Genomic DNA, 62,518 nt, shown 5'->3' with positions numbered 1-62,518 from the left:
TCATCGTTTGATGTCAAGCCCAAATGTTTTCAGTCTACAGCAAAAATAAAGGAATTGGCCTCACTGTTCCAATACTTTTGGAGGGCACTGTATGTGCATTTTAATCTATGGCAATGAGCCAACATGCTGAAGTACCATCCGGCTTGACAAACATCGTTCAGTGTCAAACATGTGACAGTGACTCATATATGTGAAATCTATTTGGAGTTGAATCTTCATATATGTCACTTTGGTCCTCGGGTCATATTGCGTTTCAGAACTGTAGTGCACATGACCCAAGGAACATTCACAGGGCCAAAAATAACATGTCTCACTTTGGTCATGAGTTCAAAGTATCTGAGCATAAAAAGTAAGGCTTACTCTTCCTGATACCACGCCTCACTAACTCTCAATAGGAAGTGATGAAAGTCAGGTCCTTCCTCTGCTTTTACTACTTTGGAGAAGTATTTACTTTCATATCAAATTGTAACCTAGGAAAGGTACATCAGTCCATACATTGCTGTTGAGCAACTGTATCTCTTACCATTAGTGTTTGTGCTATTGTACAATACTGACTACCTGTTTAGCATACAATGCACAGATGTTCACTGGACACAATTGGTGAAGTTTATATGTAGAAAATCAAGTCAAGTAAGTTGTGTATAAGTATTTTAACAACATCCACAGTGTAAGCCAGGAATTAAAAGTAAAATTACAAAAACCTTGTGAGGATAGTTTGCCTTTCATGAAACTCGTTTCCTGCCATCCTGGAACTGAAAATGCACGCACTTGGTTTCATTTATGTGAAAATGTTTGTTTGTCTGTTGAGTAAATGACAAGGTTATAGAAGAGTCAGGTAACCACAGCTTGCTTTGAAGAAATTCATACTGACATTCAAGAAAGCCATTTGTTGTTAGTGTGCAATGACTGGTAAGAGCTTACGTGACATTGCTAGTGAAATTTGTCACTTAAATAACCCCGGTGGGTCACTGGGTAGAGCATGTAGTACCAATAAGATAAAGGATGTAATGCAGGGACCAAGATTTGATTAACCCTGGCTCTGGCCATTTGCTGTGTGTTTTCCCCTCTCATTGTTTTCCTGTCTCTCTCTAACTGTCTCCATCAATAAAAAAAAGAATATGAATAAAACAAAAAAACAGCAACACCAGTCTGTCTACAGTACCAGGAAACACCAACAGGTGGTACGCAAGCAGGCCTGGTCCCCCTCGCTACGCTAACCTGATGGGTTCAGTTTGTGGGGCTTTTGGGGTGCTCCTCCAGAGCGGTTTACATGTTGGTCGTCCTGTGGGACTTGATAGGGGAGGTAATAACAGCTGCCAGATGTGGGGAGTCCCTGGAGCCCAGTCACATTCTCACAGACAAAGGAATGCTTGTGAGTATAGCCTCTGCAGGAAGTGAGGTCAGGGCTCTTGACCCCTCCCCTGAGCTAAGTGGGAGATGCAGGGGTTCCTCAGTGGAACTCTGGCAGTCTGAAACTTGTCCCGTCATAAAGAGCTCAGAGGCTGTCTATTAGCCTTCCTGATTCCTCACTGTCTATGAAACCCGCCAACGTACGGACGGAAGGAGAAACGTTTGTAGATGAAAAAAAAAAGAATGGAGGAAGTGGTTAGAATGTCAGTTTTGTCTTTCAGAACGTAAGAGCGAATGGAACAAAACTGAAACAAATGAGCAGTGATTTCACAGTTTCCCCCACTTATGAGTGAGATCCTCCTACACAGCATCTGTAAAGGTGGGAGGGTGGACAGATAAGTGGCCAGGGGGGGTGGGGGATTGCCACATCATGATCATGTCTCTCCTCACAGCTGCAGCTCTCTCCACAACTCTGTCACGCAGGCTGATATGAATCAGTGGGAGACATAACAGCAGTCATTCAGGAGACGTGCTTTGTACTGACCTGTCTCACCCAACACTTGCTTGTATGGGTATACGTGAGGAACTGAAAGGTAGTGTAGGTTACATGATGATGCTTATGATGCCATTCTGCATCATTGTCTTGAGGTTTGTACCTAATTCCACTACTTCACCTACCTTAGTAGACGTACAGTCATACTGCAATTCTTAAAAAATTCAATTTTAAGTCCATAAAAAATAGACTTTATTAAAAATCACACATACAAAAGTACACACTGTCAATTACACAAAACAGTGTCATCAAATACCTTAATGTATATTACTGATTCCATAACTGTAAGAATTTTAAATAAAGTTAGGTTTGAAAAATATGTAGGCTAAATGCTTGCAGTCAGAAGCAGCTACTTTTATCGGGTTGTGTCGTGATAACAGTGATATGTCCATGACAACCAAGACTGCTTTTAAAGCAGAGGTCAACAAGGGAATGGACCCCAGAGATATACCTTGGTCGAGTCACAACTCTCAATGGGAGACTTAAAGCACGGAAAGAGGAGAGGAAGTGAGGAGGTGGAACATAAAGGATGAAACATCTGGACTTAATTTGTATCTGAGAGAAAAATAGACTAAATACACGTGCCTGTTCCCTACACACTTTAGAGTCATTATTGAGTATAAATAAAAGTAAATGTGTAAATGTAATTTTTTCGCGTAGCCTAAACCTTTCATGTGTTGCCAGTGGAACCCGTACTATTTCTACAGTCGATACAGTAAACGAGTCCATGGTTTGTTATGCCATTAACCCAGAAGAAGCAGTGTGGGTGTATGTGTGTGAGCGCGCTCCTCCCTGACTTTCCCGTAGCCTATGGAGCTGTTGTTCTCCGAGTTAATGCAGGGACAGTCAGACGGACACGGAGAATAGAGCAACAAAAGAGAAAGTGTTAGCCTTAGCAAAAGTCTGAGGCATTTGTTTATATGCCCCTTTTCAACTAAAAACAACCAGGTTTCGTAAGAGTCGCAACATTTGGATTTTGAAAGAGAGGTTCCAGGAATGGATTCACCAGTTACTAAAACAGGACTGCCCAGTTGTCTGCGAAACTTCTAATAATTTCAAATTGTACTGATCGCCAGAAGAGCGCGCAGACGGGGTCAATTTCGTGAAAGGATTGGGAAACTACCCGCATGATAAAACTTTGTTGAAGCCACTGATAATACGGACTGCTGTTACGCTGAGCCGTTCGACATTGCACATGGGGTGAGTGATCAGGATATGTAACGTAAATTAAGTTAAGCCTATACAAATGATAGCTTTTGCAGCACCCATGACATCGCACGTGTCGCAATTTTCTTATATAAAAATGTGCCTATTTAATGTGTTACTCGCTCGCAACTGAATGTAAAATACAATTGTGGTAAGGGTAACCATTGGATTGAGTAGGGACAATTGGGATTGCCTACACGAGGTTTCCCAGATAAACTATCAACACGATCTAGTCATGATAGTCTCCACTACACAGTAGCATAACATGGCAAGAGAATCAACACACTATTGCTTAATGACATCAGAACTGATCTGTTAGACTGCTATTCAGCAAAATCCACTGATGCTGTTTTTTTTTTAACTCTTTTCTATTTGCTCAGTGACAGATGTTTGTGTCGCGGTAGTCAACGAATAACAGGAGTGTTAAATATTAGCAAAGAAACTGGCCACTGTTCACAGATTTACCGCTGCACAATCTTCATTGTGGTAGGATAGTGTGGAGGCACGCTGAACTCCCTGGCGTTTGCTCGCAGCGGGGCTTCACGTATTGTAGCCGTTGCAAGACCCGCTGCACCCCCTACAGTGTTGCCGAGGTTTGCTCATCCTTCATTGTATAGGCTGCATTGTGCTGAGAGGATGTATTAATAAGACAAAAGATCCCATTATACCATCTTGCCGAAGTGGATCAGTTTTCCACGATGGTCAATCGCGCGTTTGATAACAGTGACGCACCACACCTTCTAAATTAATCTGAAACATGTAGACCAAATGCATAATGTGTTAGTTTAGATTTGAAGTTACAATTTTGATAAATTGATATAACCATGGTTATTTTTCAATTGACTGAAACCTGCTAGCTGCACATTCACAGTTTTCTGTTTGAAGCCAGATGTCAACACCTACTACAGTTCTTTTGTTGTCTGTTAAACATTAGCTAAAATTACAGTGTTTGTCAGGTAACTGGTTATACTGTAACTGTGTGGTGAACTGGATCCGAATTAGCTGTGTTGAATGAAGGTCAAAGTTTAGTTTAGCTAGTGTGTGTTTTTATCATTTTGAATGGAATGACCTATTGTGTCATGCTGACAATGAAATTCATTGTGAATCGTGTCCCTGTGCTGAGAAAGATGAGCTTTACAAAAACACCGTACAGTCAGAAAGAGGTGTTGGCAATCTAGTCAAGCGACACCTTGTCTTAAGAGATTTCCCGAATCACAGTGAGATAAGCTGATAAGGAAGAGAAACTCATGTTTATTACCCAGATAAAGCCACCCATCCGTCATTCCCTCTCTTTCCCTTTCTCTCTTGGGGATAGTTGTTCTTCTCAGTGCGGAGCAACAAGACCCTCTCGAAAAGCTTGTGACAGCATTATCTCAAGCTTCAGCAGTGGCAATAAAATGAATGCTCAAATGCACTTGGGAGCCACAGGGTCTCAAACACCACATAGAGATGAGCAAACGTTTTCCCGTGATAACATCCTTTTAGAGAAGTCGGAGACGGGTCCAGAGCAGAGGAACATTAAGTGTTGAATGAAAGTGTTTTGTCAGCAGGTTCATTGTCAAGCTTGATGTTGTATCGAGAGATTGGTTTTGGGGTGTGGATGTGTATAGGTACTACTGGGGGGAGGGGGGGGGGGGGTTTGGGTTCTACAGCATACATTGATTGGCTCCCCCCGAATGCTGTGTTTGGACTGACTGGAGATGGAACCCGATGCGGGCAGCTTGCCGTCTGCGTTCTGCACCATGTGATGTCGCGGCTCATTACACCGGAACAAAACCCGCCACGCCGCCACCGCTGACCGCCGCTAGCCCTCCTCACACACTCTTTCACACACTCGCTCCGTCCCCGGGCCGAGAGACGGGGTCCTAGGGTGCCGTTAAAAGACATTACCAGCCTCAGAAAGCTGTGAGAAGAGCCCCTGGTCTGGCACACATGGTTCCGAGCTTAGCAGGCCTTATAGAGTCACTCTAAAAGCCATTATGTCAGACCACTGTGAGACTGGTTTAGTCCAGCAGAACATGACATCATGAGGTCGGGAGTCGTCTGGGCGCTGTTGCCCACCCAGTTCAGTGCTCCGTAGTCTAGTCCCTCTAAACGCCGCCCTGCGTCCTGGGGGTCACATCTGCAATGGGGACTCCTCTGAACAGAGACGGCAAGGAGTGCGTGAGAAGTGAAGTCGAATACGTCGGCGAATAAATAAACAGATGGAGGAGTAAACGCATGGATAAATAAATGAATGATCATTCTGTGGTGGGAACTGGACGTGTGGGATTCATGGGCTGGGTCATGTGGAGGTTGACGGATGGGATGTGTTTGGTGTGGGTGGGGCCATCCCTGAAGGACGCTCGGGTTTCAACATGGGCCTGGGAGAGGCCTGCTAAAAGGAAACAGTGAGACGGCTTTTCCTCAGGGAGACTCACTTCTTTTGTTGTCCACACACACAGTACTTGGTAGGCCATAGCTGAGGGCCGCTAGCTGTGAAAGATCAGAGGACCACGACAAAGAAAACTTCCCCAAAAGGTTTGGGCTTTTAGCTGGTTAACTCGAACCACTCCTAGGTGGCCACAGGTCAGTCCATTACATTCGGATAACAACAGCTAAGATCCTAGATCTTGGAATGTTGTGTCGACGTCTATGGAGTCATTGCGGGTTTGCCGCAGTGGTATTAATAGTTCTTCTCAGCGGTGCCGCAGCCATCTGAGCTGCTCAGGCTGATTTTAGCTGGAGCTCCCATTGGGTGTGGCGGGTCGGTGGAGCAAAATAAACGCCTTCTGTTGCTGCCGGAGTGCAAGTCACAACAGACAGCCGACAGCATGAAACGTATTGAAACAAGGCCAAGAGAAAAAGGGAGTGATCAGTGAAATACAGTCTGCAAACACACAAACGGGTATCCACAAAAAAACAAAACGAATCTGTCCTACCGACACTGAAGCAGTGTTAGGAATACTTAATAAATATTTACTTGAGTGGATTTTCTCTACAGAGTGACGGTTTTGCCTATTTTAGGAAAGGACTGTCTGTTATTGCCTCACAAAAATCCCCTAGCAGCTTGACAGAGTCTCATTACACCTTTTCCATTGACTTCCGCCATCTATTGGATCTCAAATGGTTAGACACTAATGCTTGTAGTGACAGGCCAGGATTTCCTGAAACATGATGGCAGGAACTTTGCTCAATAGATCCTGTCTTTGTAGTAATGCTATTTTGGCTTCAGTAGTATCATATTTTTGAAGCATTGGCCAGCCAAACTTTGTTCAAGTGTAAGGGAGTGTTTGTATAACAATTGGTTTTTGGACTTAAAAATCTCGCCTCCTTGGCACTTGGATGAGCCATCGTTCAAATGCAGTTCTGTGTTTGTGGCTTTTGGTTGCTATTGTGGCTTTGGAAGACGCAAGAAAACACTTTGCAAGCTGTACGTACGTATGCCGTTTTGTGGTGTGATTTATGAATAAGAGTTGATTGAGCTTCTCTTGCCGGCTGTAGCAGCATAGTTTATCCATGTGGTCATGTTGTGGTTCCCTGAAGTCTGGTCAGTCGCAGCGGTCAGGTCGCAGGGATGTTGGAGCAGGTACACATTTAGAAACGGAGGGTTTTCGGAGCCCCTTCCAACTCCTCCTTTTCTGGCATCCTTTGTTATCCTGTCTAGCTTTGTTTGTGCAGCTGGAGAGAAGCCTTACTTCACCCCCCCCCACACAAAAGAGGGGAGGTTAAAGGAGGGAGTTGAGGCCTTAGAGCCAGTCCTCAGTGATTACTCTGTCTAGAAGGAAGGAGCTTAGGCTGAAGAGCGGCGTTGAACCAGCTTAGTGACTCGGAGGTAAAACGTTGGTCTCGGCTAAAGAATACTTTCTTAGAAAGAAGACGGATGAGGTGTCGACATGACCTACATTGTGCGACGTAGCTGTTAGGTTGTTTACCCTGCAATGAAGTGAAGTTGACCTGTCCCATTAGCAGTAAACCAAACACACCCTACACACACCCTATGGGAGTTAGCATAGCTCATGAAGGTTTGGAGATGGTGTCTGTCCTAATTGACAATTGGTAAGACACTGTGTCCACATTTCTCTTAAAGAGTCAGGGTCAAAGGTACAGTATCAGTTGCATGACGTCACGTGACACTCCCACAGTGTGTTAGCATCCGACCATGTCACAATTCACAATGCACACCATTACGTCATTGTACTCTTTCGCAACCATTTTATTCAAAATGGTCACGTATAGTTTGTAATAAATGGATCCAGCTGTGATCAAACTTCAATGTATTTTTGTTGCAAATTTCATACTGTCAGGCATACACAGGATCTCATTACAGAAAGCTCTACTGTATTTCATACAAAGACTGTACGCGCATCCTGTAAACTGTAAAGGATATACTGTAACAAGGCTGTAAAATGGTCGCAACATTTCCCAGAACCCCAAAACTCTGAGCAGTATGGAAAGAAGCCCAACAGTGTTCACTCTCCTTCTCCCCCTAAATGTTATCTACTTTTCAGTTTACGGTGAAGTTATGGAACATCGGCCATCACCAGTACCATGCTGCGTTCAATCGAACTGCATCCAGCCAGATCATTTCTTTCCTTTGTTTTGTTTTTGTACAGGACCTCAGTGTAAGATGGAGGGTGTTTATTCTGCATGTCATCTGAGTGTCCCAGAGAATTTCCCCACTGCTTTGGTTCCCTGTAGGTTGGCCCCTGTTGATGGTGTTCTGTGTTCTTTTGCCCCCCCCTCTGCTCTCCTGTACCACCCATCTTCCCATGGTTGGGGCATTCCATGACTCACACGCGGGCACGCACGCACAAACGTTGCTAATTTCTGGGAAGTCACTCGCATACACCCCCCCCCCCCCCCTACACACACACACACACACACACACACACACTCACACACATCGATAGACACAGCAATGGGCTTTATCATGCATGCATGACAACATCCGAGCGCATGAGAGTGGACCCTCATCTGTAATGTGCATATTCACAGAAACGCGCACACACACGCATGCCAGTGTGCGCTCATGTTAACGTATTGTTCCTGCAAGATCAATTTCTCTCCTCTCTTGCCCTCACGTGAGCCTAGGTGGAGTCCCAAGGTCTAGAGGGACGAGGCAGAACAGGAGAAGGGAGCCGGGACAATGACTAGGTGAATGTGCATTCAAGGCCATTCATTACAGGGATACCTGACTGTGTAGACAACAACACGGTAAGGTGTGAGAATAGCAGGCCCTGCTGAAACCTGAGGCGAGCCCCGTCTCTTTAGGCTCCAATGCAGACCCGACCCCAATAGAAGCACACATTCTTCCAGTATTCGGATCTAAACCAGCCAGGTCTGATCCAGCAAACCTCTGTGCCCTCCGCCCCCCCCCTCCTCCCCCTGTTTCTCACCACGTGTCTGCATACATCTTTTTCCATCCAGGAAGTGTTTCAGACAGGCCTAAATATCCCCCCCCACCCCCGGTTGGTTCTGCAGTGCACCACAGCTCAGACACACTGTATGGAACACCAGTGTTTCCCACACATAGACTAATTTGTGGCGGTGCGCCACAGAATCAACACCGGCCGCCACACATTGCGTTTCGTAAACATTTTTTTTTTTCGCTATTTAGGTAAAAACACGCAGCGTATTCGTTCAGCTGCATTTCCTTTCCCTGCTCTCCCTCCGTCTCTTTCACGCACGCGTCTTTCTCACATACACACACAGTCACTACGTCAGCACACGTTAGCAACGATGCATACGCCGTTCTAGTGAGACCGACAGCTACATCAGCGAGCCTTCAGCATTAGTGCCGTAGCTAAAGGTCTAGGAAAGTTGAGGCTACTTTTCGCTAGGTACCGACGGACATGTCTTAATCGAAGGTTCCCCTTCGTTGTTTTGGTGAGAAGTTTCAAGAGCTAGCTACTTACCCGGCGTCATGGAGCCGACCAGTTAAATAGTTATTTAGCACCCTGTATGCAGCGTCGCTACCTGCATATGCAGAAATTATTTGTTTGTTGTTGTTGATTGATTTTGTGAATTATTTCGACCCCCCCCCCGGTCTGACATGAAACAACACCCCCCCCCCCCCCCGCCACATATAGCTTTCTAATCTGTGGGAAACACTGGAACACACTTCACAGGTGGATGTTTCTCACTCGTTTCTCAGAAAGGTGTTATTTTTGATTCGACCGCCTAACCACTTGTCAGTTTGCAAGAGCTCCTTCAGCTGTAGGCTACGTTCTACAGATCACGTTGTGCATGAATCTGACTGTAGACAACTAGCTTCAGGCCGTGCAGCAATGACACCTGACTTTGCCTTAAAAGCAGCTCTAAATACATACTTCCTGATGTGCTTTTTAATCACCTCTTTGTAGCCTCTTCTATAGGTCTCTGTGGTACGTTTGAGCGTACGAGAAGAAGACTGGGTTGGGGACATGGATATTCTGTCTGCAAATCAGCCCGGGTGATGAAAGGCAGACATGCACAGTTTTACATCGTAATACGATGAATAATTAGGGATAACTATGTGGCGGGGGATGACAGGGACGGTCCGAGGGTGAATGTATTCCAGTAATTGCCTCAAAGGCGCCCACCGCTCCGCGAGCGTGCCCCCCTGTGGGGCAGATTGGGGGGGCTGTCGATCACGGGGGTGACTGCACGACACCCCACTCGACGGGGCTCTTTGTTCCCGACTGCTCCCGCTCTCAGTGGCGGGTCACCAGCAGCACGTAAACGGCTGCCGCGAACAAACCATGACACGAGTCCCAGACAGGGAGAGAGATAGAGAGTTGGGAGATGCGATGAGGGTGAAGTGCATCTACTGAGCGTCGCTCCGCCAGTGTGATTGAACTGTGCTTGCGGACGAGACCCCCAGAAGAGGCTGTGCTCAAACTGTCACGAGTCTGATGAGGGGAAAGTTAATCCCCAATTACATGATAAGAGAGACGCTTGTAATACCAGGCAGCTTCAACACGATTATAATGAATTCCCAAGAATGAGGCTGTTTTGGAATTACCATAATAACGGACCTGGGATAAGGAAGGCATATGTTTTCATTGGAGTTGCAAGCATGGCCTGCTATCTTACGAAAACACCCTTTCTGTGAGCAGAAGACAAATGGCTCAAGTCTGATCTTATCTGATGAATAACTGGTTTTCTTCCTCTTTAATTTATCTCTCTGTGTCACTGATAAGATACCATCATCAAAGGGATGCATTATTATAACCGTCTTAAAATAATGACTTTACAAATATTTAATATACAGTATAACTGAATCGAACAGCTTGGTTAAGCTAAGCGACGGTGAATAGTGTTTGTCTGAGACATGGTTTGGCAAGTTTACACAAAGCAACAAAGAAATTTTTCAGCTGTGTTTTTTTTCTTCTTTTTCCACTGTGCAGCTCCCCCTGTGGAATTCCTCTCAGAGCTCAAAACTGTGAGATATCGCAGGCCTCCATCTCGTATCTCGAGTCTGTTCCGCCTATCGACAGTACAAGTCACAGAATGACACAAAAACAACCTCTCTTCCTCCTCAGTCTTCCTCCTCAGTCTTTCTCTCTCTCTCTCTTTTTCTCTCACTCTCTCAAACTCGTTTTCTACTCTCTGTCCACCACCCCCGGTGAACATTTAGCTGTTCTAGAATGCTCCACAATCTCTCATCTCCTGGCCATGCTTTACGCCTCCGCACTCTGCCCATGCACTGGTGTTTTCTCCTCAATGTAACAGCCAGCCCTCTGATATGGTGTTTCAGAAATCAAATCACACTTGCGTAGCCCTTGTATTTCCTAGCTGCCTGGAGAATTGATTTCTTTCATTTGTTGAAAAGAGGAACTGAGTTCCCGGGGATCTGTAATGTTACATCCATGCACAGACAGACAGTGGTCTGCAGATTAAGAAAAAAATAGAAGAAGAAAAAAATGTTTTTGTGTTTGTCTGTAAAGAATATAGACAAGGGTGTGGGGAGGAAGGGCAGGCGACCAGCAATGAGAAGTGACTAGTGTCCTCTCTCACTGCAGTCATACTCCAGTTGTAATTTGTTATTTTGGTGTTGGCTGTAGCTGTTTGTTGATCCCCTGGGTCTCTTGGCCAGCTGTGTTATCAGCGTGCCTGTCGGCACTGAAGCGTGAAGGACAGATAAGAGCTCAGAAGAGGACGAGGGACGGTAGCCCTCCTCTGACGGCTGCCTATCTCCCCAGAAACACCAGCTTCATCTGAGACCGCATGGCCCAGAATCCCCCTGAGGGTCAAAGAGCCCTTACAGGGGGCTTACGCGTGTCTCACAAGAGAGATCAATCCCACGTCGTCCATGGATACTAGTCTGCAGTCAACGAGCCTAGTACTTCCCATGAACCATTGACGGTATAGACCCCTACAAACCCATCGACAGCACCGTGCCCAAGGTCGTGTTCAGTACGTGGATGCAACCACAATCCTGTTCACATCCCGACCTTGCTCTGGGCTCTTTGAGCCACACCCCGGTGTAACCCCCCCCGAGTCTAGCTACTGCCACTGCAGTTCTGGGAACTTGGAACACTCCTGCCTGAGCTTGGAGAACTGTCTGTTTTCGATCAATGCTGCTGCCGGGCCAGTGTGAAATGAGTCCATGACCAGAGTCCGGGGGCATTAGGGAGGGGCTCACAGCCACCCTGCTGCCACCTGCTATAGCACCAGCGAGGACAGGCTAGAGGCGTGTGGCTAACTGCTCGCTGTGTTCCAGTCGAGCCTGCCCTGACGTGCCCATGTGTGTAATGACTCGTGAGGAGGGAGACTCATCAAACTGCTGGTTGTGCAGCGGATGACGAAGGCTGAGGAGAGTTGGGGAAGGAGGTGTCTGTGTGTCATGACGAGAGGGGGGGGGGGGGGGGGGAAGAAAGGTTAAAGGTGTGAGTTCCCTCTAAACATCTAGAGTTGTGGTGAAACATAGGGGATATTAGAACCTGTCTGCGGTCTTCAACCTGATTGTGGTTAGGGTCGTATGTGGTTTGCATGTTTTCATTCCACACACAGATGCTTTCTTCATAGAAGAAAAAGGGCTCTAAAAATAAGCACATGTCAAAAGAACTGGTAGCCTGGAAGGTTGCTAAATGTATAACTGACATCTATAACTCACAGCTTTGTTACTGGTTTTCCTTCCTCTTTGTCAACGGATTATTACACCATCTCTCAGCTCCTAGCTAGTGCTGCTCACAGTGAATATGCCCCAGTCGTGAAAACCGACAGCCAGGGACTGTTGGGGGGTGGGGGAGGGGCAGGGTGGCTAAGGTGTGGCGCCAAACCCACGACAGCTCTATGAATGCTCTCAGAACTCGCCCACAATGCCATTAGGGCCGATAATGGAAGAGGAGGCATCCAGTAAGAGCATTGAAGATACCCCGCCCCGGAACGGTAAAGGCCTCAGAGAGATTAGGAGTGAAACCTTGACTGCTGCAGAAAATGTCTGTTGCCAATACGACAGCTTTAGTGCGACAGACAGTGTGATCGACAGATGGCGGGAGCAGTGCGTCTGGGCGACGGAAAGAGCAGATAATGACTCTTTACTAAGCAAACAGCTCAGAGATAAGATGGAAATGCTGCTTTGCACTGTCACCTCAGACAAGGTTAATCAACTTAGGCATGCACTTATGGGTGTTGAACAGAGCATCCATGCAAATGTGCAGCGCTCAGACAGTGCCATACAGTATGTGAGGCTCTCAGGAGAAAGTGGAGCCAGATTGGCGTGCTGCCTGATGATGGCTTGGCTAGCAGGTGCGTAATGGCACTGTTGCTGGGGTACCTCGGAGCAGACGTGCTGCTAATTGGGGCTTATCAGGTGCTGGGGGGAAAGCCAAACAACACCTGGGGCCTTTTGTGCAGCCGTCAGTCACGGCTGGACGGGGGGAACTTTGCCTCATGGGATTAGCGACCAAAGATCATGTTGCAGCGCCTTCGTAGGATTCTGTCTGAATATTCACCTGTGGAAGGAGGTGCACTGCCCTTGCAACTGCACATTATTTGCGAGGAGAGGACGGGTGGAAGTTGAAAACCCCGAACGGGCTGCTGTGGTTGGAGATAGCATCTTTCGCAGCCCTTTCATCCACCATTCTCGCGTGTACGACATGAGGACAAGCGCTCTCGAAAGTAGAACATGTAACGCTGGACGGAGATGAGAAGCGACAGGCAGACAGATATTTCCTGTCTCCCACCCCCCCACCCCACACACACACACACACACATTTTTTTTTAAACTTCTGACTTGTTTCATAAGTGCAGAATGTTGGTTTCCTCTTGCCTTAATATAGCTCTGGCCAAAAGTACAGATTCTGCAAACTGGTCATGGTATGGTTTGACTGTTGCTTGTGCTAAGACGGTGTGGTAATCCAGTGGATTTCTCATTGCTCGTCTGGCAGTCTAGATCATGGTCATAGCCCCTCTCTTTTTGTTTTTGTTGTGGAGGGTCACCAGTATGCTACACACACACACACAGCCTGCTGTAGACACCGGCTCCCCTCACACAGCTAGAGCGCCTGGTTCCGCAGCGGCCTAACACAGCCCACACACACTCCGTGGGAATCTGTCTCTGTTCCGTGTGTGAGAGGCTCGGCGTGTCGGGGGACGGGGGGACGGGGGGGGGACCGCTCGGCGCTGACAGGACGCCGCGTCCTTTTCATCGTGTCTCATTGTCTCAGGTAGGAAGGGGGGGGAGGGAGGGAGGACAGGTGGTGTGACTGTGCGCTCATTTTTGGCACACGGTTCCTGTGTTATGTCTACAGCCTTGGGATTATGACGTGTGTGTGTGTGTGTGTAGAGTCTGCTCTACTGTCTGCCAGTCGTGTCAAAAGCGTCAGGCTGCTAGGAGCAGGGCCGGGTCGGGGATGACAAAGCGCTGTGGCCGAACCAGCCCGTCAGGTTTCACACGCTGTCAGATTCCTCGGTGACAGACGCCATGGTCTCCGCGGTGACAGGGGGCCTTAAGATGCCAAACACATGAACAAAAGCACAAGAAAAACAACATGTTTAAAACAGCAGATACATGAAGAAGAAGAGGGAAGGAAACTGAGATGGACCAACCACACGCTGTCTCTCTTTGTCTCTGGGCAGACTGATGAATGGAGTCTGCGGCTGAGCCCTATTAGATTAGGGTGATCCCACAATAACAATATAATGATCTGTAATGTAACCTAATTTGATTACTCAATGTGACTGGCAAGCATGCCCAGTCTCAAAACCCCTTATTTCTGTCATTTTATGAACAGACAGGATATATGTATATAGCGTTTTTGAAAAGATAGTCATGTTTAATCCTGCCATAATCCAGTTGCAGTAGCATACTGGAAGACTGTTCAACCAGTGATCCGACAATGGCTATAATAAGGAGAGAGGGCAGTGCTCTCCACTCTGAACAAGCTATTGTTCTTTGTTCCTGCGAGGAAACGGTACGCTGGTTATTATTGGCAATGTGAACGAGCTGGGTGTTGAATCTGTCTATATGCAGCTGGACTGTGGTGGTGCTAAAAGTGTTAAGAGCAAGTCTTTTGGGTGTGTGTGTAAATGCATTGCAAACGTCCCAAGACTGGGCACATGCTGGTGTGTGTGTGTGAGAGAGACAGAGAGAGAGAGAGTGGGGGGGGGAGAGTGAGAGAGGGGAGGTGCGTGTGCGTGTGCGTCAAAGAGATGTCTCAGATTCCTGCCTTTGTGTCCAGATGCCGTTCCACATGGGCGCTCTCTCGCTCCCAGTCCCTCGCGGTCTCACCAGGATTTAGAGTCACAGACAGCAGCTCCCAGGCCCAGTTTGCACTACAGAGGTGGGCAGGGCAGCAGCCAGCCAGGGGAGGGGAGAGGGATGGTGGAAGTGCAGGGCAACAGCCAGCCAGGGGAGAGGAGAGGGATGGTGGAAGTGCAAGGCAACAGCCAGCCAGGAGAGAGGAGAGGGATGGTGGAAGTGCAGGGCAACAGCCAGCCAGGAGAGGAGAGGGTGAGGCAGATGCATCAGTGTTGGGTTACGTTCAGAGCTGGGCCCCAGAGGGATCCCATTACCTTCACTATGGTTAATACACCAACACAAGCCCTAATTCGATTTCCAGATCCTCTTTCCTTTGTTTAGGCAAGTATGCATTAGTGTTCAATGCTGTGGCTGCAACGTCAAGGAACGTACACACACACAAACGATTGGATTACAGATTCCGTATGGGCCCCATCCACGTTTTCTTTTTTTCACGAGCTGTGAGTTCAAGAAGCGTCCATCCTCTCCTGTCGGTATTGACCCAGAGCAGGTTTGGGACTCTGCCGTCCGGCGGGCTGAAATGGAGAGGCGTGGCTCGTGTACTGAGGTAGAGGTAGCTCACCGGAGTGGAACGCTGCCTCACACAACAATGGCGTGCTACATCGAGAGCGTTGACAGCGGAGTGCTTGGACAGGGTTAGCGGAATGTCGCCCCGGTGGACTGAGACCTGCTCGCTGGCTGAGCCCTAGCACTCCAGACTGACAGGGCATCACTTGCTCTAGCGACGAGTGACGATCCCAGCCAGTTGAACGTTGATGTCTTTCTTACATCGGAGAGATACACAGTATAATGTTTGCCTCTGTGTGTCAGTGTTAAGGATTACGTATCGCTGTAGTCTGTTAGTGGAGTCGCTGACGGTATCGGTTGCCATTCCATTCTACTTGTACAACAGCTCCGACTGTCTTGACTGGGTGGTTTGTTTAGCCGGGGCGGCAGTGTAGAAACACTGGACGCTGTCATCACAGCATTGCTCTCACAGTCACATGTTCTTTATGTTTTTGTTGTGTAATCTCTGGCCCTTTTATTACTAAAAACTAGCAAGCATCTGGTCATTTTGAAGGAGGCCGCCGTAAATTAAAGTGACAAAAGATCGACTCAACTGATTCAGCTGTTTCGTAAATCTGACCCAGATTCGAATCGATCATTTCACAATAGCTGACACAAACTCTCGCTCTCTCTCTCTCTCCCTCATCTCTCTGTGCAGGTGACCCAGAAAGGCTTCCTGGGCCTCTGAGACGTGACCTTCGGCCCAGACACGCCGCCTCCCTCCCGCCGTGTGAATGACTCTTTGTCGAAAGGCCGCCGTGCTCTGTCACCCTGTCGCCATGAAGAGCAAGTATTCCCAGTACTACAACAGAACCCTGATCCACGACTACTATGCCTTCGCCAAGGACATGACCCCTAAGGAGCTGGACGAAATGACCCGGGACAAGCCGGCGCTCCCCACTATCAACGTCGTCATCGTGGTGCTCTGCAGCATCATCATCCTGGAGAACCTGCTGGTACTCATCGCGGTCTTCCGGAACAAGAAGTTCCACTCCGCCATGTTCTTCTTCATCGGCAACCTGGCCTTCTCCGACCTTCTGGCAGGTTCCGCCTACATAGCCAATATCTTCCTCTCGGGCCGAAGGACTTTTGAGTTAGTGCCAGTGCAGTGGTTCATCAGAGAAGGCACGGCTTTCATTGCCCTGGCGGCCTCCGTCTTCAGCCTGCTGGCCATTGCCATAGAGCGCTACATTGCCATCACCAAGGTGAAGGTGTACGGCTCCAACAAGACCTGCCGCATGTTCCTGCTGATCGGAGCCTGCTGGGTCACCTCCATCCTGCTCGGTGGGCTTCCTATCATCGGCTGGAACTGCATCGACGACATGTCCCTGTGCTCCGCCGTGCTGCCCCTCTACTCCAAGAAGTACATCTTGTTCGTGGTGACCATCTTCAGCATCATCCTCCTCTCCATCGTCATCCTCTACGTGCGCATCTACCTGATCGTGCGCTCCAGTCACCAGGAGGCCACCAACTCCCCCGCCTACGCCCTGCTGAAGACGGTCACCATCGTGCTGGGGGTCTTCATCGTGTTCTGGCTGCCCGCCTTCACCATCCTCCTCCTGGACACCTCCTGCAGGATGAACTCGTGCCCGGTCCTGTCCAAGGCCAACTACTTCTTTGGCTTTGCCACTCTGAACTCGGCGCTGAACCCCGTGATCTACACCCTCCGCAGTAAGGACATGAGGAAGGAGTTCCTGCGCGTGCTGTGCTGCTGGGGCCTGCTGCAGAGCGGGCGCCCCACCGATCGCTGCCTGGTCCCCCTGAAGAGTTCCAGCTCGCTGGAGCACTGCACCAACAAGCACGAACACCAGTCCACTCCCATCATGCAGGACTGCACCACCTGTGTCTGACACGACGTTCACATCTGTCTGAATGTATGGGCGATGTGTGTGTGTGTGCGAGAGAGAGAGTGAGCTAGCAGGAGAACAAGATGGTGTGTGTGTGTGTGTGGTGGATCATGGAGGAGAGTTGTGTGCAGGTGTAGAGACTTAAAAGGATGAAAGCGCACCTGGGAACCCTCTGAACGCAGGGACACAACAACGGTCTGTTCAGAGACTGGTTACAATGAATCCCTTCTCTCATTACAATCATTTCAGTGTGAACTCACATTATATTGATTCACCCACGTAAGAGCGTGACAAAACAATCATCCTGGAGTGAATCTGCTTGATTCCATGAATTTACAATCGCAGAGAATGTTCAGAAATGTGAAAAAAAAGAAAAAAAGGTTTTAAATGTGTGGCTAGTCTCAGCAATCACAGTCATTGATGGAGATGGTTCTTATTGTACTTAGCAGCTTGTTTTCGGGTATGCAGACTTCTATTGAAAGCCAAATACACAACACCAAATACATACTTTAACATCAATGTTTTTAAGCTTTCAAAAATTGCACTTTGTGGACATGTAAGCATTGTGCAATTGTTTATTTCTGTTGGCTGTTCCAGGATTGAACCACGTTATTTTCTCAGAGGAAAAGAGGCCTTTACATCCAGTATTGAGGCCTATTAGACAGGAAGCCTAGGCTTGTTCTAGTAAGCACTTCACTCCACATCGGCCAACCCCCATGAGTTAACCCCTTAAACAGGGCTATATAGTCTCTATATAAACATGCATACAACCCTTTGATTAACTGCAAAAAGTACTCTGCTTGCATATTATTGCATGAAATTCTAACTCATTTGTAAAAATAAATACTGTGTATATTACTGGTATATTACAGTCCGAGCTTCCTCATTAACATTCTTACCCCTCCCTCTTTGCCCTTGTAATCTGTCCCTCTCGCTTTTACTGTTGTCTTTTGTAACTTAACAGTTTCCTAAGAGGAAGGCCCAATCTGGAAGCAAATTTCCTGAAGTGAGTTAGGACTGATACATTTCACTTAATGACAGCTGTCCAGCAGCTCTCAACTCGGAGGGACTGTTGTCTTGACAACGTTGTTGCATCACAGCTGCATTGTGGAGTGTGTACCTGTGCCTTCCTCCTGGGGACTGAGGCTGAATGTAAGTATGAAGTGTTTGGGGCAGCAGCTCCATTGTTGACAGTATTATTGATCATTGCCTATTGTGCATTGATAATCTATTGACGTGCAGAGAGTGGGATAAACAGGGTAGGTCACTCTCACTGTGAAGTCTTAAAAAGCACATTACCAAAAAGAATCCCGTTTTAATTGTCAAATAGTTCAGTCAAACATAGGACGCAATGAGATCTGTCCAGAGTAAACATGTCTTAGTCTTCTCAAAAATCCTTCTCTTCCCAAAATCGAGAGCACTCCGGTTTCCGAGTGGGCTCCAAGGCTATGTGGGAGGTCGACCACCACTTCATCCTCTGTAGGACTACAAATCTCTCAACTTATTTTAGCCACAGGATGTCCTGTTGTTCATTGACGGTTCCTGTTGTTTGACGTCGTCACACACACCTTTGACACGCTTCATGTTTCAGTGCAGGTTTGATGCCATCCAGACATCAACCTTCATTTGGTAGGAGTAGTAAAAGCACTTTGGCAGCTTACATAATATCTGCTCTCGCCCATTTTTTTTTTTTTGAAGACCGATGTGTTTAAGTTGGTTAAATCTTACCTATCACTTCACTTCAGCATTGTTGCCTAACCCTGTCTGTTTTTTTTTTATGATATATGATTTACTATGTATGTAAGTATGTATGTATGTATCTATGTACAGTATGTATGAACTCTGTTATTGTATGGAATGTCTTGTGTGCAATAGCCTTTGTGTCCATTAGCACGCTGCCTGTTAATTTGGTACAATCTTAAACACTAATAGAGGTACATAAACAATTTGTTAATTGCATTCCCTTTTTTATAAAATAAATGAAATATCAAAAGAAACGATCATGGATTTTAATTGAGTGAATGTGAACTTGTGCAAGTAAGAAATTATTTAAATTATTGGGGTATTTGAGACTTAAGGGTCACTCAATAACGTTTTGCTTCATGTTGACATAGGCCATGTTATTTAGCAAGGATATTCATTTGGCCTTAGATCTGTCTAATGTGCCACATGCAAATGGTAACCCAGACATGCTCAAACAAAGTGAGCGAAAAGCACGTTTCAACATGAAAAGCATATAATGCAAATCTTACTTGGTTTATCTTATTTTTAACTCCTGGGAGACACGAAAGAAGGTTGTAATGAATGGGGTATGTAAAGGGCAAGGTGGCAGAAAGTGGGGTGTGGTAGATTCTTCTTCAAGCAGATACATGAAGACTGGCCACAGGAGAGGTTCTTGGCTCAGAGGCAGACTCGGGGCCGGGGGAGAGGCTGACAGTGTGGCCTTGGGAGTGAGTCTGGCCTGGTTGCTGTCCAGAATGACGTCCAGAATTCCTGGGTGGGAACATTGGCTGCATCAGCCTCAGGGGGCTGTGCTGCTGGAACCACAGCCTGTCTTTCCAGTGCCTGGAAGGATATGACATCAGGCTTTGAAACCTGTCAGTGAAGTACACTAAAACTTCTACAGCACAATATTGCGTGAATAGTCAATTATTATGAAACTAGAAAAGCTGGCTATATTGAACACATGCTACTTCTCACTCGGAGAAACAGAAAATACATGGTGGAAGTAAACAGACTGCTTGCTAAAAACTCATTTTGTTATATTTGTTTAATTTTCCACACATTTGAAGTAATTCATACTCTCTGCCAGTCAACAATTTTAAGTATTGTCCTGCCATCTTGTGGTTAAACCAGCCTTCAGCGCCTTAATTGTGGTTGGTGTGTAACATAACAACTCAAATGTAGCCAATTGTTATGCCAAGCTAACAAAAAATCTATGGACTTGAATAAAAACAGAATGGGATTTTATTGCTGTAGTGTAGCCCTTCATCAAAATCAAAACAGGTTAAAATTCTTCCGAGGCGGCCCAGTCCCTTGAAAACGAATTCTGCTATTTGTAAATAGGCAGTCAACAAACAGCGCAAGATAAATTGAACATTGCTGCCATCTTCTGATTTATTATTTTGGGGTCAGTATTCCATCCCTCAATGAAAATACTCCATATATTAGCATATTATCAATAGTGTAACACATTTCTACTAAAAGGCTTCTACGTGAATATAATGAATAGGCTATTTAAATTTGATTGCAACTGTTACTGTTCAATAGCCTAAATTAGTCTTCATTTTTGTGAAGCCGGTGCTGTTAAATTAATAATTGAAAATTGTCAGTAGGCTACTGACCAGAAGGCAACTGGCAGATTAATGATTAATTACATCAAAGCTGTATATATATGCATGTATATATATATATGTGTATATATATATATATATATGTATATATATATATACAAAAACATTTATTATTCAGCTGTCAGGTAGGCTATGACGTAGAAGCGAAGGGGACAACCTTAATTTACCCAACAAGATATATGTGTATAAGGGAAATGCAACGTAGCAAAGAGTGAAGTATATACATATATATATCATATATATATTCTTATTTTTATGTGAACTTGCAACAATAAAGATTTCAGACCAATTTAATTCGGTATCCGGTTCGTGATTTTCCCTATACATTTACATTATGGTACAGCCCAGAATACCCGGGTTTCCGCGCGAAACGACGGGCCTAAACAGCATTTAGCGCCACCGCAGTCACTGCAGCAGTTGCCACACGCACTGTTGTAAACAGAGCATTGCTTTTATAACACTGTTTTATCGATTTTAACTTCACATCCGTTTTGTATTTTACTCTGTCACTCGTGCACTTGAAATGCCAGCCAAGACCTCCTTGTCTCTGCCAGAGGATGTCAGGAAAAGGTATGATATTGTTTAGAAACAGTTGCAAATATATCCATCTTCCATTATAGCCAGTGAGCCAACCAGCCAGTTGTTTAGCAAGCTAATGTTAGCAAGCATACATTGCACATCATTCACTGCATTCATTCAACCTTAGTCCTTGCAAACAAAGCGTGTGTTGTTGTGCTTGTTTTAAAGTGTAGGCAGTGTTTTTTGTTTCGCCATGATGTTATTGCTTTTTGGACTGCACTTGATCTGGGAGATGACTGACCAGCTAAGAGATCTGACATCCGATGCTTGAATCCTTGGTTTCGCCAGCTAACGCTAGCTGGTGTTAGCACTGAGCTTCCAAATGATTTGGGTGCGTTGGCTGTCAGTAGCTATAGCAATGCTAGGCTAGCTGCATGGCTTTTTTTCCACCGTGCATTGGAGAGATGCAGCGTGGGAGTAGCTTTGGCGCCAAATAAGAGAAGCTGATAGTCAGATGCTTTCACCTTTCAAGAGGCCGTCAGTAATAAAGTTTGATTTAGAATAACGATCTTTATTATCATACTTGCAGAATAGCAATCCCCGTTTATTTTTCCGTTAGCTAGCGATATATCGTTGGCTAGAGAGCTGGCTACGTAAATACTAGTTGTCAAAGGTAGCACACCTTGCGAAATGTGTATCTATGATGCATGAGGTTGAAAATGTTTGACAATCGTATTAGGCAGGTAAGCCTTCAGTTAATGGGTGAGTTTGTTTTCACAGGCTGCAGATGCTGGAAAAGGATGAGGATGGAATCTCGGATGAGGTATTATTGACATTGTCAAGACACGTTTTGTTTTCTTTAAAGTGCTCCACTTGTTTTACGATTGTTACATCAAAGTGTAACACTTGAGTAACAGTTGACTCTTCTGCCTTACAGGAACTTGTCAAAGAAAAGCTCCGTTTGGTGCAAGAGTTCCTACATAAGGATGCTCAGGACCAGCTCAGTAGCCTACAAGCAAAGATGAACAGTTCAGAGCTCTCAATGGTATGTTAATTTGATTGTTTTAATCGGATACCGCAAATCTACAGGGCTAGTGGTCCTCACCGCACATTTACACAATGTCTTCCCATCAGGATGGCTACCTTGCTAAAGTGAAGGCCTTACTGGGAATAGAGCTGTGCTTGGAGAATGGGGCAAATGGTGACGCTGTGGGCCATAATGGGAAAACGAATGGCTTTGCTGCAAACTGCACCCACAAGGATGAGGAGGAAGGAGAAGGAAACATGGCCGTTCAGGAGGAAGCTGAGCCAATGAAATCACCCTCTGCCCCCAAAGGCAAGGGTGGACGGAAAAGCAAGGCAGACTCTGAGACCAAGAGTGAGTCAGAGTCGGTGGACACGTCACATCTACCAGGATTCATATGTCTAACCCGACGCGCACAATTGTGATATCCCTTCTCAAGTCAATGTCTGCATGTTCCCCCTCCAGAATCTCCTGCCAGCGCTAGGGTCACAAGAAATTCTGGGAAGCAACCCACGATCTTGTCAATGTTCTCCAAAGTGTATGTATAAATACGATTTTGAACGTTTTTCTGGATATTTATGGGTGGGTGTATTTATTAATTGTATGGTTCGGAATCGACAGTCAATTAGATGCGCTCTTACTTGCAGTCAAAAACGCAAGTCTGATGACGTGAATGGAGAGACCACAAATAGAGAAAAGGAACTGAAGCCTGAGGAGCAGGAATCTGAGGAGGAGGAGGTACGTATCAAGGAGATATCAGACACTTGCATTTCTGTGACATGTACTCTTAACTTGCTCTGTTTTAAAATTTGTGTTTTTTTATCGTAGATGCGGGAAGAGAAACGTTTAAAAGTGGAGTCTGACGACAAGTAAGCTATTCAACACCTTCGCATTCAACTTGCCGTTTCCCCTTTGCTTGTTACTAACGGTCTCATTTTGTTAGAGCACGTCCAGAGGAAACAAAGAGTGAAACCAAGCCTGTACTTGCAGCCAAGGTAGGTCAAGTCTGTCACTTAGCCCAAAATGATGCATTTATCGTCATTGGTTAAGGTTATTTTTAAAGATGGTGCAATCATTAATTGAAGGGTTTTGAAGACCCCAAGTGTCCCTTTTTTGCATAATATCATTCAATTGACTTGAATGTGATTGAACGAATGTGATTGAAAGGTTTTGAATGTCACTAAACTGTCTAAATTTCATCTGTAGATGGCAGTGATTATGAGTTTTACGATTTGTGCACGTTGCCTTTTCTAGACTCCTCCTCCCAAGTGTCCAGACTGCAGGCAGTATCTGGACGACTCTGACTTAAAGTTCTTTCAGGGAGACCCCGATAATGCGGTAAGCCTTGTGCGCATTGTGATGGCGGATGTGACATTGCATGACACGTCATTTTTTTTATGTCGATCCAATCCCAAGACCCCCCGGGCCCCTCTGCCTGTACTTATGTGTGTGTATCTGGAAGAGAAGGAGAGGGAGAGAGTCAGGGTGTGTGTGTGTGTGTACTCCCCTTGCTCTCACTCCTGTCGAAGGCTTACTTTCAGTTGTGACTTCACAGCTGGACGAGCCCGAGATGCTAACGGACGAGCGCCTCTCTCTGTTTGACTCCAACGAGGATGGGTTTGAGAGCTACGAAGACCTTCCTCAGCACAAGATCACAAACTTTAGGTGGGGGGGGGGGCGGCGGGAAACGCACGCCATGTCGACCGCTACATTCACACGTTTGTTCTCCGCTTAGCAAGCGATTGAAATGGAATGCGTCTGTTTGCAGTGTGTACGACAAGCGCGGCCACCTGTGTCCCTTCGATGCCGGGCTGATCGAGAAGAACGTGGAGTTGTACTTCAGCTGCTCAGTAAAGCCCATCTACGAAGACAACCCTTGTATGGATGGCGGCGTTCCCGCCAAAAAGCTTGGTCCCATAAATGCATGGTGGATCACTGGCTTCGATGGTGGAGAGAAGGCACTTATCGGCTTCACTACAGGTGATCTTCTTGAAAGGATTGGTTTTCGCCTCATGCCCCACCCCCATCCACAATGTAAACATGACTCATCATTTGTATTTATTTTTATTATTTTTCTCTCTGCAGCCTTTGCTGACTACATCCTCATGCACTCCAGCGAGGAGTACGCGCCCATCTTCGCACTGATGCAGGAGAAAATCTACATGAGCAAGATCGTCGTGGAGTTCCTGCAGAAGAACCCGGACGTCAGCTACGAGGATCTCCTCAACAAGATCGAGGTGACCCCCGGCGGTCTCCCGTCCCCACCGCGTTACCGGGGCACGCGCCGGGTGTCACGCGTCTGACCAGCAGCCTTTTGTACTGACCCCGTCTCTCCACACTCTCCCTCCCCAGACGACGGTGCCCCCTGCTGGGCTGAACTTCAACCGCTTCACGGAGGACACCCTGCTGCGCCACGCCCAGTTTGTGGTGGAGCAGGTGGAGAGCTACGACGAGGCGGGAGACTCGGACGAGCAGCCGATCATCGTCACCCCCTGCATGAGGGACCTGATCAAGCTGGCCGGGGTCACCCTCGGAAAGAGGTACGGTACTGCCGTGTCGGACTGTGGGTTCGTTTCCCGTAGGTGGTCGTAGAGGGGTTGGAACCCCTTGACCCTACCTGACTGGAACGTTCTTCTCTGAGTGGGAAGAATCCAAATGGTGCCATCTCGGATCTTGGTGGGGGGGGTGCCGTCGGTCACGTTGGTGCTAATAAGTCTTGTTAGCCATGCATTTGTCGTGACCATGAGCAGTGTATTTCCTAAGTGAGATTCCCCTTTGGTCTGGCGGTAGCTCTCATTTTATTTAACTGCCCCGGATCTAAATGGCCCCTAATCAGAGCTGCTGCTGTTCCCATGTTGGGTGGATTTTTACTGAGGAAGGTTGGTCTTCATTCCCTCTTCTCCGTAATGTTTCTAACACTCCTCTGAAATCCCCCTAATGCAGCATGCTGTTATACTGGTAGGTAGTCCTTGTTCAGAATGCATCCTCAACTTCTTGTGTGTGGTAAAATGGAAGCTTTTTTGTTGTTGTTGTTGAGGTGGATTGATTTTGTAACACTGTGAAACTTCATCCCCCCAAACTGTGACTGACTCGTGTTTGCCTGTCGTGTTAACCATGTCAACCGCATGGCTCCCATCACCATTGCTGCTGTGGTTGTTGAAGGCTGAAAGAGATCACCAAGTGTCCCCGCCATCCGCTCCACTGCTGGGGGCGACCCACGTCTGACCACCTGCTCGGTTCCCTTCCAACAGGAGAGCTGCCCGACGACAGGCCATTCGACACCCCACCAAGATCGAGAAGGACAGCAAAGGGCCCACCAAAGCCACCACCACCAAGCTGGTGTACCAGATCTTCGACACCTTCTTCTCTGATCAGATCGACCAGAATGACATAGAGAGGGGCGGCATCAAACGTCAGCGCTGTGGCGTCTGTGAGGTGAGGGTTTGCATTCCTGAAAGCGGATTGGCTCATGGAATAGGGTTCAGTCATAGAGTTTTCAGCCAAGCCATTTGGAACCGTGACCCAAAATGACTGAAGCAATGAATCTCAACATGTCTGTTCTTGTCCTCCAAGGTTTGTCAAGCTTCTGACTGTGGCAAGTGTTCTGCCTGCAAGGATATGATCAAATTTGGGGGTAGTGGCCGAAGCAAGCAGGCTTGTCAGAAGAGGAGGTAAGTAAATAGGAATCAGAAAGCCATGAAAGTTTGCACAGACGAGGAATTTACTTTGGCAGGAAGGTGCATACATTACACATATAGGAATCTTGAGACTTATAAAAAATATTTGGTCTAACTATACTAAAGGTACAAAGTCTAAATATGATCTTGTGTTGCGTGTTCTTACCCAGTGAGCTACCAGGGAGCAATGTGGACTTAATTGTTAACTCACTCTTAAAGCAAAGAGCTATAAAAGTTGTGACATGGTCATTTTAAATGGCTGACTAGGTCTGCTTTGTGCTCCCCCCCCCTTTTTTTCTTAATTTTTTTTAGATGCCCCAACCTTGCTGTGAAGGAGGCTGAGGATGATGAAGTTGTGGAGGAGGAGGATGTGTTGCCTCTGAAGGCCCCTTCCAAGAAAGTGTCTCAGGCCAAGAAGAAGAAGCAGGCCCAAAGCAAGCAGGCCTGGATTGGAGAGTCTGTCAAGGTGTGTTCCCCACCCACACCCTGCCCAGGCCTACCTCAGGGTCATCATGGCCAATGCTCAGAATGCCAAGATTCTTGTGACTTGTTTTTATTTTAGATATTAGTGTAAATTTCTTCATTCAATCTTTTCTACAAATCACGCTTTTCAGACCGAGGGGAAGAAGCAGTACTACATGAAGGTGCGTGTCAACAATGAGGTTTTGGAAGTGGGAGACTGTGTCTCCGTCAGCTCCGAGGACCCGTCCATTCCCCTCTACCTGGCCAGGTTTGTTCCATCACCAACGAGAGGCAATCTCCTCAGGTTCGCGCTCGTTTGTCTCGCTTGCAATTAACGCTGCCTCGTGTGTTTTCGTGTAGGATCACAGCGCTGTGGGAGGACAACAGTGGCAAGATGTTCCATGCCCACTGGTTCCTGCGTGGCACCGACACCGTGCTTGGAGAGTCCTCCGACCCCCTGGAGCTCTTCCTGGTGGACGAGTGCGAGGACATGCAGCTGAGCTTCGTCGAGGGCAAGGTCAACGTGATGTACAAGGCTCCCTCCGACAACTGGTTCATGGAGGTGAAGAACGCTGTGGTTTCTCAAGCTAATGGGGGGGGGGGGGGGATGTTTTCCTGGCCATCACTTGGATGTTTAATTTCTGTTCTCCTCAAGGGCGGGATGGTCGACGACATAAAGGTGATTGAAGACGACGGGAAGAGTTTCTTCTACCAGCTGTGGTACGAGGGCGAGTGCGCCCGCTTCGAGAGCCCTCCTACCTTCGCTTCCTCTGAGGACTGCAAGTTCAGGTGGGTGGTGGCGTTCCGTGTTCCTGTGTGTGTGGAGGGGGAAGGGGGGGGGGGTCCTGCGGCGTTTCAGACGTTGATGTACATGGTGTCGCCTCTGGTCAGGTTCTGCGCCAGCTGCAGTAGAGCCCGGGAGAAGGAGGAACAGGAGACCCCTCGCGTGTCCGAGCCCTTGAAGGACGAGGACCATGACTCCAAGACCCTGTATGGCCTGGTCTCCCTGAACGGAGAGCAGTTTAGGGTGGGAGACAGTGTCTACCTGCCCCCGGATGCATTTTGCTTTGGGTGAGTTGGGTGGAAGGAGGGGGAACAGGGAGAATCACTGATCTCTACAGAGACACCGTTCCATCTTGCTGTCTCTCTGGGCTGTTTTGCCATTTGGTCTAAATGCTCCTGTTGTGGATGGGGTCCATTCAGGGTGAAGGCAGCCAGTCCGGTGAAGCGCTCCCACAGGAAGGAGGACGTGGATGAGGATCTGTATCCAGAGTACTACAGGAAGTCCTCGGACTACATCAAGGGCTCCAACCTGGATGCCCCGGAGCCTTTCCGTATCGGCCGCATTAAGGAGATCTTCTGCCAGAAGCGCAGCAACGGAAAAGCCGACTCGTCGGAGGTCAAACTGCGTCTGTACAAGTTTTACAGGTGAAACCTCCAGTCGCACGTCATCGCCTGCAAATGACACGCGTTCTCGCGCATCGTGCTTACACGCGGTCTACTTGAAAGGATGAGGTTTACTTCTGCCCGGGAACTCTGACCCGTGTTTCCACCCCTCCTCTAGACCCGAGAACACTCACAAAGGTGTGAAGGCGGGCTATCACACAGACATCAACCAGCTGTACTGGAGTGATGAGGAGGTGACCGTCAGCATGTCTGACGTGGTGTGCCGCTGCCGGGTGGAATACGGCGAGGACCTCTACGAGTCCGTCCAGGATTTCACCAACGGAGGGCCCGACCGGTTCTACTTCCTAGAGGTGAGGCTCGAGAAAGTGGGGCGCTTTTAGGTTGAAACCTGTGGAAACGGGTGGCGTGAAACGGATCGTTTTGGTGAGATTGGTATCCCTTTTTCAGGCGTACAGTGCGAAGACGAAGAGCTTTGAGGACCCGCCCAACCACGCACGCTCGGCTGTAAAGAAGGGCAAGGGAAAAGGCAAGGGCAAAGGTAAATCCGAACAATGACGCAAAATACAGTTCCGAGGCATTTTTAGGGAGCCATTTCAGGACCAATGTCGTAACTTTTTTATATCCCGTACTTCCATCTCAGGAAAAGGCAAAGGGAAGTCCTCGGCTGCCCAGGAAACCCAGGACCAGGAGCCTCAGGAGCCCACAGTCCCCAAGTTCCGCACCCTGGATGTGTTCTCTGGCTGTGGGGGGCTGTCTGAGGGCTTCCACCAGGCTGGTAAGTGCGGCCTCATGACTCGCGTCTTCACAGTGGAATTCCTTCTCTGTGGCCTTTTTACAATGGAAACTCGGGTGTCATAATAAAGGTTGGAACTGCATGTATAGTGAGTGGGATGTCTGGGCTCCTCAGGGATCTGCGAGACTCTGTGGGCCATCGAGATGTGGGACCCGGCCGCCCAGGCCTTCAGGCTGAACAACCCCGGAACCACCGTGTTCACGGAGGACTGCAACGTGCTGCTCAAGCTGGTCATGTCCGGAGAGAAGACCAACTCCCTAGGCCAGAAGCTGCCTCAGAAGGGCGACGTGGAGATGCTGTGCGGAGGCCCGCCCTGCCAAGGCTTCAGCGGGATGAACCGCTTCAACTCCCGCACCTACTCCACGTTCAAGAACTCCCTGGTGGTCTCCTATCTCAGGTTGGTAGAGCACGGGGGTGACCCCCAAGCATGGCCGTAAGCCCCAATGTGGGGCCCGTGGTATAGTGTCCAAACGAGCCCTCTTCAGTTCCTCAACACGTTTTCCTCCCTCTTGCAGTTATTGTGACTACTACAGACCCAAGTTCTTCCTGCTGGAGAACGTGAGGAACTTTGTCTCGTTCAAGCGCTCCATGGTCCTGAAGCTGACCCTCCGCTGCCTCGTGCGCATGGGCTACCAGTGTACCTTCGGTGTCCTTCAGGTGAGGCGTCGTTGAACTTTGCTGCTTCCATCTTTGTTTTTTTTGTTTTTTTTTTAATCCTTGTGAAAGCGTTTCCATCCCGTTCTGGGTCCCTGTAAATATACGTGCTGTGTGTTCTCTCTTCTCCCCACCCCCCAGGCTGGTCAGTACGGTGTGGCCCAGACCAGACGCAGGGCCATCATCCTGGCTGCAGCTCCTGGGGAGAAGCTGCCTCGCTACCCAGAACCCCTGCACGTGTTCGCCCCCCGGGCGTGCTCCCTCAGCGTGGTGGTGGACGACAAGAGATACGTCAGCAACGTCACCCGGTAACCCCCGACACCGCCTGGCCCGACCGCCCCGCAACGTTGAGCAACGTTCGTTACCCAAGCCTCATCTTCTCCACTGACCCGAGTCGCTGTCTCTCCCTCTCTCGCAGGGGTAACGGAGGCGTGTACCGCACCATCACCGTCAGAGACACCATGTCGGACCTCCCGGAGATCCGTAACGGGGCGGCGGCCCTGGAGATCTCATACAATGGGGAGCCCCAGTCCTGGTTCCAGAGGCAGATCAGGGGAACCCAATACCAGCCCATCCTCAGGGACCACATGTGCAAGGTGAGCCGCCCTCCGGCGAACCGGAGGCTGGGGGAGAGGACGTCGTTCCCACGCAGAGGGGTCTGTAACTTCTCCCTCCCCGTGTTTCCAGGACATGAGCGCTCTGGTGGCAGCCCGCATGAGGCACATCCCCCTGGCCCCTGGCTCGGACTGGAGGGACCTGCCCAACATGGAGGTCAGGCTGAAAGATGGTACCAACACCAAGAAGCTCCGCTACACGCACCCAGACAAGAAGAACGGCCGCAGTGGCACTGGTGCCCTCAGGGGTGTTTGCACCTGCGCAGGAGGTGGGAGATTCATCCAAACGATTCAAACCCATTATCCTTGACCAAAACCTTGTACTTCTTAACCCCCCGCCCAAATTGGGTGCCTTCATAGATTACATTTACATTTAGCAGACGCTCTTATCCAGGGCGACTTACAGTAAGTACAGGGACGTTTTCCCTGAGGCAAGTAGGGTGAAGTGCCTTTCCCAAGGACACGTCATTTGGCACAGCTGGCAAACCGAACCGGCAACCTTTTGGTTACTAGCCCGATTCCCTAACCGCTCAGCCACCTGACTCCCTAGATGTGTGATGGTTGTGTCCTCTCAGGTAAGCCATGTGACCCGGCTGACCGGCAGTTCAACACGCTGATCCCCTGGTGCCTGCCCCACACTGGCAACCGCCACAACCACTGGGCCGGCCTGTACGGGAGACTGGAGTGGGATGGCTTCTTCAGTACCACAGTCACCAACCCTGAACCCATGGGCAAGCAGGTACACTCCAGCCCCAAGTCTGCGTACTTCCCCTTTTTAACACTTTCAATTCAGACTCCCTGTCTGTTGCTGAAGCCGGTAACCTTCTGTGCCCCAACAGTGGCCATGCGTTGATCCCAAACGTATGTCGATAATCCTATTTATCGTCCTTGTGTCCAGGGCCGTGTCCTGCATCCAGAGCAGCACCGAGTGGTCAGTGTAAGGGAGTGCGCACGCTCTCAGGGATTCCCAGATACCTACCGCTTCTTTGGGAACGTCCTTGACAAACACAGACAGGTACACTTTTCGTCCGAGAAATGCAATCGTTTTGAAGTCTTTTTCGTTTTGAAAAATGAATTCTCCCCCACTCTCCCTCCCCAACGTGTTTTCAGCGTCACGCTGTCTTTTCTCGTCTTCCAGGTTGGAAATGCAGTGCCGCCCCCTCTGTCCAGAGCCATCGGGCTGGAGATCAAGAAATGTGTCCTTGAGAGGATCAAGGAGGAGAGCGTTTCAGGTGAGGCCTGACGGGGCTTTCCAAAAATGTGTGTGCGCGTGCTGACCTTGTTCACAACGTTTCCTTTTTTTGTCTTTATTTTGTCTCTTTCCATAGAAACCGTGAAACAGGAAAACGACGTGAAGCAGGAGAAAATGGAGGTTTCGAACTAGCCACATCCTTAAGCCAAGTCTCGAACGTCAATTTCTTTGAGCCTTGTCACTGCTGTGGCCTATCTGGACATTCTGTGCAGTACTATTTCGTGTTAATGATTTTTAATGTGGTTTTAACCGTGTATTTGCAAATATCAACACTGAAAGTGGAATTAATTGTATGTAGTTTTTATATGTTGTAATATTTCAAATAAAGCTTATGAAATGACATTTCATTGATTTGGGATTACTTTTCAAGAAACATCATGCACTCAAACATTTTTTTCGAGTCAAACTTTATATGGAACTCACTTAAAGCTGTAAAGCAAATACCATGATTCACAGTATGTGTGAAATGAGTTGCTGAATGCATTTGCAAAGCTCTAAAGCTGTCGCACTGAAATGTGGTTAGACCGTTGAACAGTTTCTCACTCGTTTTCAGCTCAGGTTTTGTATAGGCGGGGCAAAATCCAACCTTAGCTATGTGAGATCAGACGGTTGCATTCTGTTACTCAGCTTGTACTATGCAAAGAAAGTAATTAACACAAAACACTGAGTGCATGTATGTCTGTTCTGATATCTGCAATTGATTTAGCTAGTTTTGCTGTTGCTAAATAAAATACATTCGAGTGGGTTGAGCTTTAGCTCCTTCAGGTGACACACCCTCCCAGTCTCGAGCAGAGAAGACTGCTGATTTTCTCATTTCAAAGCCTATTTTAACACTTTTCATTTGAATTTGGATGTGTAGCTAACACATTCTGTGGTGTGATGAACTTGACTCGTTTTCAATTCCCCTTTACAGCATCTTTAAATGTTTCCAAATATGAAACAAAGTTTACTGGGCTGTTTTAAAATCTCAGTGGCACAAAGCACATCAGGGTTCACTTCATATTAAGTTGTCCACTGAGGTCAGCAAAACGCTTGGTCCCCTTTGCTCCCATCTTGTCAAAATAACCTTGAAACAAACAGCCTTTTATGCCTCTGCCAACGTTCTATAGTCTACATTTAATTTAGATTGTCCTGGATCTGGTTGCCAAAGCTATATGGTTTTGTCTGGCCATTTTGGCAAAGCTATTAGCCAACCAATACAGTTGACTTAATTTGCCAAAAAGAAAACATGTTCAGGTATATGACTGTACAGTTGACAGGTGTTCAATTTTGCCACATATATCTTTGTCAGCTGCACTTCCTCCAAAGACCTTGATCCAGGAAGAACTAGAGTGCATCAATTCAAGAATTTACTAGTGTTTACAAAACAAAACATGCCAAGAGTCAGACAATAAATACAACCTGTTTTTTTCCTAACCGCTTTATTTAAACAGCCACATTTTATTACATGAATAAAATCTTGAATCCAGCTGGAATATTTCAGACTTCTTTTCATCTCAGTTGTTTGACGGTCTGCAAAATGAAAAGGGTCGAAAAGTTAGCCGAGCCAAATCAGTTGGAACATGAGACTTCACAGCTCTCACGAGGCGCATGACACTCACTTGGCCCATTCCACATTGAGGATGAGATGATCATATCCGAACCCAGACACCCCCGCGATGGCCCTGGCTGCGTCCTCCCGACGGTGGAAACTGATGAAGGCAAAACCCTGAGGAAGAAGACGGGAGAGAGAAACACAAGAGCCTTAAGACGCGCCCCACGTGAAGGCATCCAAATGACATGATCAAACCTTGACTTACTTTAGACTGCCCAGTGTTTTTGTCCTTGGCCAGGTAGATCCTGGAGATGGAGCCGAAGGGTCTGAAGAGCTCCTGCAGGTCCGTCTCTCGGGTGTCCTCGGACAGATTGGTCACGCGGATGGTGGCGTTGTCATCCGCTGGGGATGGGAAGACACTCCCATTGAGCCACGAAAGCACAAGGTGTGTGTGACATACCAGAATAATGTGTTCATTTGGCGGACACTAAGCGACCATACACGGAGGAATTTGAACTTGTGACTTATGTGAGTTATTTATTTTTTATGTTTGATTTCGTGTGAGATGGGTATGTAATGAATGCATCGAGGGGGGGGTTGAAACTCACACTCACCTCGGCGGTTGGGCTGCATGGACTCTCCCCTGCGCGTGCTGCCGTCCCGCAGGCTCGGGGGGACGTACTTCCCAGTCTTGCTCTGTGCTGGCGCGGCAGGCTCCGGCTCTGCTGATGGGAATTCAAAGAGGCGGGTGGGAAGTCTAATCTGGCATGTACCACTTTTCCAAAAGCATTCGCGGCGAGATCAAATCTGGACGGCCCCCGAGGAGTTATTTACCATTGTCCATGCCAGACGATTTCTCCTTGTCCCCTGTGGTCAGGCCTAGCTGTTCCGCCAGCTCCTTCTGCATGGGGCCCAGAGTGTCCTTGTAAGGACAGCGGGTGGTCCAATGGTCCCCTTTGCAGATTCGACAGGACACTATTTTTTGTCCTTTTATCTTGCTCATGGGGTCTTCATCCTGGTCCTGGGCATTCAGGTCCTGGGAGAGGTCACACACATGTTTATTACCCGTCTGTTACCTAGGCAGACTATTTACAAACTAAAATATCCAACATAGGTGTTGTTGTGACTCGAGACTGTAGAGGACAATAAAACAGCACCACTTCCTCACCTCTTTGCTGGAGATAAAGGTCATGAAAACATCATCGCTGACTGTGGTGGTTGCAACATTGGGACCAGGAGCATCGAACTCCGAGTTACCAAACTTCTTCCAGTTCTATTAGGAGACAACAACCTTTCAGAATGATATTGCATGGCAGCTATCTCAAACCATAATGGTTCAACATTTATAACTAGGTAGCATACTTGGTGTGAATTTAATGTTCATCTCTGAGGAAAACAAACCTTTCTCCTGGCAACAGCTTTTGAGGCTTTCCTGGTCTCAATCTTGAAAGTTCGTATAATCTAAAAACAACAAAATAATATGTTATATTTTTGAAAGAGTAAGTAACGGTTATGGCATGCAGTCCAATATGAGGGTATAAATTACAAATTCAAATACCTTAAACTTTTTTCCATCTTCGTCAATCTTGTACTCAGTGATAGTTTTTATATTTCCTTTGATAGTTTCTTTTGATAATGGTAGGGTACCTGGTGAGGATATAACCCCAAAATCAATTAGACAGTTTGCCAATGCGTTTCTGACACCATACATCAGAAACATACATATTACTTGAATATGTTACACATTATCAAGTAGACATATTGCCAGTTTCAAACTGTGGCCAAGGTTTTAGTGTACGTTGTATATCTGCAAGTACTACAGTAATAAAACAACGTATAGCTAGCTACACTTTGCTACTGATACAAGCTAGCTAACAGCTAGGCTAACCTAGACTGGTAAACGTGCATGCAAGCTGAGTTAGCCGCGCTAAGCTAAATTAATTGACAGTGCCCAATGCAACTACTAGTCGTATCGGTTAAATGTTTCGTTAGCAAATTAGATCACTTAAGTACACATTCATAAATGTATAAAATGTGTCCCGGCACAGTTACTTCACACAGGGTTGATTATACACGTGGATAACCGCCTTGTCTTTGCCTCTCTATTCGCTGGGACTGAGTAAGATAGCTGACCAACTACAAACTAGTAGAGCTAGCTACGTGAAGCATCTTGGGCCACCAGCTCACACACAGGCTAGCTCACAAGTAAAATACCTTCATCTCCTTCCTCTTCAACCTGATCGGCCCAGCTGGGCTTGGAACTAGAGAAAACAGCAAAGAAACACTATTAGGGAGATTTAGGATATGCCGTGTCAACAAATTTGATACATATTGAAGGAAAGACTCACTCGTCGTATTCGTTCGACGGCATCCTCGCGGTGCGCTCAGCGGCCAGAGAACATCGGAAAGGGGACGTGAGCAAAAGAAAATGTCGTACCCGACGAAAGTTCGAGCGCCCCCCACAGGCACGGCTGTCCCTGAAACACGGTGCAGAGGACTGATGGTCTAATTTGGTCTTTTTATTTAAATTATTCATCGTACATACATTATTGTGTCGGTTTGTACCATTCACATATCATAAAATACAGCAAAGCAAAGATGTTTCATACCATAAAGGTGTCCTCAAACTCCTCTATAGGCCTACATTGTCATCTTGGCTTTTTCCACAGCAAGCGACTCTGATGCTGTTAAACACAGCCATATAGAGAAGGGGATGAATGCACATGTTCAGAGTTGCCAAACCCTTGGACACTTGGTAGGCTTCATAGATACTCCTATCAAAATTGCCATTTTTTTTCAGATAAAAATGGTAACTTTGAAAAACATGATAGGGCAAGAATGAAACAGCATACAAAACAATGCCTGACAGCACCATAAGTGCCACCTTCCTTTTCTCCAGAGCGGTAATATTAGAATTCCGCCACACAACCCAAATAACTCCGCTATAAGAAGCAAATGTGACCAGAAAGGGAACAAAACACCCAAACAGAGCAAGAAATAGCTTATAGTTGAAGTGAGCGTTCTCGTCAGATTTCGTTTCACAATGGGAGACACAGTAAGTCACGTTTCCTTTCTGACATGTGGAAGCAAACGTCAACACAGGGGAGGAAAAGGCTGTCAAAATGATCCAGACGATGAGGCTGACAGCCTTGGCATGAGCGGGGCGCACGTGAGTCCGGGTGAAGAACGGATGCACGATGGCCACGTAACGATTCACACCGATGCACATGATGAAGAAGATGCTCCCGTACAGGTTACAGGTAAACAGAAAGCGCTCAAGTTTGCACGTTGCATTTCCAAAGGGCCAGTTTTTCTTCTGCGTGTAGTAGACTATCAGCAGAGGCAGGGTGAGGACATAGAGCAGGTCACTGATGGCGAGGTTACACGACAGCACCACACCAGTGTGCCAGTTCTTCCTCTCCTTGGTTACCAGGAGCCACAGTGCAAATAGATTACCGACCAAGGCCACACAAAATTCAATCCCATACATCGAAGGCAGTAATCGCATTTGGAACCGTTCACCCAGAGAGTAGTTATTCATGATACCCAGTTAAAATCCCAAAATGTAAAAGTTTCTCTCCTTCAAGTGCCCCAATTCAAGTTCTGTAAAGGAGAAAATATAAATGCTGGACCATTATCTCAATTATCAACCACATCTGTTATCTCCTCAGCCATGTGATAACTACAGTACATTCCTTACACAGTAAATTCACTGAGTTGTCCAAATATCTGTCAACATTTATTACAAAAAGTGTATTAAAATACATGCTTCTCAATACTTACGCTATTAAGACGCTTGCAACAGCAACGTTTTCTTTACTCACACATTGTCAGTACAGATTTACAATGCAGATGACAACCACACCACCACCACTTCCGTATTCAAAACAGTTAGAGGAATAATTTCCGGCTTTGGGCTCTGTTCTTTAAGTCACAAATTGAGGAAGTGTCAACATGGATGTTTTTAATCTAATTTATGTACTTAAGTCATGTATATGTCACAGGTAGAACTACCAAATAAGTTCACAAATAAGTCTTAGATATTGCGTACATCTCAACCCTTTATCAACAAAATCATTTTTACAAATATTTTACATGGTAGAAAACAGCATCACTGAATTGTCACTGAAAAGTCCTCCTTCTGATGCAATACAGTTTCCTTTCAAGAACTGGTTAACTTGCATAACCCAGTGACATCAGTTTATAAGTAACACCAGGTTCATGTCAATGAAGGCCCCCTGGTGGTACAGCAAGACAGTGCACCCCATGTCTGCTAGTACAGATTTCTACCGTGAGAATGTCAGCTTTTGCCCTTCCTCGGTTTGAAGCTTTGCTTTGCTCCTCCACCCGTACCCTTCTTCTTGAAGCCTGGATGAGGTTTGCCTTTTTGGCCATTAGATTTGAAAGTCTTGTCCCCTGTTTTCTTTCCACCAAATTTCTTTCCTCCGTCAAACCTTTTCTTCCCTCCAAATTTGTCTGCATCCTCACGTTTCTTTCCCCCAAATCTCTTACCACCAGGTCCCATTTTGCCCTCAAAATGTTTGCCCCTGTCCCCAAATTTCTTCCCTCCCTGCCTCTCCCCAAATGTCTTCCCTCCCCTCCTCTCCCCATCGCCTCCCCTTCTGTCTCTCGGCGGACCGCCTGGACCAGGTCTTCTCGCTGACTTGCTGTGTGAACTATGCTTGTTCTCAGCACCAGGAGACTGTGTCCTCTTCTTAAAGGGTCTTGGGGGTCTGCTCGAATCTCTCCTTTTCTTGGAAGCAGGGAACATGTCTGGAAAAAAAAGCATCACATTTATCAGTGGCTTCAGTTCAATCCTATACTGACGCATCTGCAGAGGTGAACATAGCTCAACAACTGGGACAGCAATAAAAGGATCATATTTACCTTCATCAGGCTCCTGCCCCACAGCCTGTCGGTAGTATTCAACCTCGTCATCGGATTCGCAGGCTGCAGTCTGGCCCTCCTGCATCCCAGGATCCTCTACCTCACTGTCATGCTCCTCAGTCTCCTGGTGCTTCCTCTTAATACCCGCCAAGCTCTTTTTCCTGCCAAGACATGAACCAACGTCAGAGATCTGTACCAATCACACCCATCGGAGAAGGGCCAAGAACGTCTCCTGAAAAACTCACTTGTTCTCCTCCTGTCTCTCTTTTTTCTCGGCCACATTCTTCTCCTGCTTCTTCCTGCGCAGACTCTTTTCTTTCAGCTGGGCCTCTTTCCGGTTGAGGATCTCCTGAATTTCCTCTTCAGTCTTTGAGACTAAAAAATGTACACAAAAAAAAGACAAAATGTCAACAACAAATTGGGAAAGTGTACTAGTCATACGCAGTCTGCCAATGGATGGGTCAGTAAGCGTTTACTTTTGAGGTATAAATAAATCACAGGAGGATCATCTCTCTCTCATCATGTACATCCAGTAGACAAACAAAGGGGGGGAGGGGGGACAGGCAGGTGTACTTACTGACTGCATGGTAGAGGACGCTGCCCTCCCCCATGCCCTCTTCTATCTTCACCAGCTGCAGGGTCATACGGGGACCAATCTGGGATGGACACACACCAATGCTTTACAGCTGAACATTCATTGGAACTGTTGTATTTATACATCAAATAAAAGTGCCTTGCTCTATGAATCAAATGTACGTGTCAAAACGAACTTGAGGATGCTATTCCTAAATGTAATGGTATATTAAATCACCTCCGTCAATCGCACAGCGCTCTGCTCTGCCGCCATGTTTCCTCTCCCAGAGTAGACTTGGGGCAGTTCAGTGATGTTGTGGTCTCCATCCTGCTCTGCTTCACTCTCCGAAAGGTTCGCGCCTCTGAAAAGGGACACAAAGAATATGACAAGAGGAAATCAGTCGCTCTTTAAGTAAAGTATTTGGTTAACAATCGCACAGCAGTCACCAGGAAAGCTGTTGAGATAGCAACACATGCAGCCAAGTTAAGTTCCAGTGATATAGAAACATTTTCACTGCGCGTTGGTTTAACATATAAATCACTGCGCTCTTATGATACTTACTTAATCAGCAGCTCACTGATGTCCTCCAACTTGTTCATGTTAGGGAATCTCTCCTGCATCAGCTTCTTGACGCCTTTGCTCATGCCCACAGGCACCACCTTCAGGCTGCTGCAGAGGGGAACACGTGCAGAGCGAGCAGGGGTTAAGTGTGGCCCAACACCAATCGGCCAGGGGGACACTCCTACGTGGGGCCCGTCAGTGCGTTTACTTTGAACATGCATCACTGAACAGTCAAGTCACAGTATGTCATCATTTGAGCCCAAGCCGTTGTGTTATGCAGAATGTTTGCACCGTTTGCTCGCCACGAATACCAAATTGATATACTTACTAGTGACGAAATTCTATCTCCTGTGACTCAGGATCGTAGTTCAGCAGAACACACCTCTTAATGGCATTAAGGCTTACCTATGAGAAAACACACCACACACCAATATATGTTATCCACACCAACGTTCATTTTAGAAGAGTGAATAGACTTCAACGTTTCTAGAAAGTCAGAAAGCGTTTACTTTTGATTGATCATCAGTAAATGTCAGAAGACTATACTTTCATCATTTTTGACGGATCCTAAACTATGAACTCTGGCATACATCTTAGCTTGTGTTCACTGGACATACCTTATGCACATTAATGGACGGGAACATGTTTTGAAACATGGTGGCCATGAGTTTGACATGCATGCCATCTGTGCTGAAGTTGTTGAGGACCAGCAGTGGATGATGGGTGAACTGCTGGTCATGCATCCTGTGCTTCTTCAGAGAAGACACCACATCTTTGATGAGGGAGAACTACAAAAAAACAACAACAAAAAAGATTATTGTGGACAAATATATCGAAGGATAAGGACACGAGTCACAATGAGGTGACAAGCGGGGTACACATTACAACGTCACCCCTTTGAGGTAATTCTTCCCCGTATTAAAGAGAAGAGTCTTCGCTCACCTTCTTCACGCGGAAGTGAAGCATGGGGCCCTTGGGCAGCCGAGCCAGCCTCTGGGAAAACAAGCCACCCCCTCATTAAGCAAAATAAACGTATGTTTTCAGGGACATAGTCGTACGTTTACACTAGGGGTATTTATTCATGTGCTCTGGGTCACTTGAAGATTCAAACTGACCCAGGGCTTAGCATTGTATGAAATGGATGCATCAGTAAAAAATTCTTAATCATTAAGTCAGATATTCTCATAAAATCATCACTTGCATCCATGTCAGGAAAAACTGTTTCTAACATTTTGAATAATGACATCCCTTAAGCATCCACATGTTCTTTGACATAGGAATGACAATTTTCTGGAGTTTTGGTGAATTTTGAAACCAAAACTGCTAGTTCTGATAAAACAAATTGATTACTTCTTGGCACTCACCATATTAATACTGCTGGGCGTCTTGCTGAATATTGCAAAGTGTGTTACTCCCAAGGGTCCAGCTATTGACACAAAGTCCTTGAGAACGTTTTTCTTCCTGACCTGGAAAACAAGACTCGGTGTTAATAATCTGCGTAGCTATAAGCCATATACGCCCCAAAAACAGTGCACATGTGTGGCTTGAACACAAGTTACTGTTAAATGTGATGAACAGTTAACAATCAAACAAATCAGATTGTATTCAGACGGACCTTGAGTGACTCTGCTGTAAAGGGCTCCATGACACGCCGCATGTCCATCACTAGTTGGCCGACATTCTTACCAACCTTCCCACGTTGAAACACGAAGGAATGTGGGGCAGAAGCATACGTCTCTTCTGCCACATGATTCGCTTGTAATCTAGATTTCTTCTGATGTTTGGTCTGAAATCATGTCAATTAATGCAAGGTTATCCATATCACTCAGTACATGATATTCCACGTCGTTACTTAGCCACACTAGCTTCAGAACAAACGTGACAAGTGGTGCATGACGGAGCCACGGTAGTTAAGTAGAGAGATTTACCGTGTTTTGTAAATCAGCATGCAATTAGCACTACCTATATCATGCTCGTATACGTTTAATATGATATCACCAATGTTGTAACTTTCTTGATAGCCAGCTACTCGCCTATCAAGTATTTCCAAACTTCATTTATGCTAGCTAGCTAGCAAGTTAGCTACTTACCTTTGATTTCCCCATGCTTGTGTCCAAATGTAACAAAAAAGCAGTGCTTGGGAGGGGCTATAACAAATATGTATACCTAACAATGTAATAAGACAAAACGTGGAAAATTAACAGGCTATCGTGACTTAATCATGGCGTAATGCCCGCAATTCCAAGGAGCGTTCTCCATTTCAGGCACGGTCTGGTCAGTGTGTGATAGCAGAAGAACGTTTCATTAGCACGTGTGTGGATATGGCACGTCTTGTCTGTTGTGTTACACCCTGAGACGTCCGATCTAACAATTTTGAATGGTTCCTATTCAGAACTCAGAAGTTTGACCATCAACCGGTTTTTGGTTATTTGTTTACCCCAGCCTCTAACTCCATTTTCTTGAAAGTGGATTATTGGTTATCACTTACAATCACACCTGATACATATTACCTGATACTAATATATTATCATGCTGAATGAGTTAACAGACTGTCCTCTGAAAAATAGCTGAATGTGTCACCCCATCAGCTAGAATAGCAAAAGGAAGACAAAGGGAGAGGAGGGACATAGACACTTCAGAGGGGTTGTCTTTAAGGTAGGGCCATAGGCACTTGGAAGGGGGTATCCTTAGGGTAGTTCGTAATTACGCTCTTTTTGTTTGGAGGTCCTGTGACAGGGATGTTGTGAAGGGGAGGTATCTCTGTTGTAAGAAATCTCAGTTTAACTGCATGTCTCTGCCCTTTTTCATTCTCAGTGTTGTGAGTCTGCCTGTCTGTCTCTAAAGGAACGGGCAGGTTAGCTTGACTGTGAACCATTTACTGAAAAGGATTTAATATTTCGGAAGAAGTGGTACTTTTCATATTAAGAACACCTGACTTATCATTCGAAAACAAGACAAGTCTTCCAACCTACTGCCTTATTGTATGCTTGTGATCAGAATTGTGGTAAGTTACATTACCTTGTTTGAGTGACAATTGCTCCTAATGTTAATTGGAACAATGGTACAGCAAACATGCCAAGACAGATGGAGCTGTATCTTTTGGGGGGAAATGTAAGATTGTTTGCTAGAATAAGTTATAAATGTAATTACATGTTTAATTGTATGTTTTCTAAATACTTTATAATTTGAGTTTTCAGCGTGTTTTGTAGAAAAATCATAATTTAGTTATAAATAGGTAATGTTTTCATTGAAGAATGTCTGCTGCATATATAGTGTTAATACCAATATGGTGTGGTGTTAATGGTCTTTATGGCGTTGACTATGGTTGTTCTGATGGGTGTGAGTTGAGTCTGAGAGGATTGTGTTGACCAGTGGATGAAGGTATATTGACATTGGCTATTTATGCTGATTACTTTACCTCTGGTGTTTACTTGCTAATGATCACCAGCCAGGACCAAACCCTAAAACGTGTTCTCACCTTCCAGAAGAACATCTGGGGATTTTTCCGATGCAGCTCTGACTGCTCTACTGAATCCTGTTAATGATCTATATGTCATAAGCATAGGATGGACTAACCCTATTCTTACTTAAATCCCTAACCGAAGGACGTTTCTTTCCCGGACAGACACGGCTTAAAAGTTCAACAAATAGATGGAGAATCTGCTGAGCTTTGGCCTGACTCTCTTCCTAACCCTCGGCCTGGTCCTGTCCGAGGTGGGTGGGCAGAAGGAAGGCGTCCATGGGGGGAGTCCTCAGAAGCCTCGCTCGTCCGAAACAAAGCCGGGCCGCTGCTCGTACACCTTCATCGTTCCCCAGCAGAAGCTCAAGGGGGCCCTATGTGTGAGCACGGAGTCTGCCGGTGCCAACCAGACCGAGTTGGCGGCGCTGCGGGCAGCGCTGAGTCGCCAGCAGGGGCAGCTGGAGAAGTTGCAGGGGCAACTGGAGCAGGAGGGGGCCCTGGTCACCGAACTAAGGGTGCTGCGAAAGGAGAGCAGCGGCATGAACGCCCGCATCACCCAGCTTTATGCCCAGCTACTGCATGAGGTCATCCACAAAAAGGACCAGGCGTGGGAGCAGCAAAGGCTAGAAAGCCTACTGCTCAATGCCACGACGCAGGTAAACAGAGAGTAGCGCTCCTCGATATGTTGCTTCTCCTCGTCTCTGGAAACGTGCCCACTGTGCTTACCCCAACCCGATTCACTCCATTCCCTCTTTCTCGCTGTCTGTCTGGCTTGGTGGTGGGTCACCCACAGGTTCTGCAGGTATCCAGCAGCTACAGGGAGCTGGAGAAGAAGTATGGAGTCCTGACGTCCATGATGGTCAACCAGAGCCAGCTCATCTCCCATTTGGAGAAGCAGTTTCGGATCAAAGACATAACTCCAACCCTTCAGGTGAGGGATGCATTTGCCTTTGTCAAATCAAGAAGTCGTCTCAACATGAATTCAGCTTTAGCAATGATGGACACTTGTGTTCCTGTTTTATTCGGACAGGTGACCTCTCCGCCCACAAGACCCCAATCCAATGACAGCTCCGATCCCAACCAAATGACTAACAATGTTCAAAGAGACCAGGGCGCCCCTCCCCTACAGAAGGAACAGTCCCAGGAGACCAACGTTCTCCCCACCAATATGCCCAGTGTCCCCACAGAACCGACTTTCATCAGCTTTCCTGTCACCAAGACCCCAGGTACAGAACTGCAGACACGTGTTGCATAGTAGAAGCCTACAGTTTATCAGTGCGGTCCTGTTTAGGGCAGGGTGTGAGAGGTAACAGAGCATGTCTTCATCCTGCATCGTTATCTGGAAACATTGTTTGCATTTTAGTGACCGACTCCTTTCTTAGAGTATCTTTTCACCAATTCGATATCAGTGAACTCTGACAGCAACCAGAGCGAGTGTATGTTACACTGTTTTGACAGTGCTCTATAACTCTCCAGAACCTCAAGGAGTCAGTGACCGGCTGATAGGAGTGCTATCTCTCTGGGAATGCTTAAACAATGTTTCCAGAGTGCCAGCTGTTATTGTTAGATGAGAGAAGGGGTTTTGTTAATAACACACAGTTGTACTCTCTCTCTCTCTCTCTCTCTCTCTCTCTCTCTCTCTCTCTCTCTCTCTCTCTCACACACACACAAACACTGTCACACGCAAACACACTAATCACAGCCCACTCTAGGGTATTGCTATGGAACCTTGAACTACTAACTTCTACAGAGCTCCTTTGTTTGCTCAGCTGGAATGTCCTAGATGACAGGGCAGTGTGTGGTACATTTGATAGACAAGGTCCACCCAAGCAGCTACTGTAATTAGAAGCTGCAAAGTGATCCCAAATCACTTAGCGTGTTGTGATAACTAGTCTTCAGAATTATGCACAATGAAAGATCTTACTTGTATTTGTGAGTATGGTGTGGTTGACCCTTGATCTCATCATATGGGAGAGAGGAGATTCTTATGAGGCTTAACGTGTTGGGTTCAAGACATTCTGTGTCCATGCACTAGGCCTACATGCGGTATCTTTAGAGTGACAGGAGACACACAACATGCGTTGGGAAAAATTCCTCTGCAGTAAACAAACGAACAGAGGCAGCACTCGAGCCTGGTGTGTGTTTGCGACCTTGTCGGCTTTAAAACAAACCGAATTCCAGACCCCCGTCTCCTACGTACCCCGCTCCCCCACACGACACTCCACCAACAGCCTTTGTAGATCACTCCGTTGTCCAACGTGTGTTCCCCAGGTCCCTGGCGGGACTGCCAGCATGCTTTGGACTCAGGCGAGGCCACCAGTGGGATCTACCTGCTGCGCCCACAGAGTGCCAACCGTCTCCTGCAGGCGTGGTGCGAGCAGGCCCAGGCCCAGGGCGGCTGGACCGTCATCCAGAGGCGACAGGACGGATCGGTCAACTTCTTCAGAAACTGGGAGCAGTATAAGGTGATCGCCATACTGCTTAGGAGAAGGATGGCTTGATTGGATGTAATCTCGACCCCCCCCCCCCCACCCTCCGCTCCCCCCATTTGATTCCCATTTCAGGTCATTGTACGTGATGAAATTAGATTAGTTTGCTTTTTGGTGCAAACTTGTTTTAGCGGTAGACATTTGTACTGTTGCTTCTATCCAATACTGCCGTGTCCTCAGGGATCAATACAGTTCTCTTCAAATCTAATCGAAAGTTACATCAAGTCTGGGTTGCTTGCAATCAAAGTGATATAGGAAATAGACTTCCTGAAATGCTTGTGGGCTGTAATACTCAAAACTACCCACAAGCTTAAATAAGCTTAGGAATAAAGAATAAAAAGAAAATGGCAGATTCCTCCTCAAATGAGCAAAATATTGTAAAATTCTCATGTTAGCGGGTTAGACCTAACTGCTGACAAAGGAATCATCAGAGCATCTCAACCTGCAGAATTCTAAAAGTCTGGATGCATTGAGACTTGATTTGACCACCTCAAGATTTCAGATGCTAGCAAGCTCAGCCACAAGCACCATAACACTTGGACAGGGTGAATACCTCAGAACACTCAGTGACTAACATAAATGGGACTATGCAGTGTCCATTCTTGGTGTGGGGGTTAGTTATGACCTTATGTATCAATATACAAAATCTATTTGATAGATCTTGAGTTGAACCTAAATCGGTTCCAAGAATAAGAAGAACATCCAAAAATACAATGGGTTTCCGGAGGAATCCTTTTGACAGACTCCACTGACTTCAATCCTATAAGCATTCGTATCCTTCTACACCAGCAAGGCTTTGGAAACCTGGATGGAGAGTACTGGCTAGGACTGGAGCACCTCTACTGGCTGACCAAACAGGCCCACTACAAGCTACGGGTGGCCATGGAGGACTGGCAGGGCCGGCACGTGTTTGCTGAGTACAGCAGTTTCCACCTGGAGCCAGAGACTGATTGGTACCGTCTGAGACTAGGAGATTACAGTGGCAACGCTGGAGACTCTCTCTCCTGGCACAACAACAGGGCATTCACCACTCTGGACCGGGACAAGGACGGCTACTCGGGTAAAGCTGCTTTAGACACTTTCTTTTCTTTATTGTATTGTTTATTTTGAAGATATTCGAAATACTGCGTTCGAAAGATATCCCATGGCAACGTCACGTCGAAATAAGCTGCACACAGGGGTAATTGTGGTTTGTAGAACAGTGGAGGTAGAAACTGCTCCTTTCAAAAAGGCGAGTTTGGTTTCATCAGTCTGTTTCCTCTCTTTCCTTACCAGGAAACTGTGCACACTACCAGAAAGGGGGATGGTGGTATCACATGTGTGCCCACTCCAATCTGAATGGAGTCTGGTATCGAGGCGGGCACTACCGCAGCCGCTACCAGGACGGAGTGTACTGGACAGAGTTCCACGGGGGCTCCTACTCCCTAAAGAAAGTCACCATGATGATCAAACCTACATAGCCCACTGCCTGTTCATAGCCAGGTGATGTCAGCACGTGGACTGTATTTCGGAACTGAAATACGGAAGTTTCACTATGCATCATCTATGTTGAAACACTTTAAAAACACTTTTTAAAGAGGAAACATTGTAAATACTTTATCGGCCATCATTTCAAATCAGATGCTGATGTGAGTGTTGAGGGTAAATGCTTGCCAATGGATGATAACAGTGAGAATGACTGGTATTTAAATGTTTGTCTAGCAAAACCTGATTTGGTGATTTTGTTGTACATAAATACCAGTAAGGGCAATATGAATAGACAGCACATTTGTTTTAGAACTTGGTACCAGAAACACAAACAAGATTTTTTTCACATGTCACAAACAACTCACATGTACATGACCCAACACTGCAACACAATTTTCTGCATTGCTTTTTTTTTTTTATAAAAAAGATCCATCTACAGGATGGGAGTGGTCTGTTTGGTTGATGCAACTGGTGACTAACTGTGGTTTGCGGCATCCTCTTTGCCTCTATGTCCTTTTTGAGGTGAGAGTTTCTATGTTCAATTTCATTCTCTCCTTCACACCGAAGGGTGTCATTAAGGTACAGTTACAGGTACTCTACTATCAGAACTAAGCAAAGAACCGGGGGGTTCTGTTTACAGCCAGGAGCATCCTCTTGTCAACACCCCCATCCCTTCCCTCTGTCAAAGCATGGATTATCTGAGCATCAATATAATCCTACAGCATTGCATGTTGGTCCTCATGATCGGACTGTTACACATCGGTAAGTATGAACTATGGTGTGTGGACATAATGGTTTATACACAGTTTGATGTTATGTATATGTGATTAGTTGTGGTTAAGGTTTACCATATAGCAAATACATGTTTTGTCTTTTCTTTAACGTAATACTAACTATGTTCTCACCAGTGGTCCTCCACTGCGTGGCCTAAAATCCATCACAAAATATTTCCAAGAAGATCCAGTCTGTCTCCCTGCCTGTCTGAATGGCTCCTGCTTTTGTCAAACCTTGTAGTCTTTATGGTGTGTCAAACTCCAAAATGGCTTCTGGGAACCTTCACAGTGCTATTACAACACCATTTTTATTTTTGAACACTATTTTACAGCCAGGTGTAAATTGGAGAGTAGTTTATTGATATTGTAGTTTGTTTTCAAAACCCAATAAAGTTTGGAATGCATAGCATCTGCAAAGATTGGGTGAGTAACACAAATATGTACACCCCACAATGGTTGAGCATTTATTAAATGTATCTTATAAAGTTGCTCCACACGCAGGGGCGGTTTTAGGCAGGTGCGGACCGGGCAGACACACGGGGCGGCATTTTTTTATGTCACGTGCCTTCGTCAGCTGCATGCACCCCTGCTTGCTGAGACAGTGCCGTCCAGCATTTGCCTTCGTTTGCGCCACCAAGTAGCGGTGGGGCTATCTCATTGCTAACTAGCTGTTTTCTCATTGAGGTCACGCCGGGAAATATCAAACTGAGGCTTGAACGTATCGACCGAGCGACACCTCGTATGAATGAATGAAAGTAAATGCTAGGCTAATTGTAGCTCGCTAGCCCTCATGTCTTTTCATGGTGTGTTTCAGGTGATGCCAGACAATTATGCTAATTATCTGGGATTTTTTAACAGCAGTCAAGTTGTCATTGTTTGTGTCAAACAAGTTGTGAATTTGTTGTAACATTAAAACAGGATATCGTGACTGTGCTCAAAGTGATGCTTGACCTCCAGCGGTTTGCTTTGTAGGTGAACTAAACTTTCGGAAGACGTAGCAGAATCACGAAAAATTACAGGATATGCTTTTTTTCCATTGGTTGTTGCATTAAATCTTACCCAGATACAATGGTGCTATTTTCCGATTGGCTATTGTATAGACCCTTTCTTTTTTTTGAATGGCTGATAAGTGGCAGTCTCGACGGTGCGTTCACACACATAAACGTTGACATGTGTAACCTTTTATTATATTACTCGAAATGTCTGCAAATCAATCGCTAGATTATGACTTGCCACTACACATTCACTGTATGGATAGCGAGTGGCTGCCAGCCAGCATTTCAGCGTTGAATGTCAATCGTGTGCCGGGTGAGCTAGCTAGACTATGCAGCTAGCACAGAAGAAAGTTACGTAATGTGAATAAACTGAATTAAAGTACAAAATAAAACACACCAGGGACGCCGACAACCTCAGCAACCCTGCGCCAGGCATCATTTTTTTTGTTTATGTCTCTGTAATCGAACATAGACGTAACATACAATACTGGATATGAAGACACATACGATGAGTTGCTCTTCCATCTTGAAATTGTCAAACCTAGAAATGTTTACCATGACTAACAGTTGCTACGTTACAAGAAACAAGAAACCAACCCGATTGGCCATCGCTGGCGTTTTCACGCTCGTCATTTACATAAAGTTCAGAAAATCGAACTTTCGCCGCCCCGCTCGCCTTCCCACAATACCCTACGCGAGCGTCGACGCCCCGCTCGCCTTCCCACAATGCCCTACGCGGGCGTCAACGCCTGGTTACATTGAAAATTAATTGGAAGCCGACGCCCCGCTCTGCCCGCCCCGCTGCAGTGTGAACGCACCGTAGAACTCCAGGGGAGACGCGCTTGACTGCCGGTTCCATAGTGAGAGTGGCGCGTCAGGAGGAATTTTGGTACATTATATATATTAAAATCATATTATAATATATTATAAATATTTTTTTCCTGCGTGAGAAATACAATGTGTGGCGGGAGGGCGTTTCAAAAGTGTAACTGTCACTCTCAATGCGTCAGACTTGGAGAGCCAATTTCTTCGTCGGTGTTGATGTCTTCAGTATTATTAATATATATCGTCTGGATATTAAAACTCAGCTGACTCCTCTGTATGGCTCATTTTGAAGATGACGTCAGAGAAGGGCAATAATCAGAGCCTGTTAAAGGACGACCGCGACGGGGATGGCATGACTATCCAGTAGCCAATCAGAGCGCTCATACTGTCGTTGCCATATAATAATTATGATTATTGATCTATGCACTTTTTGTAAAGCTCTCTCTTGTAAGTCGCTTTGGATAGAAACGTCTGCTAAATAAGTAAATTAAAACATTTATAAACAAACCAAAAATGTTAACAGAATGTACAAAATTAATAACAAATTATAAGCATATGGTGAAATGGTGGATCCTTTTATTAGATGTGTTATGCTATTCTAATGGGAGTGGTAGGTGTTAGATGATGACATTAACACTAGAACGGTTAACTGAAGAACAGAGTTCAAGAAACGCCTCTAATATGCAATGCTGATATGCAAGGGGAGGATTGTGGTTTCACTCAGTTGCAGTTCACGAGTTCAGTAATCACACCATAAATTGAATAGATAGCTTTTATTGAAGCAGAGCTGGTAGCAAAGCCAAGCCCAATGGTAAAGGAGGCTGGTAGCAGAGCCGAGCCTTGAGCGGTTGGTGGAGGCTGGTAGCAGAGCCGGGCCTGGTGTCCGGGCATGGACTCGGGGTGTGGTGGAGTCCTAATGGGTCACGGCCGAGCAGCAGCTCAAGCAGATCTCCTGGGAAGCCTGGATAGATGACAGGGAGAAGCAGAGAAGAAAGGGAAGGGTGGGAGGGTGACAACAACATGCTAGCACAGGGACCAGAGGAACGGAAGATAGGCTACTTCTCTAACTCTTAATTGACCGAGGGGAGTTTGGTCGCATTCTTCCGTGCTTTACTGGGCTGATGCGTATTCGTTTGATTGGAGAAGGAGGAGTCTTGGTGTGCCACCTTCCTCCCGAACTTTAGTTAACCCTTTCAGGCCTAACTCCATTTGGTAACAGTGTAAATATAGAAGTCAGCAGAAGACTGCACTGTGCTCATCAAAGTAGAGGTAACTGGATGAGGACCCGTGTCCTGTGTGACCCTATTGTTGTAGTTTGTAAAAGCCATTGTGAAACTACACCTCTACTTCTACTTATTTAAGAACATGAATAAGAATGTAATATGCCACAATGTTTCAACAGCATCAGGTGGAAAATGCCCCTCTGAGATGAACTATCTCACTCTGGAACCGGATGAGTTGGTTGTGAAACATGGTGACTCAGTCCAAGTCAACTGCAGTACGTTAGACTTCGCTGATGGGATCCAGTGGTTGGCTACTGAAGGAAGCATTTCAAAAGAATATGCACAGTTTGTCGTCTGGAAAGTGGATCATTTATTAAGCTGGGATCCACAGCCCCAGTGCAACATATCGATCAATGAAAAAGACTGGTGCAGTACAAAACTCACACTGATAGTTTACAGTAAGTATTGACTTGAAGATAGAAAAGAATTAACAAAAAAATGATACATGACAAGGGAACGATGACAACAAATATTTTTTCCACCTCAGAATTTCCAGACGTTGTGTCCATCTCTCTTCTGAACCACACTGGACCAGTGTTGGAAGGGACAGAGTACCAGCTGCAGTGTGACATCCTCAATGTTGCTCCTGTCCAGAACCTCACTGTGACCTGGTACAAAGGAAATGAAACCATAAAGACAGACTCTTATAGTGACCAGAGTAAGACACCGGTGGATGAGTCATCTATCCTCACCATCACCCCAAGTAGAGAAGATGACGGAGCACTGTACAGATGTGAGGCTCAACTCAACCTGGGACCAGAGGGACCACATCCTTCTGCTATTGATTCATATTTCAACCTAACCGTGCTCTGTGAGTTTCTCACTACACATTTAATAATCGTAATTGATATTGTTATTTTTCCCCATCTCCCTTGATCTGCTCTTTGATTGCTAATTCCCCAAACAGAATTAAACAATGTGTTGCTTGTATTTGGACGTAACTCATTTGCTTAAAAATTCCCTTCATTTTAATGTTCAATTATATTTAAGATGTGTGAACCAATTTCCCTTGATGCAGATTTTAGACTTGCCCTGCGATTGGTCATTCCCAAAACAGAATTACACAGTGTGCATTGCTTGTATCTTTCAATTCACAGATAAGCCAGTGATCCTCAAGTGTCCACCCAGTTTTGCTGGTGAGGAGCACACATTCAGCCTGGACATGAATATCTGTGCAGCTGATGGGAATCCTCGTCCCCATGTTCAGTGGTACCTGCAGGGGAGACTGCTAAACAGCTCTGAGCTCCTGACCAGGAGGAACTCAGGGGAATATGTCTTTACAGCCACCAATGACCATGGCACTGTCAACTCTACGGTCAACATCACAGTGGAATGTAAGTGGATTGACATTTTTGATCCCAAACCTTGTTTGTGGTTTTCTGGCTCTTGCTGAGAATCCACCCATCCTCCTCCCACACCATATAATCCACCTTCAACACTCCTGTTCTAGTGCCAAGGATGATGTCATGATGGCAGCTGCTCTTCTCCCCTCAGATGCCCCTGAGTTCCTGTCAGGAGAGGACACGCTGGAGTTGTCTGAGGGAGGTGATGAGTCTCTGGTCTGCAGCGCTGAGGGAAACCCTCCTCCTAAGATGGAGTGGACCTACGATGACGCTGCAGGAAATGTACATGTGACCACTGAGGGGCAACAAAGTAAACTATATATTAGTGCTATAAAAAGTAGAACTTCCAGCATCATGTGCAATGCCACAAACATGCTGGGAAGTACAAGTCAAATAATTACTATTTTATTAAAAATGCCCGCCACAACACCAAGGACCACAGTGGCTGTGATGGTAGCTACAACTGCAAAACCAAAAGGTATTTTTATCTTAATTGTTCATCCACCCACTCACAATTTTATGGTACAATGCTACACAATGCTACACTTTTCTTGTTTAAATGAACAAGATTTAAATGGGTTTAGTTGGCATGTATCAAGTCATTGCCAATTATTTTTAAGATATGTGACCCAATTTCCCTTGGATAAAAATTTCTGCCAAATGAGTAAATGTAAAAGTTCATAAACAAACACATTTTTTTAACAGAATATATCCAAAATTAATAACAAAGTCTAATCGTATGGTGGATCCTTTTAGTAGATGTGTTATGCTATTCTAATGGGAGTGGTAGGTGTTAGATGATGAAATTAACACGAAAACGGTTAAAGGAAGAACAGAGTTCAAGAAAAGGCTCTGATTTGCAATGCTGATAGGCAAGGGAAGGATTGTGGTTTCACTTAGTTGCAGTTGGTAACAGTGTAAATTTAGAAGTCAGTAGTAGAGTGCACTGTGCTCATCAAAGTAGAGGTAACTGGATGAGGACCCGTGTCCTGTCTGACCCTATTGTTGTAGTTTGTAAAAGCCATTGTGAAACTACACTTCTACTAGTACTAATTTAAGAATATGAATAAGAATAAGAATGTAATATGCCACAATGTTTCAACAGTGTCAGGTGGAAAATGCCCCTCTGAGATGAACCATCTCACTCTGGAACCGGATGAGTTGGTTGTGAAACATGGTGACTCAGTCCAAGTCAACTGCAGTACGTTAGACTTCGCTGATGGGATCCAGTGGGTGGCTACTGAAGGAAGCATTTCAGAAGAATATGCACAGTTTGTCGTCTGGAAAGTGGATCATTTATTAAGCTGGGATCCACAGCCCCAGTGCAAATTGCAGTTCAATGAAACAAGCTGGTGCAGTACAAAACTCACACTGATAGTTTACAGTAAGTATTGACTTGAAGATAGGAAAGAATTAACAACAAATGATACATGACAAGGGAACGATGACAATAAATACTTTTTCCACCTCAGAACTTCCAGACGATGTGTCCATCTCTCCTCTGAACCACACTGGACCAATGGTGGAAGGGACAGAGTACCAGCTGCAGTGTGACATCCTCAATGTTGCTCCTGTCCAGAACCTCACTGTGACCTGGTACAAAGGAAATGAAACCATAAAGACAGACTCTTATAGTGACCAGAGTAAGACACCAGTGAATGAGTCATGTATCCTCACCATCACCCCAAGTAGAGAAGATGACGGAGCACTGTACAGATGCGAGGCTCAACTGAACCTGGGACCAGAGGGACCACATCCTTCTGCTATTGATTCAGATTTTAGCCTAACCGTGCTCTGTGAGTTTCTCACTACACATTTAATAATCGTAATTGATAGTGTTATTTTTCCCTATCTCCCTTGATCTGCTCTTTGATTGCTAATTCCCCAAACAGAATTAAACTGTGTGTTGCTTGTATTTGGACGTAACTCATTTGCTTAAAAATTCCCTTCATTCGAATCTTAATTGTTCAATTACATTTAAGATATGTGACCCAATTTCCCTTGATAAGACTGGTCATTCCCAAAACAGAATTACACAGTGTGCATTGCTTGTATCTTTCAATTCACAGATAAGCCAGTGATCCTCAAGTGTCCACCCAGTTTTGCTGGTGAGGAGCACACATTCAGCCTGGACATGAATATCTGTGCAGCTGATGGGAATCCTCGTCCCCATGTTCAGTGGTACCTGCAGGGGAGACTGCTAAACAGCTCTGAGCTCCTGACCAGGAAGAACTCAGGGAAATATGTCTTTACAGCCACCAATGACCATGGCACTGTCAACTCTACGGTCAACATCACAGTGGAATGTAAGTGGATTGACATTTTTGATCCCGAACCTTAGTATAAGTTAGATAATTACTATTTTATAAAAAATGCTTGCCACAACACCAAGGACCGCAGTGGCTGTGATGGTAGCTACAACTGCAGAACCAAAAGGTATTTTTAACTTAATTGTTCATCTACCCACAAACAATTTTTATGGTACAATGCTACAAAATGCTACACTTTTCTTATTTAAATGAACAAGATTTAGATGGGTTTAGTTGGCTTGTATCAAGTCATTGACAATTATTTTTAAGATATGTGACCCAATTTCCCTTGATGCAGATTTGACACCTGCCCTGCGATTGGTAATTCCCAAAACAGAATATACAAAATGAATATCAAAGGATAAGCATATGGTGAAATGGTGGCTCATTTTAGTAGATGTGTTATGCTATTCTAATGGGAGTGGTAGGTGTTAGATGATGTGATTATCACTAGAACGGTTAACGGAAGAACAGAGTTCAAGAATAGGCTTTGATATGCAAAGCTGATATGCAAGGAGAAGATTGTGGTTTCACTAAGTTGCAGTTGGTCACAGTGTCAATGTAGAAGTCAGCAGTAGAGTGTAATACAACCTGGATGGTCCCACATCCTTCTCCTGTTAAGACATCAGAACATCATAATATGTTAGTGCACTGTGAATATTTCATAATTCTGGGGTGTATGAATTAGTTGCGTGAGGAATAGGCTACGCTCTTTGTTCGCGTCGTAAGGCAGAAGATCGAGACTTTGAACAAACTTTTGTTTACTGCCAGAGGAGGGCAATATTATCCTTTGAACAACACATGAGATTCGTTTTAGCTTTGCTGCAAATTGGCAATCAAATATTTGCGTTAAAAACAAAAACTAATACACTATCCTCTTCTATGACCACAGTAGGTACAACTAGCCTATATCCTCTGGAGATGAACCCTTCCAGATTGGTGGTGAGGTATGGAGACCCAGTTTTAGTCAACTGCAGTACATCGGTGGCAGACCCTGAAGGCATGGGCTGGGAAGCATCTCAGGGAGGCACAGGCTTGGTTGAAGACGTCACATGGCTCATGTGGACAGTAGAGCGCTTGGAAGACTGGAATGGAAAACCTAAGTGCTACATCAATCTCAAGAATGGAGATCAGCCTGTGGAGACACTTGGGGTCACTCTATACCGTGAGTATTTTGTGGCAAGAACCACAGTCCCTTGTGTCACAGAAAATGAACAAATGTGCCTTGACGTGCCTACCCAGTTGTACCTACTGTGGTACACCCTTGCACTTTCTTGAGGTTCATGTTGTTAAATTGTTTAATTGTAACTTGTTCAACAGCATGCTCTTATGGTTCTTCCCTTTGGGACTTATTTCGTTTTCACAGTGTATGCTTCATGTTTTGGCTACCCGCAATGTTTGGGGTTATCTCGTTGTTATGATCAGTGACCTATGCGCTTTTCTAAAGCTCTCTTTTGGAAGTTGCTTTGGATAAAAGCGTCTGCAAAATGCGTAAATGTTAATGTAAATATTCCATCTGTAGTAATGTAATTGTCCAATTTCACTGGATAGGGGTTTGATTGGAGTAATACAACATTTGTATTGTGCACCCAATGTTAAATGCCCAATTCTGGTCTAGTGAGCTCGACCAATGTTTTTTGTGTGACAAAACTGTATTTACAGAACTTCCAGACGATGTGTCCATCTCTCCTCTGAACCACAATGGACCAATGGTGGAAGGGACAGAGTACCAGCTGCAGTGTGACATCCTCAATGTTGCTCCTGTCCAGAACCTCACTGTGACCTGGTACAGAAGAAATGAAACCATAAAGACAGACTCTTATAGTGACCAGAGTAAGACACCAGTGAATGAGTCATCTATCCTCACCATCACCCCAAGTAGAGAAGATGACGGAGCACTGTACAGATGTGAGGCTCAACTCAACCTGGGACCAGAGGGACCACATCCTTCTGCTATTGATTCAGATTTCAACCTAACCGTACTCTGTGAGTTTCTCACTACACATTTAATGATCGAAATTGAGTTATTGTGTTATTTTTCCCCATCTCCCTTTATTTGTTCTTTGATTACTAATTCCCCAAACAGAATTAAACAGTGTGTTGCTTGTATTTGGATGTAACTCATTTGCTTAAAAATTCCCTCCATTTTTATTTTAATTGTTCAATTATATTTAAGATATGTGACCCAATTTCCCTTGATGCGACTGGTCATTCCCAAAACAGAATTACTAAGTGTGCATTGCTTGTATCTCATTTACTTAAAACATTCTTTCAATTCACAGATAAGCCAGTAATCCTCAAGTGTCCACGCAGTTTTGCTGGTGAGGAGCACACATTCAGCCTGGACATGAATATCTGTGCAGCTGATGGGAATCCTCGTCCCCATGTTCAGTGGTACCTGCAGGGGAGACTGCTAAACAGCTCTGAGCTCCTGACCAGGAGGAACTCAGGGGAATATGTCTTTACAGCCACCAATGACCATGGCACTGTCGATTCTACGGTCAAAATCACAGTGGAATGTAAGTGGATGGTATACAGTACATGTAAATACATGTATTACATCAAGGTGTCAATACACTCTTTTTCAAGCTTCGCTTCGACTAACTGTTGCTCTGTGCTTGGCCTAATCACACTGAAAGTAATACTTACAGTGCATTAGTTCTTGTGAAACCTGCAAATGTGTCCTTTCTCTGCATATTGTGTTTGAATGTAGATGTAAATTACATCTGGTACATAATCTATCATGACCTACTTATTATTTAACACTAACATGTCCATCCTTATCCTTTATAGATGTCCCTGAGTTGATCTGCCCTGTTCACTATGAAGGTGAAGAGGGTAAAAATCACAACCTCACTTGTTCAGCTGGAGGGATGCCGGCACCTACGATTATCTGGAGCAAAGATGGGAAAGAAATACATTTACCTGTGCGTCTGACCAGGAAAGAGAGCGGGGAGTACAACGTCTCAGCAATCAACAAACATGGAACTTCTTATCGTAAAATGGATGTCAACATCTTGTGTATGTGATTTGAGGCTCCAAAGGTTCTCTGCTAATGTGTCTTTTCATTGTAGCTGAAAAGACACATTTGAGAATTGAAATAGCCGCCTGCCAATATTTGAACTGTGCTTCCGTTTAGCTTTGTCTGGCATTTTACAATCGCACAGCTGAGGTTTAACAGCTGCTCTTCTCCCCTCAGATGCCCCTGAGTTCCTGTCAGGAGAGGACATGCTGGAGTTGTCTGAGGGAGGTGATGAGTCTCTGGTCTGCAGCGCTGAGGGAAACCCTCCTCCTAAGATGGAGTGGACCTACGATGACGCTGCAGGAAATGTACATGTGACCACTGAGGGGCGCAAGAGCACTGTCAGAATCACAGGAGCCACGTCGACCAACACTGGGAGCTACATCTGCACTGCCACGAATAGAGTTGGGACAAAGACCAAAATGATCACTGTGACGATGAAAGGTGATAAATCTAACTATGGATCATGTAATTGAAGCACAGAAATCCTTTGTTTAATGATGCCATTCCTGATAGCCATGATCATTTCAATTACAAGGCCCCTTTAAAGTTGATAAATGAAATGGATTAAATTGTTCACAATTAATGACACCTGGCATGATGTCTATACATAATCTTGACTCTTTTCTTCATCTTTTCCCCCTTCTGCTGCAGTACCCTCCAGTGACACGTGGTATTACATTGCGATCATCTCATTCATTATCATCTCCTTGATCATCATAATCTGGTGCCTGAAACACCATTCTAAAAAACAAGGACGCTATCGATTCACCCCCATCCCTCTAGACTCTTGTCAAGCGACTGGACAGCAGACACAATCAACTGATTTGCCTTTAAACACACTGTCTCAGAAAGCCAATGGTTCCCACTGAGTGGGCTCTAGGCAATTTAATCAAGATTGAGCAACTGGACAGATGCTTTGCTATATGTCAGGCTGTTACTCATATCTCTTTTGGATTGTTTAATTTCTGTGTTATAATTTTGCTTTTAATGCCTCCAATTCGAGACTAAGATTAGTGTTTTCAATGACCCTTACAGGATTGTCAATAATTGTTAGAAATGCAATGGTGTGTTTTAAAATACTGTGTTAGACGCTTGATAGGTGCTCGAGCTTGATATACAGTAGATATTTCGATTAAATGTGTTCATCAGCGTTTTTTATATTCTTGTTTTTGTAACACATTGTAGTGCCAATCCACGGTTTATCTTGCATTGAGGTGTTTTATCTTTGTCTCAACTAGTGCACAGTGCCCATGATGCAGTCGGTGATTAAGATGTCAGTGAGACACTCAAAACACAAATTCCTGGAACTATAGATAATGCACAGTGCCCGTGATGAAGTAGGTGACACCTACACACACAGAGCAAATTGCCAATGCTCTGGTGCAGTTGTGCACATTTTATGTAGCCTACAGATGTCTGCTGTTTCCTACATTATCAATTTATTGTGTTATGTTAATCAAAATGTATCAAATTGGATCTATGATCAATTGTCTTACCCCCATAAACATCGATACATTTAGTTCATCACATACGTCCCTACATGCACAATTATTGAGACAGTTGTCATAATTGTAGTCCTAACTCATCATGTATGTACAATTCTGCCTAAGGGATGTTTGCTATGTTTACATAAACATTTGTGTTTTTTTACCTTTGTGCTATGCAGTGCTCTTTAGTATTGTATTTTCTATATCGCTTTCACATAAAGACAGGAGACAAGGAGGTTAATTCGTAAGAACATTGTTCCTGTTGCTTGCGGCTCACTATATCTTTGACTCAATAAACCAACCGAGGAAGCTAAAGTGGTATGAATAGTGTTCTTGTTTTAAACCCGTTGCAGCTCGTTTTCGACACCGACAACCAACTGAAGAACAGGGCCAAATCATCAAGTTACAGACCCTGTGCAGTGCCCCTGATGCAGCCAGTGATTAAGATGTTGCTTTGTTGATTTGGTGGAACACAGACACACACAAACAGATTCTTGGAACTATAGATAGTGCAATACCCATGCCTGTGATGCAATTAGTGGCTATAATATCCGTTAGTTGATTTGGTGTTAGTTTAACAGCAGTTTGTGCACATTTGCAATGTGCAGGCAGAGTTTTTGCATCAATAAACACATTAATTCATGTAACAAAATGCACTGATCTATACTGAATAAAGTGTCCACTTGATATTGTTTTTCTGTTAACTAGCCAGCATTTCATACCTCAAGAAAATCCTTTGAAAGAAGCTGATTCAATGTTATTCCAGCAGTCAGTACTGCTCACCTTACTCTATTGCTATCATATAGTTTTCTTCATTGCATTTCAGGCATTAGGAGGAAAATACCATGCTTATAATAATTCCACAATTTATTTGCATTTCTCTACCACTTTAACATTTGCATCAACTGTATTATACTCAACATAGGGCTGAAAGGGATCAATCATGAATATAGCTGCAAGCTATGAAGTGGCCAAGCAGTCAAATTACCCAGAAAACATGGCGAAACTTAAGGTGTCAGAATAATTACAAAACACGCGTCAAAGTTGTCCTGTTTAAGTCTGGCCAATCATGAAATAGCTGTGTCGTCATTAGAACCTGTGCAGTTCCTCTTGAGAAAATGCACTCGGCTACACAGCCGGCAGTTCTCCAATCGATCTCACGGTACTTTGATGGCTACGTCACAGTGACCTAGCCTCGGCGTCGTCTCAAGTCGGACAAAAAGTCTAAAGCCTAATTTATACTTATGTCGCCGACACTTTTGAAATGGTCGCCGACGGAAAAAAAAGTGTCGCTCAGGCTGCTGCATTTATACTTCGTTAAACAGTCGCCTGTGTGCTCAAGGTTCAAGTTAAAATTTTCACTTTGTGACAACATCAGCGCCAGTAGAAATTTCTCCTGGAAATTTCTCATTTAAAGTTAAAAGTGTCGATCGTGACGTAATTTCTGTCGGCGACCTTTTCAAAAGTGTCTGCGACCTAAGTATAAATTAGGTTTAACCAGAATTCACTGTTTCAAGTCAGCCGCCTGCAGCCGGCTGCGGCGCTGCATGAAGTCAGTCCATGTCAAATGCACCTATTGATTTCTCAGGGATTTTCTGAGATATGACCCAACTTCCTGTTTGGTGTCTTTGCTGCCGATTTTGATTGGCTGTTCCGGACAAACGGTTTTGAAAATCAAAAATCCTTTCAATTTCTTTAGTGAGGGTTGCTGTAACGACGATGTGTGTCAATTCTGGGGAAGATTTGACAAAAATTCAAGGAGGTTAAGGGAAAAAACTAAATTCACAAAATTCAAAATGGCGGAAAATCTATATAACCTGAAATTGACGTCATAGGGTGTGTTGAACTCGTCTTGACCCAGGGAATCCAATGGTACCTCATATTTTCAAAAATTGGTCATACGGTTCAAAAGTTATGTGTGTAAACAAGTCCAACTTTGACCCGTTGGTGGCGCTACAGTGCTCCAATGGGAGACATGAAACTTTGTTAAAAGAAAGAAGGGACTGTCCTGAAAGAGTGTGCCAAAATTTCACAACCTTTTACCCTACGGTTCTGGGGGCTACCCTAGACTCCAATGGGAGAGGAAGATGATTAATAATAATATTAATAAGAAAAGGTAGAAACACTGAAGTGGCTTCGCCGCTTCGTGGCTTGGCCACCAAAATTCTTTTTTAGGGATCTGGAAGCTTATCTGAACAACGTCAATTTAGGAGTCTGATAGGAGTCAGATGGCTGAGCGGTGAGGGAGTCAGACTAGTAATCAGAAGGTTGCCAGATCGATCCCCTGCCGTGCCAAATGACGTTGTGTCCTTGGGAAAGGCACTTCACCCTACTTCCTGTACGTACTGTAAGTCGCTCTGTAAGAGAGTGAACGGGACTGCACCCGACTACGTCAAGTCTCTCCTTACACCCCCACCCGCCACCTACGGTCTTCTTCAGACAACCGCCTGGTGGTCCCACCGCTCAAGACCGGTCCCAACACAAGCTCCTATCCTGCCTGGCCCCCCAGTGGTGGAATCACCTCCCCACCTCCATCAGAGACACAGACTGTCTCTCCACCTTCAAGAGAAGGCTCAAGACGCACTTGTTCCGGGAGTACGGTGCTTAGGAATGGTACACTTGCACTTGGAGATTCATGCTGTGTAATTGTAATTTGCTTAACTACATGCTCTTATGGTTTCTTTCCTTTAGCACTTATTTTTGGTTGTTCACAATGTGTACTTCTGTTTTTGGCTACCTGCAATGCTTTGGGGCTATCTTGTTGTTATTATCAGTGACCTATGCACTTTGTAAAGCTCTCTCTTGGAAGTGGTTTGGATAAAAGCGTCTGCTAAATGAATAAATGTAAATGTAAATGTGCTAAATGACAAAATGTAAAATGTAAATGTAACAATTTGCTAGCATGGTAGCAATGCAAATGTTGGCAATGTTTAGATGCTTGCCAATGGATGACAGACATCCCAAGTTTCCCGGAAGTTCCGGGAGTCTCCCGCATTTCAGTAGCGGCTCCCGGACACCCGCAAATGCTATACAATCTCCCGGATTTAGGGGATTTTGTATTTAGAGCGAGTGCGAGACTGTGCAATGGCCAAATTTATGGGCGAAACAAGTGCATATCGCGCGTCCTGATTGCGTCCCGGGGGAGGGGGGGGGGGGGTGGGGGGCACCTCCCGGAAATGAGTCTCGCAAGTTGGGATGTCTGGGATGATAACAGTTAGAATGACTGGTATTTAAATAGTTTGTCTAGCAAAACCTGCTTTGGTGATTTGATTGTACATATTGTACATAAATACCAATAAGGGCAATATGAATAGACAGTACATTTGTTTTAGAACTTGGTGGCAGCAACATGAACAAGAGTATTGTTTTTTTAAGTCACATGTACATGACCCAACACTTATAGTTTCTGCATTGCATTTTTTTTAATAAAAAAGATCCATCTACAGGATGGGAGTGGTCTGTTTGGTTGATGCAACTGGTGACTAACTGTGGTTTGCGGCATCCTCTTTGCCTCTATATCCTTTTTGAGGTGAGGGTTTCTATGTTCAATTTCATTCACTCCTTCACATAGATGGGACAGCGTATGCCAGTAAGGTATAGTAACAGGTACTAGGTCTCTACTATCAGAACTAAGCAAAGACCCGGGGGGTTCTGTTTACAGCCAGGAGCATCCTTTTGTCAACAACCCCATCCATTCACTCCATCAAAGCATGGATCATCTAGGCATCAATACGATCCCACTGCATTGCATGTTGGTCCTCATGATCGGATTGTTACACATCGGTAAGTATGAACTATGGTGTGGACATAATGGTTTATACACAGTATGATGTTATGTATATGTGGTTAATTATGGTTAAGGTTTACCACATAGCAAATACATGTTTTGTCTTTTCTTTAACGTAATAGCAACTATGTTCTCACCAGTGGTCCTCCACTGCGTGGCCTAAAATCCATCACAAAATATTTCCAAGAAGATCCAGTCTGTCTCCCTGCCTGTCTGAATGGCTCCTGCTTTTGTCAAACCTTGTACTCTTGTGGTGTGTTAAACTCCAAAATGGCTTCTGGGAACCTTCACAGTGCTATTAAAACACAATTTTTATTTTTGAACACTATTTTACAGCCAGGTGTAAATTGGAGAGTAGTTCACAGATATATTACAAGCTCTCTCTTGTAAGTCGCTTTGGGTAAACGCGTCTGCTAAATGACTAAATGTAAAAGTTAATAAACAAACAAAAATAGTAACAAAATATACCAAATGAAAAACAAAGTAAGCATATGGTGAAATGGTGGATCCTTTTAGTAGATGTGTTATGCTATTCTAATGGGAGTGGTAGGGGTTAGATGATGTGATTAACACTAGAACGGTTAACTGAAGAACAGAGTTCAAGAAAAGGCTCTGATATGCAAAGCTGATATGCAAGGGGAGGATTGTGGTTTCACTTAGTTGCAGTTGGTCACAGTGTCAATAAAGAAGTCAGCAGTAGAAGGTAATACAACCTGGATGGTCCCACATCCTGC

The 62,518-nt window shown here is 45.5% G+C and overlaps 7 protein-coding genes across 12 annotated transcripts in view; 5 read left to right on the top strand and 2 right to left on the bottom strand.

Annotated features, from left to right (window-relative positions):
* The first annotated feature begins 2,523 nt into the window (after positions 1–2,523).
* On the top strand, positions 2,524–19,221 carry s1pr2 (sphingosine-1-phosphate receptor 2). The gene is made up of 2 exons (XM_047038172.1): positions 2,524–3,103; positions 16,042–19,221. The coding sequence occupies exon 2, from the start codon at positions 16,118–16,120 to the stop codon at positions 17,231–17,233; it is 1,116 nt and encodes a 371-aa protein (XP_046894128.1). The 5' UTR covers positions 2,524–3,103; positions 16,042–16,117; the 3' UTR covers positions 17,234–19,221.
* Positions 19,222–20,967: 1,746 nt separating this feature from the next.
* On the top strand, positions 20,968–31,327 carry dnmt1 (DNA (cytosine-5-)-methyltransferase 1). The gene is made up of 33 exons (XM_047038687.1): positions 20,968–21,153; positions 21,883–21,925; positions 22,040–22,147; positions 22,237–22,480; positions 22,592–22,664; positions 22,774–22,864; positions 22,955–22,995; positions 23,070–23,121; positions 23,381–23,464; positions 23,682–23,791; positions 23,895–24,106; positions 24,212–24,363; positions 24,479–24,666; positions 25,378–25,561; positions 25,700–25,797; positions 26,116–26,269; positions 26,418–26,533; positions 26,626–26,827; positions 26,921–27,054; positions 27,157–27,336; positions 27,469–27,693; positions 27,830–28,022; positions 28,120–28,210; positions 28,313–28,447; positions 28,580–28,862; positions 28,981–29,122; positions 29,261–29,427; positions 29,538–29,715; positions 29,807–30,002; positions 30,309–30,472; positions 30,632–30,748; positions 30,872–30,965; positions 31,062–31,327. The coding sequence occupies exons 1-33, from the start codon at positions 21,107–21,109 to the stop codon at positions 31,115–31,117; spliced, it is 4,554 nt and encodes a 1,517-aa protein (XP_046894643.1). The 5' UTR covers positions 20,968–21,106; the 3' UTR covers positions 31,118–31,327.
* A 1,062-nt stretch (positions 31,328–32,389) lies between these two features.
* Positions 32,390–40,872, bottom strand: LOC124479708 (eukaryotic translation initiation factor 3 subunit G). 5 transcript variants are annotated; one of them, XM_047038569.1, is made up of 15 exons: positions 40,632–40,872; positions 40,157–40,327; positions 39,906–40,007; positions 39,484–39,534; positions 39,159–39,329; positions 38,870–38,946; positions 38,542–38,649; positions 38,218–38,341; positions 37,984–38,062; positions 37,652–37,781; positions 37,407–37,567; positions 36,303–37,292; positions 34,868–35,203; positions 34,734–34,780; positions 34,128–34,166 (listed from the first exon to the last, which is right to left on the bottom strand). In XM_047038569.1, the coding sequence occupies exons 1-12, from the start codon at positions 40,644–40,646 to the stop codon at positions 36,820–36,822; spliced, it is 1,662 nt and encodes a 553-aa protein (XP_046894525.1). In that variant the 5' UTR covers positions 40,647–40,872; the 3' UTR covers positions 34,128–34,166; positions 34,734–34,780; positions 34,868–35,203; positions 36,303–36,819. The 5 variants fall into 5 exon arrangements, with proteins under 5 accessions (XP_046894526.1, XP_046894528.1, XP_046894527.1 ...); XM_047038570.1 differs by lacking the exons at positions 36,303–37,292; positions 37,407–37,567; positions 37,652–37,781; ... (7 more) ...; positions 40,157–40,327; positions 40,632–40,872 and adding exons at positions 32,390–32,497; positions 32,587–32,693; positions 32,785–32,921; ... (2 more) ...; positions 33,688–33,792; positions 33,921–33,980 and having other exon boundaries at positions 34,078–34,166; positions 34,868–34,913; XM_047038572.1 differs by lacking the exons at positions 36,303–37,292; positions 37,407–37,567; positions 37,652–37,781; ... (7 more) ...; positions 40,157–40,327; positions 40,632–40,872 and adding exons at positions 32,390–32,497; positions 32,587–32,693; positions 32,785–32,921; ... (2 more) ...; positions 33,688–33,792; positions 33,921–33,980 and having other exon boundaries at positions 34,078–34,166; positions 34,868–34,913.
* On the bottom strand, positions 34,128–36,420 carry p2ry11 (purinergic receptor P2Y11). Of its 2 annotated transcripts, XM_047038576.1 has the most exons (5): positions 36,303–36,420; positions 35,129–36,122; positions 34,868–34,996; positions 34,734–34,780; positions 34,128–34,166 (listed from the first exon to the last, which is right to left on the bottom strand). In XM_047038576.1, exon 2 carries the CDS (start codon positions 36,058–36,060, stop codon positions 35,152–35,154), a length of 909 nt encoding a protein of 302 aa, XP_046894532.1. In that variant the 5' UTR covers positions 36,061–36,122; positions 36,303–36,420; the 3' UTR covers positions 34,128–34,166; positions 34,734–34,780; positions 34,868–34,996; positions 35,129–35,151. The 2 variants fall into 2 exon arrangements, with proteins under 2 accessions (XP_046894532.1, XP_046894531.1); XM_047038575.1 differs by having other exon boundaries at positions 34,868–36,122.
* angptl6 (angiopoietin-like 6) lies at positions 40,340–45,977 on the top strand. The gene is made up of 8 exons (XM_047038574.1): positions 40,340–40,447; positions 41,356–41,545; positions 42,167–42,657; positions 42,795–42,932; positions 43,032–43,227; positions 44,273–44,466; positions 45,280–45,550; positions 45,766–45,977. The coding sequence occupies exons 3-8, from the start codon at positions 42,193–42,195 to the stop codon at positions 45,948–45,950; spliced, it is 1,449 nt and encodes a 482-aa protein (XP_046894530.1). The 5' UTR covers positions 40,340–40,447; positions 41,356–41,545; positions 42,167–42,192; the 3' UTR covers positions 45,951–45,977.
* Positions 45,978–46,150: 173 nt separating this feature from the next.
* LOC124479984 (hemicentin-1-like) lies at positions 46,151–58,650 on the top strand. The gene is made up of 14 exons (XM_047038980.1): positions 46,151–46,719; positions 49,953–50,231; positions 50,321–50,644; positions 50,931–51,167; positions 51,328–51,654; positions 52,282–52,560; positions 52,649–52,972; positions 53,246–53,482; positions 54,378–54,650; positions 55,148–55,471; positions 55,768–56,004; positions 56,279–56,506; positions 56,685–56,951; positions 57,162–58,650. The coding sequence occupies exons 1-14, from the start codon at positions 46,647–46,649 to the stop codon at positions 57,377–57,379; spliced, it is 3,627 nt and encodes a 1,208-aa protein (XP_046894936.1). The 5' UTR covers positions 46,151–46,646; the 3' UTR covers positions 57,380–58,650.
* Positions 58,651–61,522: 2,872 nt separating this feature from the next.
* LOC124479985 (hemicentin-2-like) overlaps positions 61,523–62,518 on the top strand; it is a 5,220-nt gene continuing 4,224 nt past the window's right edge. Inside the window, exon 1 of the mRNA XM_047038981.1 lies at positions 61,523–61,780. Within this exon, the coding sequence (XP_046894937.1) occupies positions 61,708–61,780 (73 nt within the window). The 5' untranslated portion in view covers positions 61,523–61,707. The remainder of the gene's footprint in view (positions 61,781–62,518) is intronic.

Source organism: Hypomesus transpacificus, chromosome 17 (genome assembly GCF_021917145.1).
Source record: "Hypomesus transpacificus isolate Combined female chromosome 17, fHypTra1, whole genome shotgun sequence".
Taxonomy (NCBI): Eukaryota; Metazoa; Chordata; class Actinopteri; order Osmeriformes; family Osmeridae; genus Hypomesus; species Hypomesus transpacificus.
This window is presented reverse-complemented; position numbering and strand designations above follow the sequence as displayed.

Coding starts and splice junctions, on each gene's coding strand:
- angptl6 (XM_047038574.1), top strand. CDS start 42,193: ATGGAGAATCTGCTGAGCTTTGGCCTGACTCTCTTCCTAACCCTCGGC. Junction 44,467..45,279: donor GAAACTGGGAGCAGTATAAG/GTGATCGCCATA, acceptor CTTCTACACCAG/CAAGGCTTTGGAAACCTGGA. Junction 45,551..45,765: donor GGACAAGGACGGCTACTCGG/GTAAAGCTGCTT, acceptor TTTCCTTACCAG/GAAACTGTGCACACTACCAG.
- LOC124479708 (XM_047038569.1), bottom strand. Junction 38,342..38,541: donor ATCAGTGAGCTGCTGATTAA/GTAAGTATCATA, acceptor GTCCCTTTTCAG/AGGCGCGAACCTTTCGGAGA. Junction 38,063..38,217: donor GCGCTGTGCGATTGACGGAG/GTGATTTAATAT, acceptor TGTCCATCCCAG/ATTGGTCCCCGTATGACCCT.
- dnmt1 (XM_047038687.1), top strand. CDS start 21,107: ATGCCAGCCAAGACCTCCTTGTCTCTGCCAGAGGATGTCAGGAAAAG. Junction 24,107..24,211: donor ACTTATCGGCTTCACTACAG/GTGATCTTCTTG, acceptor TTCTCTCTGCAG/CCTTTGCTGACTACATCCTC. Junction 25,562..25,699: donor AGCGCTGTGGCGTCTGTGAG/GTGAGGGTTTGC, acceptor TTGTCCTCCAAG/GTTTGTCAAGCTTCTGACTG.
- LOC124479984 (XM_047038980.1), top strand. CDS start 46,647: ATGGATTATCTGAGCATCAATATAATCCTACAGCATTGCATGTTGGTC. Junction 50,232..50,320: donor ACTCACACTGATAGTTTACA/GTAAGTATTGAC, acceptor TTTCCACCTCAG/AATTTCCAGACGTTGTGTCC. Junction 52,561..52,648: donor ACTCACACTGATAGTTTACA/GTAAGTATTGAC, acceptor TTTCCACCTCAG/AACTTCCAGACGATGTGTCC.
- s1pr2 (XM_047038172.1), top strand. CDS start 16,118: ATGACTCTTTGTCGAAAGGCCGCCGTGCTCTGTCACCCTGTCGCCATG.
- p2ry11 (XM_047038575.1), bottom strand. CDS start 36,060: ATGAATAACTACTCTCTGGGTGAACGGTTCCAAATGCGATTACTGCCT.